Source organism: Mytilus trossulus, chromosome 5, assembly GCF_036588685.1.
Source record: "Mytilus trossulus isolate FHL-02 chromosome 5, PNRI_Mtr1.1.1.hap1, whole genome shotgun sequence".
NCBI classification, from domain to species: Eukaryota; Metazoa; Mollusca; class Bivalvia; order Mytilida; family Mytilidae; genus Mytilus; species Mytilus trossulus.
This window is the reverse complement of record NC_086377.1, coordinates 8469322-8541410: the sequence shown is the minus strand read 5'-3', so window position 1 is coordinate 8541410 and position 72089 is coordinate 8469322. Positions and strand designations below refer to the sequence as shown.

At 31.3% G+C, this 72089-nt stretch overlaps 3 protein-coding genes across 3 annotated transcripts; all 3 read right to left on the bottom strand.

Moving 5' to 3' along the window:
• Positions 1–35271: 35271 nt before the first annotated feature.
• LOC134719390 (uncharacterized) lies at positions 35272–36091 on the bottom strand. The gene has a single exon (XM_063582395.1). The coding sequence runs from the start codon at positions 36016–36018 to the stop codon at positions 35326–35328; it is 693 nt and encodes a 230-aa protein (XP_063438465.1). The 5' UTR covers positions 36019–36091; the 3' UTR covers positions 35272–35325.
• A 10256-nt stretch (positions 36092–46347) lies between these two features.
• On the bottom strand, positions 46348–47512 carry LOC134717561 (RNA polymerase-associated protein LEO1-like). Its single transcript, XM_063580051.1, has 2 exons — positions 47423–47512; positions 46348–46911 (listed from the first exon to the last, which is right to left on the bottom strand). Exons 1-2 carry the CDS (start codon positions 47510–47512, stop codon positions 46348–46350), a joined length of 654 nt encoding a protein of 217 aa, XP_063436121.1.
• A 1101-nt stretch (positions 47513–48613) lies between these two features.
• Positions 48614–66602, bottom strand: LOC134717560 (E3 ubiquitin-protein ligase TRIM71-like). The gene is made up of 13 exons (XM_063580050.1): positions 65819–66602; positions 65056–65112; positions 63129–63194; positions 59380–59382; positions 58157–58159; positions 56997–57002; positions 56486–56488; positions 53569–53571; positions 52989–52994; positions 51612–51614; positions 50172–50177; positions 49732–49746; positions 48614–48641 (listed from the first exon to the last, which is right to left on the bottom strand). The coding sequence occupies exons 1-13, from the start codon at positions 66595–66597 to the stop codon at positions 48614–48616; spliced, it is 978 nt and encodes a 325-aa protein (XP_063436120.1). The 5' UTR covers positions 66598–66602.
• Positions 66603–72089: the final 5487 nt, after the last annotated feature.

Below are 72089 nucleotides of genomic sequence, written 5' to 3'. Positions count from 1 at the left end.
TTTATATCTTTCGGGATATTTTAGAGATCATTCAACTTTGTACTTTATTTGGCCCTTTTATCATTCTGATTCGAGCGTCACTGATAAGTCTTTTAAACACGAAACGCGCGTCTAGCTTAAATACAAAATTATAATCCTGGTATCAATGAGCTTATTTACATTGCTTTGGTTAAGTGATTCTCAGGTTTTAGTTTTCCAGATTTTGTGAAACCGTTCATCTTTTCGCTCTTTTTATGCCATTGCAATGTCGGGTTCTTTCGTCATAAGTTTAGAATGTAAACATTTATTCATGTTATCAGATAATTACATGCCATTTTTCATAACGCATGTTTTATCAGCCCTAGGTTCAATATCAGCCCAAGAGCCGCATAGCTCGAGGGCTGATCTTGACTGAGGGCTGATTACACATGAGATATGAAAAATTACATGTTTTGAACTTTTCATCACATGCTTCAACAATGGAGAAAACATAACAGATGATTCATATATTGATCCTTGTACGCGGTTCCAAAAAAGGATTTCAAAGATTGAAAAGTTCACGAAAGTCGGACCCCATATTTAGTACATTCGATATGAAATCTTTCTATTTTATACCCCAACAGAGAATAAAAAATGTTCTAATATAGACGAATCGACAAAAAAAAAATCATCAATTTACATAAAGAACACTGTTTGGAATAGTCATCTTTTTTAGAGTAAATTTCTAAATTATCATGATTATGTTTGAAAATTTTAAAAAATCCATTTATCTTTTTTTTATCTTTTTTTTCATAATTTTACACACTATACTTTCCAGTATCCAAATAATTGTTTTACACACTACTTTGTAACTTTTTTCACTGAAAAGGTAGCATTGAGATGTGTTTTTACGGAATTCGCCGAGTATCACCGGAATGCCATGCGATAACATTTACGGAAAGGGATGTGATAACAATCGGAGCATGTTATCAACTTTTCATATCGGCCCACTAAGCACCATTTCGAGTTTACGTTAATTTGCTGTTATTATCATACAGTTAGAATCATATGTTATAAGGTCTAAGTATATTATAATTCCTGTTATCTAGCTATTAGTGTTTAAAGACATCTGTGGAAACTCTGTTACACCTACGATTAGGATTTCAATTACACTAACAGGTAGCATTTTAATCTTGGGCTTTCTGAAGGTGTAAATGTAAACCGTTGATCCAAAACAACAGTGTTATCCAAGGTTGAACATTCTGCAAATGTACAAAGTATGATAGAATGAATTAACATTACTTTAGAAATAAATTTAACATGAAACACACAAAATATCGCAGTTGTCGTTGCAGTTGATAAATTGGAATACTTTGTGTCAGCTAAAGAAAGGTGCAATAAACCATGGAGCATGGAAGCATGTTTATGCTTATACATCATGTACATACTTTCTCTCCTTATATTGTTTTAAGGTTACACGATACCGAATGACGTTACGCCACGAGTTATCGTTCCTGACGTTATTATCGAATAACGTTCACACATTCAAGCCAATGGATCAGGTTTAGCAATCACAAAGTGATAAAAAAATATTGGGTATCTATGTGATATTTTTAATGGTAACTTTTTCTGGATACTTGATGCAGTAAATAGTTCCGGAACGGAATCGATAACTGTACGGAGTTTGACTAATGTCCTGACAACCTGACAATGTCCTGCTGACAGAAATGCTAAATACATTTTTTTTTATTATTGGAAGGTTTTACTTGAAATTTGGAATCAAGCTAAATGAGAACTTATATTTAATAAATAAAAAGAAAGAAAATGACAAACATATTTATAAGAGTTAGAAAACTTGACCTGACCAAATTGACTTTTAAACTTCTTATGTCCTGAAAGCTATGAACCAGCGATTTTTTTTATTATTGACTGGCTAGACCTCAAACTCAATACCATGGCAGATTAAAACATTTAATAATAATACAAGAAAAAAAAGAAAACTTGACCTGACCATCTACATCTTTCCCGTGACTAATGTCCTGACCGATGTAAATTGTTTATAATTTTTTTTTTCTTTGAAGGATCGACTTCAACTTTGATGTCAAGGAAGATTCTGACATTACATATAGAGATATATAGGTATATAATGAATAATAATTAAAGAGTTAGAAAACTTGACCTTGTCAACATCGACTCTGCCCAGACTTACGGCCTGACCGATGAAGAAAATGTTAATAACTTTTTTTATTATTGCTCCTCATTGTTAATCTTTAAAAATGTATTACTTTACTTTTAAATATTCTGTTTCTTTAAAATTAAAGCATCTGAACGATTTATCTACATCGGTACATTTATTCATTCGTGTTAAAACATTTGTCAAAAACACCGCTCGGGCAAAATGGAAAAAGGAAATTTATCTGGATGATAATACGGATCGAATTAGGCGATAATGCAGACTTTGCAACTCATACAAGAATAGTTTGTTTGTATGGAATGTTCAGAAAGTGATTTATTTGGTTATTTTGACGAATATCTTTCTCCATGTTTCAGTATAAAAATTGTCTGAAATTCATTGTTCTGTACAGAGCAAATCCGATACAGTTTCGGAGACATTTTGAAAATAAAGTGCTAGAATTGTTATCCTATAGACCAAGTCTACACGGGATAGAAAGCAACATCGGAATGAAGCCCGGAAAAGTTAACGTAGGCTGAAAAATACATGGGAACTTGATTCGGCAAAAATAAAATGAAAAAAGCAGGTCCCGTGACAGTCTGATTAAAGCCATCCCCAAGTTGCAACTTGTGCCTATAGTCGGGACTGGCTATAGTCAGACTGGTTTCGTTACAATTTTTGTCCTCTCCAAATTTACCATCAAACGACTGACTAATTATTATTCCAGCGAAAAAAAAGACTGAAATAGATAGATCTTGAAATCCTTTAGATTTCATTTTTGTGTTTATTACGCTTGCATGGGTATTTGGTGGTAGTGTGTTTTTTTTGTGTGATTTGAGGTGGAAATAATGTACATGTACAAGTTCGGAGACAACACGACTGAAAGAGAATTAACATAGTTGTCTGTTTAGGCCCTGAGGGACATATTGCTCACATACTTAGGCAGCAACCATTTGATTTTTTTTTTATCTATGGTTTTTTTTTTTTTGGAAAAAATTTAGTTTTTCGACTTCGGCGAAAGACAATCTATTTTTTCGGCGACAAGTCGAAAACAATTTTTTTCTTTCAATTCTTTCAATTTCAGTATTACATATAGTTGCAGCTGAGGGTGAAACAAATCCATAGTCCCCCCCTCCCCAATCCAGAAAATCAAATGGTTGTTGCCTTATCATCGGGAAAAGCCCGAGGAGTTTCACAGTATTAAATGGAGTTTTTAGAACAAGCATGCAACTTCCATAACTAATATGGCGGGGTTAAACATGTTAGCGGGATCCCAACCCTCCCCCTAACCTGGGATAGTGGTATAATAGTACAACATAAGAGTGTATGTATATTGTAATACAAGTATAAACTGTATTAGATATATATACATGTAAAAAAGAACTGTATGCATTTCTTTCTGTGGATGAATATACTATATAAAAAAAAATCATATACATATAAAAAAAAAGATATGGTATGATTGCCAATGAGACAACTATCCACAAAAGAAGAAAATGACACAAACATTAACAACTATAGGTCACCGTACGGCCTTCAACAATGAGCAAATCCCGTCCCGTATAGTCAGCTATAAATGGACCCGATAAGACAATGTAAAACAATTTAAACGATAAAACTGACGAACTCATTTATGTAAAAAATGAACGAAAAACAAATATGTAAAACATAAACAAAGGGCAACCACTGATTTGCAGGCTCCTGACTTGGGACAGGCACATACATAACTAATATGGCGGGGTTAAACATGTTAGCGGGATCCCAACCCTCCCCCTAACCTGGGATAGTGGTATAATAGTACAACATAAGAGTGTATGTATATTGTAATACTAGTATAAACTGTATTAGCATGAGCTTCAGAAACACGACGGAAAGCGAGACTCGCCGAGCTTTCCACTTGTTTCGTAGCGAGTGCAAAAACCTTTTATAATTCTGAAAATGTATATTGTACAAATTATATATTTCGTTTATATCCTACAATTTACACCCCAAGGCCTATGGAGAATAGGGATACAAATCTGGTAACTTGTCTTCTTCCGACCGGCAGTAAAATTTTTCCAAAGTGAGGCGTCCATTTGGCTGTGCGGGATGTATTATTTATTATCAACAGCGTCGTGAACATGCGTAAATGTTTTGCAACTGGACCTAAGTTACCAGCAATCAATCCTACAACTCAAAATCGCCACTTGAAACTAATAGAGCACGCAACATCATAGTGTTTCACCCGTGTAAATTCGACCGTCAAGCCCACACTTGATAGTCTTTTTGCTTCAGGTTTAAATTGTGTACCTGTTTTTCAAAGGTGCGCATATTGACTGGATTTTCTTATTTTTTTTGTTCATGACAGGTTTCTTGATTAGGCATTTTGATAAATTATAAAGGCCCGCAGAGGACAGACTCCGGTTAACATCTCCTACATGTGGAATTTCAAGCTTGAGCTTCTATGTTTCTCAGTTTGTTTTACTTATAAAGAATGCATATATGATCTCTACATTGGCTAAAGGTATAGGGGGAGAGTTGAGATCTCACAAACATGTTTAATCCCGCCGCATTTTTGCGCCTGTCCCAAGTCAAGAGCCTTTGGTCTTTGTTAGTCTTGTATAATTTTATTTTAGTTTCTTGTGTAAAATTGGAAATAAGTATGGCGTTCATTATCACTGAACTAGTATATGTTTGTTTAGGGGCCAGCTGAAGAGCGCCTCCGGGTGCGGGAATTTCTCGATACATTAAAGACCTGTTGGTGACCTTCTGTTGTTTTTTTTCTATTGTCGGGTTGTTGTCTCTTTGACATATTCCCCATTTCCAATCTCAATTTTATGATCTCAAGATTTGTTTTATAAAATAATTTTCCACAAATGACAGACTGTTGAATCATTTTTTTAAAGTACTATTGTTCTGCATGGATGAAGCAATGACACCACCATTATCATAAAGAATGGAGTTAAAAACTCAGTTATTCAAATGAATCACACTTAAAAAAAATACATGTTATTTTCACTCGAATTTTACAAAAATATGAAGGTATTATGCTCGTTACCTGTAAAAATTAGACGAGATTAATGTTAAATTCATGTTAGTGAAATTTCTATTTGCAGGACGAAATAAATTATATCAGTAGAATCTCATATCACTAGGAAACTTTACGGAAACCTGACAGGGGAAACGAAAATAAAATAAACACTCTTCAGATCCCGACACATTTTGTGTTTTCCATTTCTAATATCTCTCAGGAGAATAACGTTACATTCTGTATTCAATAACGTCACACGTTTTCGGTCAAATTCTAAGGGTATAAATCAATTTTGAAGCCATTTATCTCAAAAACAAGGATGGTGACATATGATTTAATATACATGTATGAATTCAGGTTGTAATTCTGAATATTATGTTAGTTTTTTGTTGTTCTCCGTATATAAGAACATAGCCATCCATTGGAAAATCTAAAAAGGTTAGCCGAAAAACAGGCATTTCCCCTATATACCTAAGTAAATTTGTCGCCCAAATCGACGTTTTCCAATGAAAATACCAAGAAAACAAAAATGGTGACCCCCAATTTTTATTTCATATTTCGATGTAACTCGGTGCAAAGAACTTGTATGCCAAAAAGTTTGGAAATCGGGAGATATGCCATTCGGGTTCGTGTTACCTTAAAGAGAATTAGGGAATACAGCGGATGGGTGTTTTTTAAGTTTTTTTTTCAGCATGAAATTTCACTTGCCGTTTGGTACTATTTGAAATCTGTTTTTTTTCCTTAATAGGACAAACACTTTTTGTTTACGTTTTTGTTTTCAATAGAAAAAAAAACTATTAGAGAAAAAAAACACCAAAGAAAAAACAGTTATCGACGAACTTTTCTGTGTCGGAAATATATTTTAAACTGTTCGGCAGACTCATTTAAAATGTAAAATAGCTTTTCTCAAATAGCTTAACTTTGCATTTTATGTTTTCAACAGCAACAAGCAGAACATTACTAACTTGTTCCAAACTTTTTTTCTTTTATTCAATTGTTATAAAAAGATCTTGGGAAGCATAAAGTATTTTTCGCGATGTCGATAGTTATATTCCATGACCATAGTTGGAACATGTTTGTTCGACACATGAGCTTAAATTAACCCCTGTTTCGAGACTGGTACTATTTTCTAGAATTGTAATGTAGAGTGCACTGACGACACAGGGGTCAATCGAGCCATTTTTCAAAGAGGATTTTAACCCAAGATAAAGGGGGAGGGGTGTCGACCAAATGTCACTAATCAAGCGTCTTGATATGCAGTTAAAAAGGTGTTCCGACCCCCAGCACAGCCCGTGAACTCTCACTGTGACGTGGTTCATTTCAACACAAAGTTTATACGCAAATCTATTTAATTGATTGATGGGGATAAAAACAAATCAAAAGTGTAGCAGGCGAGAATAAATTGTTAAAAACATCTATTTAAGTCGGCAACGCAACAGTTGCGGGTGCAAAGTTGAAATCGTGCAGTAGAGTATTATCTGAACAATATTTTACTGGTTTTCGTATACTGACAATTGCATTTAAAGTGCCCTGTTTCGCGAGGAAAGTATTATTCTACTACTGGTAATATATTTTTATATATATATCATACATTTATCTACACACGCCATCCTTATATATCCTTGTATACAAATAGTCGACTTTGTGCGGTCCTGATTGTAAATCAAGAAAAGCGTTTCGGACAAATGAAATTTAACGTTTGCCTTAATGTTCTTTTTTTTTCTGTAGAAGACATCATTTTGTTTTTGTTATTGTCACCTTTACTTGGAAGCCTTACGTGTGATCCTAGGCATAGATCTAGTTTCCGCAAATGCCCTCTACTAACATGATTATAATTCTTAAACCAATATGACAAATGAGTAACATTCACAATGCTATCTTTGTAAGAAGGTTCCTTGCATTGATTTACTACGTAACAAAGTTTTGAAGAGTGATTCAAATTTAGAAAACGATCTTCATATCTTTCGTGATATTTTGAGATCATTTAGATTGCTTGGTTAAGTGATTCTCAGTTTGATGAGTTGTTCACATCTCATTCTAACACAATCGATACACTGCTTGAATTAATGCAAAGAACTTGTGTTTAGTTGTGGATTGGTAGATTGGGTGTCATATTAATGCTGTAATATCATTTATCTAGTAGTTCAGTTGTTTAAGTTTTTTTTATGTTCTATGGACGATAAAATCCGTAAAATATAATCACAGAGGAAGTCAACTAAAGAAGCATATTCCAAATTCATATTAATATCTAAACATAGTTCATTTACTGATGTAAGCAAATATGGTGCATGTTATGGAATAATTTAAGTAAACACAATTCGATAACACAAATATTACTGTTAACCAATTACATGTTTTGTTTTGGTAAAACTAGAATTATACATAAGTTAATATCATAATAACAAAAAAAAAACATCAAAACTTTTTTTGCCAATTATTCATCTTTATCAATCTTTTTGTTCTTTCTGTTTTAGCGTACTCTAGTGTTATTTTACACCATGTATATGCACCATATACCTGAAAGATAGAGGAAATACAATTGCTTATTTCATTCATAATAATTTAGATGTTCTAATTCATAATAATTTACATTTTAGTGAGAGGGTATAGTTAGCGCTATAGAACCAGGTTTAATCCAACATTTTGTACATTTGAAAATACCTGTACCAAGTCAGAAATATGACAGTTCTTGTCCATTCGTTTTTGATGCGTTTTGTTATTTGATATTTGATTTTACCATGTAATTATGGACTTTCCGAATTGATTTTCCTTTAAGTACAGTATGTTTGTGATTTTACTTCCTTTTATATCATCTTCGTTGAATATTTGTGGTGTACACTATTGACATGTATTTTAAGTATTTCTGGGCACTTTGAGGCTGTCGACGTGAAGAAGTCACGTGATATGTTTTGCTTGAAAGAAAACAGTCCCGTGATTTTCTAAAATATATCATTACAGTTATTTGTTTAGTTTTAAAATAAACATGTCAATTATAATGATAGAGACCATAGCCTGCTTCAGGAATGTTGTTAAGATTTTAGAATTTGGCGTTGTTTAATTTTGACACATCAGGTATATCGTCAATATATTCGATATGATACTATTTCAAAGAGAATGTCATCTCCAATATTATATATATATTCGTTGGGAAAAGGTCATTAATTTTTTTTAATTTATTTTAAGCAATTGATTATTATAACTTTATGTTGTAAGTACTTGACCGTCACAGTTAGCACAGCTAAAATTTGAAAATATTGTAATTAATTAAATTAAAAAAAAACATGAGAACGTGCGACATGAGTAAAAGTTTACTTATGCCACTTATTATGGATTTGCAAGGAAATCGTTCTGTTTTTGTTAAGATTATAATAATAAATTGTACTGATGATATATTCTGTTTCTTGAAACAAGGAAATTACATACATTTACTTATAGTTCTGAGGAACGAACTCTTCCTAACAAGTCGTTACATGGCACTATAATAACTTAATGCAACATTGCGAATACTTCCTTTAGTGTCACTTATGTGTGTCTGTATGTAACATGCTACACGGTAGGTTAAGTGTCCGGCTACGATATAGGTTTTTCTGTCCTTTTATTTCGAGAGTAGTTCGGTTTTTTTTGAGTGATAACACATGCGATAAGTCCAATTAACTTCTATTTCGTAATTAGGTCTTTCCACTTTTCTGTGGAAAGACCTATTGTTTTTCTTCTGATTGTTTTGTTTTTCTTCCGCCTAATTTTGTTCTTGCGATAAACATTTGTTTCGCAATAAGTCGCTTAGATGTTTGGTATATGATATCAAACAGTTTATGCGCTTTTGAAATTTACCCTGCGTGAACGAATACTTTTCTTTGTAGGAGTTATATCCCCAAACACTGTTTTCCTTGTGAGCGCAACTCCTTCGCAACCGTAAAATATTATGACAAATTTATTTTACAAAATTGCTTGTTATATTCTTCGCATGATTTGTCCTATTTTGACCGAAGTGATATGAACGCTCCATATGAGAGTTATTTCCCCTTATGCATTTGAAATAAGTTAATTGCATTTCTAACTGGTGAACCATAATTGATAGAGACCTAGGATCTTTTGATTTGAGGTCTTTGGTCCAAAAAAATGAAAATTAGGTCAAGGTCAAAGGTCAAGGTCATATTCTAATTTCTTTAATTTGGCTCATTTCCACTCATTTCCAGAAACCGTATAAGATATCGACAAATTATTTTTTCTAAATTGTTTGTTGCCACATGTCGTAACACGTAAATTTTGATTGCAAGTGTACGTTGAATGTAAAAGGGAGTTTTCTCCCCATTGGTATTTAAAAATACGCGTATGGTGATATAACTCATTAACTAAACATACTAGGACCTATGGTCTTTTGATTTGAGGTTCTTGGTTTATGACCTTGAAATTGATCTCAAAGTCATAGCTTAATTTGACGTTCTAGATTTTGACCTTTGCTTTTACCTCATGTGTATACATGATAAAGCCATGAGACTTTTGGAAAACGGTATCAAACCATTTAACCTTGAAAAAACAACCGGAAGTGACCTTGTGTAAACCAGAAGTAGCTATTTATTGTACTTTATTAATACAAAAGTATATAGAACAAGATATTTTTGGAATCAGTGTCAAGTAAACAGTCAAATATTATCGGAAATAGCGTTTTTCAAACCGGAAGTAAGAAATTATCTCCCTTATCTAAAAAAATATTGATAAGAAACCATACATTTTTGGAATCAGCGTACAATAAGCTATCATTTGACGATTGAAATGACATTTTAAACCTATTTTTACACCTTTCATATTAAAATACATTGTTTTGGTGGAAAGACCTTCAATTGTTCTCTGAACAATTGGTTTGTAATTATAATAGTGTTTTTTTACACTAGTATCCATCTTATATTGAATAATATACATGTTTCGATCAACAAAGAAGCACAATTTCCTTGTAATAAACAAAAAAATCAGTTTTTATTATTGTCTGGGTTTTTCCGAGTTTGAGAAAAATGGTCCGGGATTTTACAGAAAAATTGAATATGGAACAAAGGTATTCTAGACTATAAAATACAACATTTTAGTTTATATCAGTAATAAAATGAATGAAAATATAGTTTATTAGTAATAAATCATACAAAACATAATACTTCATTGATTAAAAATAACCTTTTTAAATTTAATGCAAGTTTTTGTTCGGAAATCGTTTTACCAAAACTTTCCAGTACTAGTATTAAATCAGAAATAATAAGATCCTTTTATAAAAGGTATTTAGAACAAAGTGCAGAATAATCATAATCTGTTTAAATTCATATCATGGTACTTTGTTAGTTTAAACATATTTATTTATAGTTTATTGGGAAACAAGTTATTGAAACATATATTTATCCCTTTCCACTTTGTTACTTTTTTTTAAAGAAGATGACAATGTCGTTGTGAACCATGTAGTTTTCATACGAGACGTATTATTGTACCCCGTTGTCCATTCCGCATCGTCAGCATGTCGGACACACTCAAAAGCGCTGTTACCAATTTACATGAAACTGCGGTGAATTGTCTATTGAAGTGTCATTCCTTTCGAATTTTTAGAAATTATTGATTTTGATTTTACGTTTCCGAGTTATGGGATTTTATTAAACATTAAAGAGTTTCTTAAGAGCCTGTGCCATTCACCTTAGTCTATTTTCTGTAGTTCATGTCAAACAGAGGGCACTCTTCAACATTAAATACAAGAATAGAATGCATGGCAAAATTATCTATTTTGGTAATGATGACTTGTTTGTAGATGTTATTTTACTGTACATTTTTGTAAAATGTTTCTATAGAACTGGACAGGATAAAACTTTACTCATGCCAAGTATTTCTTTATTTGAAACAAAGATAAATTCTGCACAATTTTTTGAAAAGTGCAAATTTAACAAAGACTAATAGGGGAAAATCAATGGTGGTATTACACCTAATATGGGAAGCTGTACATGCACCTATGGCCTTGTGAGTATTCTCATGTGTTAAAATTTTTTGCTATTTAAGTGAAATAGTACAAAAAATGAAATATTCTGAGTGGATTGAGTCTCCAAAACACATTTTTATGAGCAAATTGTCTTGAAATAGGACTGTACTATGAATATTCAGTTGACAGAACAAGCCATACTGAGTGCATATATTTTTTTTTGGAGGGGATGGTTATTTCTTATATTTTGCTATGATATAACATTTTCCTAGGTAATATATTTAAATAAATATATAGTTATAAGTAGATGAAATTATTTATAATGTAACGACAAGTTATTCTTTAAAAGAGAAGCCTTTTATGTCCCTCTTTGGAACGCGGCGTACATTTAATGTTTACGTAAGGACTTATTGAAACCTCCTTGGAGACAGTGAACTTTTATATGGATTGGTCATTCTGCTAAAATGTTTCAATTACTCATTTCTCATAACATTTCTAACAAAAATGAGTGAAAGTTACCCCATTATTTTTATTTATTGGACTGTAAAGTTGAAATTTTGAGGAAATAAGAGGTATAAATTGACCCAAAGAGACCTTAAAAAGAAGACAAAGGGGTTCATTTGTGATATGTATCTTCCTAAAATCATCTTGTGTATCATATTCAACTGTTTGTAGGCAGATAAGATAGTTATTTGATCATTTATTGGTCCACACTCCATTCTATCTTGATGCGGCTTGGTTTGGATTTGTCGAAGAAATTTTGCTCGAATTTCTGTAGATGTTGTCTTTCATTATACTAGATTTTTCTCAAACTATTGAACTGATTATGACAAAACTTGACAGAAATGCTTGAAATAAACAGAATAACAAAGGAAAAAAGTCTCATTCAGTTTATTGAACAAAAAGGTCTTCTTTAATAGGTGTAATACCACCAAATCATGGTATGTCACATCCGGTTGTATACGAAAGTAGGTCGAAAAATATATTCCCTTGAATTTGACCGTTGTGGGTAATTAATCCTACATTTTATTGCAATAAAACTATTTCTGTGTCATAAACATATGTCTTGGGTATTTCAAAACACCATTATTTTTTATTTGTGATTTCTATAGAAAATGTTGTAATCTTGTGGTAACATGGTGACTAAACTTTGTGCACAGATAGAATAAGGGGAGAAATTTGATTGGTTAACTTCCAATGATCGTTATTTTCTTATATGCAATGAAATGTTATGTGAAATTTTTTCTATAGAACTGGACAGGATAAAACTTTACTCATGCCAAGTATTTTTTTATTTGAAACAAAGATTAATTCTGCACAAGTTTTTGAAAAGTTTAAATTTAACAAAGAGTAATAGGGGAAAATCAATGGTGGTATTACACCTAATAAATGTAGATACTAAACTCATTGCATATGCAATAGACCAGCGCTTAAAACCAATACTGCTAAACATAATTCATGGAGATCAAAATGGGTATATCAAAAATAGATATTTTGGATTTAATATACACCAAATGCAAGACATTATAGACTAGTATGCTGAAACTTTTAACATAAATAGTGCATTACTCTTATTGACTTTTCAAAAGCTTTTGATTCATTAGAATGGAATTTTATGTATGAAGACCTTATCAAATTTGGTGTACCAAACTCATTTATTAAATGGGTTAAAACATTATATAAGAATATTAAAGGCTGAATGCTAAATACAGTAGGACAACCGGAAGCGCATGAGTAAGGATTTCGCCGCTCAGTGATACGGTTCACTAGACGACGTTGTCAACACGTAATGGCGGCCATTAGTTGACGTTGGATTTGGCATTCCATGCTAAAAAGTTGCATTAATGACATTCTTGGATGTTTAATCTGTATGCTAAACAACACAAAAGGTAAAGGTTTATTCCAGATATGTCAGTTTATAACTATCAAATAAGTCGGCTCCAAAGATATGATTTAAACGGCAAATATAAAATGTAAAATTATATCAAACATGAAAATTGAAATCCAATATATCATCATTTCCTTATAATATACTAGTATTGAATCAACTATTTACTGGTGAATTACATTCGGATTTCGGTCTAAGGTATCCCCACTTGTCTCCGGAAATATTATATCCACACAAGTTGTCAACATCCGTTTTAAACTGGTCCAGGTGTTCTTCACGATCTCCGTCATGCATGGGCATGGAAAATATTCACGCTTTCCCTTTTTGCTCAGATAATAGAACATTGTAAATCTCTATCTGAAAATACTGACCAAAAGGAATCAAATTCGAAAGCAGGTATGATCACTTTTCATGCCGATTGCAAGTTCTCGAAAAGGGGGGGAGGGTACACATTGAAAGTAATTTCAAGGCCCCAAAAATTGCAAAATATAGGCTACTGAGGCACCACGAATTTTGATGAATGTCTCGGGTTCAACTCAAAAGTACACCGTATAGCCGGATATAGGGGGGGGGGGGAGGCTAGGCTCCCCCTTTTGAGAAAAAATTTGGTTGTTTATATAGGGAATCACTGAAGTGTGGCTGGAGGGGGGCCCCTCTTATGTCAGTCAGTGGGCCCCCACTTATGAAAATTTATGGATCTGCTAAAAAAAAAATAGATAGCCATGCATCCTCTAAATTCACATCTCATATTTTAAAAGAAATTTACACATTGAAATTAACCACTGAATCACCCACCCATTTCAGAACTTATACATGTATCTCATGACCAGGAATTATTACAAATTTGATATGCCTGTACAGAAACAGCAACCCAACACAACCAAAGAGCAGAAAACAGTCGAAAGCCACCAATGGGTCTTCATTGGAGCAAGAAAATATGTTTTTTTCTTGGTAATTTGGCAAATTTGTATGCATGTGTTGATAATAACAATGCAAAATTAATTAAATTTGGCTTTGAATAATTTAGTATAATAGATTTAGTATTTGTATGTACATTTGCTTTATATTTACAGGATGGAGAAAGATGTTTACTATGAATCAACAATTCAATACAGAGGACTTTTATATACATGAATCAACAAAAACACTACCAGAATATGCACATATACATTAAGAAAACAGTAATCAAATGGAATGTCAAAGACGAGTAATGTTGAAAGCAAAACTATTTTGTTTAAAATAGAAAACAATATGACTAGAATATATTAACATGATTAAGGGTAAGTAATCCAAATGTGTCTGTTCAAGGTAACAGCAGTTGGTTATTTTACAATGCGCTATGATTTCAATCTCACAAATATGAAACAAAACATGATAGACAAATATGAATTAACACTATTTTGATAATGAAATAGACTGAAATATTTTACATTTAATCAGACAAGAAAATTGCCAATGGAATAAATTTTGAATGGAAGTTAAAATTTATAGTTTATAGGTCAAAGAATCATACACAGACTTTAAGGCCAACTAGTATACTGTTTATAGTTTAAAGATTTTATACTACATGTATATGTATTATATATGCTGTATAATTTCAAGATAGTTTTATTTGAATTTAAAACCTGATATCCAGAATGAAGGGTACAGTAATTTGAAATTCATTAATACAGATTTAAAACAATATAAGTTAATTAACTCTTACATGCATATGATGTGCATCATATCCATGAGAATGTCAGATCACATATGGGTTAAAAATGCCCATATAACAATGACATATAATATTAAAATTATCATTTATCATTAATTTTCAATTGAATCAACAAACTTGATTTAATAACAATTTTTTTTTTTATTTTCAGTACACTGTCAGCATGGTCAGAAGAAAATTTTTACTGGAGGATGAAAATTTTGATACCTGGAATCAGCAATGTATATGAAAATGAAAATAAGATATATTCATGTACAGAATGGTAAACATGTGGTTCAATTGTTTATTAGCAGACATTTTTGTTGAACTTATGCAGGATTGAACAAATGAAACTTAAGCTGACTATGGGCTCAATGTGTAGTAAAAAGAGGATTTTGAAATATGCAAGATTCATCAACGTTAAATGTGCACAAGTGAAATGTCAACATATTTAGTAAAAAAAATCAGATTATTGACTCAGTTTTTTTCATGAAAAAAAAGTTTCAAAGCAATATCACTGTTGTATAATTAATAAGATTCCTCATTTTTGTCAAGCCTGCAACTTTTGTTGCAGAAAGCTCTACAAAGGGATAGTGACCCGGCCACTATGGAAGTGGGGCTAGGTAACTACTGAAAAGGTTTATATTTTAAAAGGTTGAAGACCTAGACGCTTCATCTTTGGTATATAGATGCCTCATGTTATGAAGTTTCTGTCAGTCACATGTCCAATGTCCTTGACCTCATTTTCATGGAACAGTGACTTCTTGAAAAGATAAGATTTTTTGTAATGTTAAATTCTCTCTCATTATAAGTTATAGGATACATTGTAAATTTTATGTAACTATATTTGGTATGTCATACCTTGCAAGGTCCTCATGCCCGTCAGACAGTTTTCACTTGTCCTCATTTCATGGATCAGTGAACAAGGTTAAGTTTTGGTGGTCAAGTACATATATCAGATACTACATTTATAAGCAGTAGGTCTAGGATATTTGGTGTATGGAAGGACTGTAAGGTGTACATGTCCAACTTGCAGGTGTAATCTGACCTTGATCTTATTTTCTTTGTTCAGTGTTTATACATGTATATGTAGTTTAGTTTTTGTGTTTTGGTCTGTTTTTCTTATACTGTATACAATAGGTCTACTGTATTTGGTGTACGGAATGATTGTAAGGTGTTCATGTCTAGCTGGCAGGTGTCATCTAACCTTGACCTCATTTTCATGGTTCAGTGGTAAAAATTAAGTTTTTGATTTTTTGTCTTTTTTTCTAATACTATATGCAATTGGTCAACTATATTTGGTGTATGGAAATATTTTATGATCTATATGTCAGTCACACAGGTTTTATTTGAACTTGAAGTCATTTTCACAGTTCATTGCCCAATGTTGAGTTTTTGTTTTGTTTTGGTCTGTTTTCTTAAACTATGAGACTGAGTATGAGCAATAGATCTGCTCTATGGTTGGGTGGTTGTCGCTTTGACATATTCACCATTTCCTTTCTCAATTTTATTTATTTGTTGTATGGAAGATTTGTTTTCTGTACATGCCTGCCTGTAACAGTTCATTTGACCTCGACCTCATTTGCATGGTTCATTGGTCAATATTTAGTTTACTTGGTTAATGTTACGATTGTGTGACAGTTGTAATAAAGCTTTATATTTAGGTCTATCAACATAATATCAATGATAGGTAAAGAAAAAGCGAGACATTTCAGCATGTGCACTCTTGTATTGTATACTTCTGAAAAACGAAAAATATCACCCCCGTGGACTCAAGTGTTTCACTTTTATTTTGCATGCATGTAATTAAAAGAAATCTCACTTTTACCTTTTGGCTAATTCAAGTTTTACCATACCAGAATTATTTGACTTTTTTCATGGTAAATAAGACTTTTACCTTTTACCCATGTGTTGTAAATCTCTATTTTAAGAATTGAATCACAAGTTTGAATTTGATCAAATAAGCTCTCTTTTGGATATTTATCACATATCGCATACTTAAATAATCTATTAAATTGAAAGAGGAAATGGGCAAGGTGTTAAAGAGACAACCCAATCAAAAAACAGAAAGCATGTCTGACAGAGCAGAACCAATTATTGTGTTTAGATTGATTTCCTTCACTTTGCCCTATTATTGAGATTTAGTGAAAGAATTTTAATTATTTTATCTCTATCAATTTAGGAAGAGGGGAATAAGTATTCAACACTGCATTACTACATGCATTAATCCTACCAACAGTTACAAATGTATGATATAAACAACCATGCAACATAGCCCCTGTGACTGAAAGGAGAAAAGAGATGCACAACATACAAAACATATTCAATATAGCTAGCTACATTGTATCATTTGAAATACTTCATTGATTTTTTTTAAAGTGGAACATTTTTTTTTGTAATAAGCTATTTACTATAGGTACTACAGTTCTCTTTCAGTTTGCCTACTTAAGGCTTGATTACAGTTCTTATATGAAAATCAGAAGTTTGGGTATAATTGCCAATGAGACAACTACTCACCAGATACTAAAAGACTAGATATAGATCAGCCTTCAACATTTATTTTAGCAGGACCAATAAGGTAGAGTAAGCTACATGTATATAAAAGACCCCTAAATAACATGACACAAAACGACCTGAAAAGGAATAGTCTGTGTGCAAAAGTGAAATATGTGTAAAAATAAAAGCATATGATGCAATGGATGCAGATAAATATATAGTCAATCCAGAAAAAATCCTACTATAGGTCTCCAATATTATGGTTTATGTGGTTTATCCAAAAAAAGTTGGCAAAAAACTTTTACATACTTCATTCAAATAATTTACATTAAACAAAATAACAAAAAAAAGGATGAACAGATAGGCCTACTGTTGAATGGATATAAAGGAAAAGTACCTAGGACAGACGAAGTACTAGTACAAACAGTTACACACGAGGATTCTCTTCGACTTCCCAACACCTGGAAAAGCAAATGGTCACCCCCTTAAAGCTTTTCCCCCATTGCATAGATACACTATATATATATATATACGAGTCTAAATTGAAAACGACGTTCAAACCTATGACTGCGTTGGATAAAAACCGCAATTTTTATACGTGTGCATGTCAAACAAATTTCGTTGTAGAAGGGTCTAAAAACAGCACAAACAACATTTTCCAAAAGACCAAAAGAGTGAAAAAAAGTATATTTAAACAAAACGCATTTGACTAACAGGTCGAACAACTGATGTTCTTTAACCCTGCTGACTGCCATTGGCGATTGCCAAATAAAATTGAACACAGGTTGTAACAAAATGGATATATATACATATGTAATACTGATATAGTAATTATAAATAATCATTTTCCTAAGAAACTGCAGATTTGAAATATGTAAAGTCATGAAGTTTGTTTCCAGTTTTTGGAGAAAAAAATAATTTGTTTTTCACCCTGAGAAAAAAAAATTGTTTGTTTCACCCTTAGCTGCCACTATATGTTATGCTAAAATTGAAAGAAAAAATTGTTTTCATCTTGTCGCCAAAAAAATAGATTGTTTTTTTCGCTGAAGTCGAAAAAAAAAGTTTGCGTAGAAAAAAACCCATAGCCCCCCCCCCCCCCCCCCCCCAGAAAATCAATGGTTACTGGCTAAGCCCTATAAATTATGCATGCCTTTGATAAAATTAAAAAACTTAAAAGAGTCCCCTCCCCCCCTTGACCAAAAAAAAAAAGAAATAAAACAAAACACATAACGATAACTATTTGAATGAACGAACGGACGATCGAAAGGAAAATTATGAAAGAAATCGATACGACCAAACAGATAAGTTGTTCATTTTAAAAACTCAGCGGCCGGTAACAATATGCACGAAATGAATCTTTTCTCAACTTTAACTTTTATGTTCGATGTCAACAAGTCAATCTCATGTAGTCATGATGGTGATGTATGCCTTAAACTGTTAGTTTACCAAGTAAAGCCTGTTTTGGTATAACGTTGATATGGATTCAACATACTGCCCGACTTTCTTGACATTAACATAAACAAATTGGTACAAAGTAGAAAATATTCCAACTTTTACTGACATTTTACGTTGACATTTTCGGCGCCGGAAATTGACAACGCTGATCTATGTATTAACATAACATTGGATGGGGTCGATTCCGGCTTATTTTGTAAAAAGAATCAGTAGCACTTAAAATTTATTGATGTTTTAAGATATATTCATTTTGTTTCAATGATATTTAGTTGATAATAAATTTGGAGAGATGAATAGCTATCGTGTACTTCAGAAACAAGGGGAAATGAGGACCACGCCCCCATAGTGGGGACATACAAAATAAAGATGACCGTTCTCCATTTCTACTCGATAGAAGTGCCTAATTTTTTCATAACATCTGCATTATGTACCAATTATAAAATGAAAATATAAAAAAAATCGAGGCGGAGATTTTTAAGAATCAGCTAATAATTATAGCAGACCAATAAACGTAATAGACGAATAGGCGAAAATGGCGCCTTCTTCAATTTCGAAAAAAATCTAAAATTTTACAATTTATTGACATATATTGATATGTTCATAGAGGTTACATATATAGGGATTCAGCTATTCTTGATAGTTGAATGACTATTTACTTTAAAAACAGAATATTTCCCAATTTCTAATTCTACCGGCCATGCAAGGAAAAACCTATAAAAATTGAGACCCCTACTTTAAAATGGGTACAATTTTTTGTCCTAATTTGGACACCCCTTTTCTTTACGGATTTCGATGTGAAAAACTAGCGAAATTACGATGTAAAAATTTAGGATAGGCTTTTTTTTGTACCCCTTTTTAATATCGCTATTTAATTCTACAGTGCAGAAAATCGAAATCCGAAATTCTATGTTCAGATGTGAAAAATTAAGATTTTCTTTTATTTTTGTGTTCAAACATGAAAATAATAAGTAAACTCATATATTTTTCTCTTATAAATGTGCTTACAATCAACAGCATTGACCGCCGGTACTTTGCTATAAACGAATGATTTTTTTTTACAAAAGCGCGCCATTTTTCAGCTGACGTCGGCCGACTCAAAATAGTCCAATTTTCGGCGTAGGACTACTGAGCGCCGCCGTATCACATTTTGGCCAAAAAGGCACATCCGGTTGTCCTACTGATAATGGGTGGATTTCAGAAACTTATAATGTATCTCGTGGGATAAGTCAAGGCTGTCCCTGCAGCTCTCCAATTTTCACAATAGCAGTAGAAATTCTTGCATGCAAATTAAGACAAGATACTGGTATTAAGGGATTTCAAATAAAATTAGATTCTAAAACACATAGTCTTAAAATATCACAATTAGCTGATGACACAACTCTTTTTTTTAAAAGCAAGCAGGAAATTAGCTATGTTAAGTATTGTTGAAATATTTGGAACACTCTCAGGTCTTAAACTCAACCGATCGAAAACAGAAGGAATATGGCTAGGCTGACTTAAAAGTTGTAAAGATAAATATGAAAATATTAACTGGAATAAAGAACCTATTAAAAGCATAGGTGTATACTTTGGACTTAACAAAAATGAATGTGACAAATTGAATAGAGAAAGAATTTTAAGAAATGCAATCAATAGCTGGAACAGAAGAAATCTTACAATGATAGGTAGAATAACAGTAATTAAATCTCTTATCCTACCAAATTTAACTTTCTTGGCATCAGTTACAACCATTTCCAAAGAATTTTAAATTAATTTAAAAAACTGATTTACAACTTCATCTGGGGTAATAAACGAGAAAAAGTTAAACGGATAACGCTATGTAAAGATCACTTGGAAGGAGGCCTTAACATGATCAATATTGATGATTTTCTATCAGCTATACAATTATCCTGGGTCAAACGTTTAACATCAACACACTTTGCGAACTGGAAAGTCATTCCGCCTTTCTTCTTTAATAAATTTGGAGAAAACTTTTAACATGAACCCTGGTAGCATAAAAGCGATCCCAAAACTCAGGAAAACACTCCCTCTTATCTATTTAGAAATAGTCAAAAGTTCGTTTAAGATAAAAAAAAAGATATCTCTGAAATAAAAACCAACAGTACAAATTTTATTAATATAAGACAACAATATATTTGGGGCAATAAACTTATAAGAGCTGCAATACCAAAAAAAATATCAAATGCTAATGAAAGTCATGCTATACTCGAGTTAAAACAGATAAAAAGCTAAACTCAGAAACACAAAATAATACAAAATTGATCAGCATTTAAAACCTTCCGTCAAAATTAATTTATAAAAGCATTAGCTCATGTAATATACCGGAAAATACACCAATTGGCTTTCTTAAATGGAAAACACAATTTAAATTAGATTCATGAAGCCATTTGTACAAAATGCTTAACTTTATATTTAATAGTTTGCAAGAAAACACACTAAAAATATTCAGGTGGAAGTTACTTCATTATATACTTCCTCGTAAACAATTATTGTACATCTGGCAATTGAAAAATGACGACCAGTGCCATGTTTGCAACCAATTAGAAAACTATGAACACTTTTTCACTTCATGCAAATACTTAAAAATTTTGGGAAAAGTCAAAATATTCCTTTATAAAATAAAAATGGGAACACAGACAATCCCCTTCCAAAATCTAATACCAGGCTACAAAAAATATGATAAAAACTATAATGACATCAATCTATTTCTCACTGTAATATTATTCTCTATTCATAAAGCGACATATGCATCAGAGTATAAACAAAAAAAAAGAAGTCTAAAGAATATTTAAATTAGCATTTAAACCCCGCCACATTATTTATGTATGTGCCTGTCCAAAGTCAGGAGCCTGTAATTCAGTGGTTGTCGTTTGTTCCAAATTTGTTTTTCGTTCATTTTTTTTTACATAAATAAGGCCGTTAGTTATCTCGTTTGAATTGTTTTACCTTGTCTTATCGGGGCCTTTTATAGCTGACTATATGTGGTATGGACTTTGCTCATTGTTGAAGGCCGTACGGTGACCTATAATTGTTAATGTCTGTGTCATTTTGGTCTTTTGTGGATAGTTGTCTCATTGGCAATCATACCACATCTTCTTTTTTTATATTATGAAAATATGAAACTTCTTGATAAAACAACAAGTAGATTTTTTAATGATGTTTTTGAAAAAAAATATAATAACCATAATTGCGGATGATCATTCTTTTGTATTACTCTATATATCATAAAGAAAAAGTCAAATGGAAACAAATGTTTTATTGTAAGATGTTCAAATGTGACAAATGGTCAATGTCTACATGTAGGACATGATTTTTGACCCCGTACTGTCTACTGTCTAATTACTGGAAAATATTTCAGGATAGGAAAGATTCCTACTTGATCAGTTTATCATAAGTCAATATAAATATAACAAAACTCACCTTAAGAAATACTCAGTTTAGATCCTTTGCTCTTGAAATCATTACACATGTTATCCTTCAATCATTCGATCATCTCAATTCTCACGGGAATATTTTGATTAAGGTTAAGGGTCAATGATTAAATTATAACCAATATCGGACAATGAATAGTACAACTTACGTATTTACGTTACAATAATGACCTCCACAAAACTAAGAACTTTGAAAAATTGTTAAAATCAATGTATTGTATTTATAACTAATCATATTTCATATATATATATAATTAGATTTACTGTATAATCTCCCTGGTAAAACATTAACTAATTCACAGGAATACCCGGCTGAATGCTGTGAGTCGAGTAATTTGTTAAACAGCAGAGAAATGTGCAATACAAGATTTATCGTTTAAAAAAAACCCCAGTTATTTGGAACACATTTCGCATTGGTACTATTGAGATTCTGTTTGTATTTTTTGTAATCATTCGGTCAAATTACATTTCCCAAAACATTGGATTGTCTATTCATTAAAATGCAGCCTTATTTTATAAACACTTATGTTTTTTATTTAATTTCAATTCCTATTAATCAGGTTGAACTATACATGATATATGAACGGATATATTAAAACATTGTCATTGAATTGGTATGAATGCCAGTCATCAGCAAAGTATAGAAATACAATCAAATTGACAGAATTGGCGTGATTGCTTTGGTGTTACTTAATGTCTAAAATTCAATAAATAGTGGTTAATTTAATTAATAAAAAGGCATTGGAGTCATAACTAAGTGGATAGAATTCGGATGTTTTTTGTTGTTGTATTTTTAAATGTATTTAATTTGCTATCCAAGGTAAATTGCCAAAAAGAACATTACATTGTGTTTATCAGAGCAAACCAATTGGTTGATAGTTGTCATTGGCAATTATATCACATCGTCCTTTTTTGATATCCTAAAAAGCATGCCAAATGCAAAAAACACATCATCTCCCAGAAAGCAGTCTTGCTATCTCAGTAAGCCTGTTATTTCACATTATTCAATACTAGAACCGCATTTACAAAATTATACATGTCTACTTTTTGTTTACACTGATCAATTTTGTTTTCCATCTGGTATACAACACTTCTTATTTGCTGAAAAATAAGGAAAATGCACGTTTGATTTTTGAAGAATTACATTAAGCAATTAATTTTATTGATTATTATGTTATTCGATATTTATAAATAAACCTGTGTAAAGTACATGTACATTAATTTTTTGTATCTTAATTTTATATACACGATTACTTAAATTATTGTAGATACATGTGTATGTAATATAAAAGATAGTAATTTTTATGATAGGAAAGTATATCATATTCTTTCTTAAAACGCATTCGTTGAAAACATCAATATGGAAAAACATCAATAGTTGATGCCTTGTTTAGAATATATCAAAGATAACCCATATTTGAAGATTAAACAAACCACGGGGTGTCAGTGTTGATCAAACGAAAGACCGACATTAATGTGTGTAATGGGACACGATAAACCCTTAAAAGAAGGACGAAAGATATCAAAGGAACGGTCAAACTCATAAATCGAAAATAAACTAACAACGCCATGACTAAAAATGAAAAAAACAAACAGACACACAATAGTATACATGACACAACATAGAAAACTAAAGAATAAACACACCAACCTTTAAATATGCAGCTTGTGGTTATTATTGACTTTAACCAAAATGTTATGTTTTAAGGGTTTTTGTATTGACTAATTTGTGTTGGCTTATATAATCTATTGTTTAGATATCTACTAACGCAACTATCAAGTGCAGAATGTATACTTCAAAATTGTGTCTGTAATTAAAAACAGAAAGTATATGTTACATACAACGGTCTTAAAAAAGAGGGACGAAAGATACAAGAGGGACAGTCAAACTCATAGATTGAAGACCATTGAACACAAATTGACAACGCCGTGGCCAAAAACAAAACGACAAACAGACAAAAACTATTACAGAATACACAACTTAACTAAAACTAAAGACTGAGCAACACGAACCCTACCAAATAATGGACGTGATCTCAGGTGCTCCGAACGGGTAAGCAGATTCTGCTCCACATGTGCCTCCCGTCGTGCTGCTTATTGAATTACAAATACTTACCGTTAATATATTTTCTCCCATCTGAAAGGTTTAATATACCACATTTCTTCTTAAAAACACTTATATTATGAACCATTTGCATCGTTAGCATTGTAAAGTAATTAACTAATATGTTATTATAAAAACAATAAAATAAGTTTCATTCTTCATAATAGCTGAGGTAAAGAGTCTGACTACATATTCTTTTACATAAAGGCAACAGATGTATACCGCTGTTCGAAAGTCATCAATCGATTTGTGAGAAAACAAATTCGGGTAACAAACAACAACAGATGGAAACACATCAATTATCATAGGAAAGTAACGAAACAACAGAAACACCAAAGTGCAACAAAAAAAAACCAACTACACACACAAACATATTTAGATACGAACAACAAGATAACTATCTACCATTTTCCTGACCTGATACAGCACATTTTAAGAAAAAAAATGTGGGTTGAACCTGATGGTGTGGCTAGCAAAACCTACATTTTGAAATATAGTAAATATGTTGATAGTTTTAACTAAGCATATAACCACAACTGTGTATTTCAATTTAAAAAAAAATGAATTTTCTCGACTGGAAAAAGATATTTGCTCTGTATTTATAGAAATATATATCATCAGGGATTTTTTGTTTTTTCACGTATTAGGTGATTACTTCATAATGTATTTATGTATAATTTGTTTGCGTGATCTGTCTATAATTAAACTTCTTTAATTCGAAATACAAAAAATGAACATTGGAGACAATATTACAAGCATTTATCAACCAGTTTGCAAGTTTGCCAGTTCATTCTTGCATTACCTTTAAAGGTTTCTCCAGATTAAAATGTCGCAGAGTCCCGTTCGGTCATATAGTCCAGCCACATCTTAAACCACAGTCGCTCTCTACACATTGTTGCCAAATGATTTGAATATAACTTTGAAAAGTACTGGTTAAAAAGTGGTAATATTTTGTGTTAACTTTAAGATCAGTTCCTTTGGTTATTTAGATTGTTGTAAAATTGAAAGAAATTCAAAAGCATTGTTTAAAATATTGTAGTTCTAGGATTGACAGTTATATTTTAATAAGAATAAGTTTCCTTCTGACGCCTCCATTTTGTAACTTGAATGCTCACCACATCCAATATTTCAGCAACACCTACCGGGTAATGTTGTTAGAATAATAATGTTAGAATAATGTTTTAATGATGCAAGTATTTTTCTCCTATAATTTCATTGGCTACTATAGTACATACGCGTTTGGTCAGATTTCAAGGGATATTTCTGTGTGCTGGATGGCATATTCTGATATTCCAAGATTGATAAATGCTTGTAATTCAACATTTTGTTTTTAGAATATTCGATCCTTTTTTTGATTTTTTCAGAATAGAAAACTGTTTTTGAAATTTGTTCATGGCTGAACCGTTGATAACGGTCCAAAATGTGTTAATGACTCGGAACAGTCATACTCCGTATTATACACAAGAAACACAAATTTAAAAATCATACAATGCTAACAAAAACTACATAAATAAAACCCAAATATAAACATTAGATATAACGTCTCGGTACAAAAATTGCACCGAGTACCCAAATTACACCTATTAGTAAAAGAAGCAGAGGTAATCTTGCATATCTTCTCAGAGGTTGCATTTCTGTAAATATTAACAATGCAACTTCCAATAGGAACTCATTTTACGGCTTAAACTGTACCACTTTTTCTATCAAGATTTGTTTTATCCTTCAAATGAAAGTTCATGTGCACCACTATTTTTGTCGAAGGTCAAAATATAGGGCTTTGCGGCATATTTTTAACGTTTATATGCCCTGAACATCTCAGAGTATAAACTAACACTAATTGTCTTAACTTTCACTACCTCGAATGAAAGGTTACCACGGATTTCAATGTAAATAATATGCACGTGTTGCTTTACTGGTAACATTCCCAAGTTATGTTTCTGTGATATGGAACACAGAGAGCATAATTTGGAACTATGCTTTTCTTCTTGTGAACATGTTCCTTGATTCATATTCGACTGTATAGGGGAGATTCTCAGACAAAAATGAAAATAAGGTAGAAATATCATTTAACTTTATGTTCTGCTATATAAATGATGTCATTTGACTTAAATAATTAAAAGTTATTACGTTTAATGCATCTATCTAATAGAACTTTAAACACAGGACACCGAAAGTTATAAATACGTTTGTGGTATATATTGGCTGATACCTGGAAGTCGTTTGGTAACTAAATTTTATGACAACAAAAATTAATTCGGCTATTCAGTAATAATTTTTCTGTTTATATGTAGCAACATGCCCGCAATGTTTGCACTTGGAGTAAATATCTCTCAAATTTAACGATATTTCAACGCTTGCGTTTTCTGTCATGATTGCCTCGATATAGATTTGTTGCGTACAATGAAGCTATTATAAACAGGGTTTTATTGGAAAGTAGAAATTACCATTCTGAATGTTTTACAGACGCCGTCAATATTTGGTTGATCGGTACGGAATGTTTGCGTCACAGATCATAACGGACATATTTCAAACTTTGTACATCACTTAAAATTACTGATCATTGACCTCATATATCCTCTGAGCACCTGAAATCAACCCGAATTATGGTTGCGACCGTCTTGCTCAGTATACAGTTTTTTATGTAGTGAGTGTGGTTGCATGCGTGTTTGTTTGGTTGTTCAATGAATAGACTATTTCACAGTTACCCATAATTCAGCGCGCGGTGGCGGAGTTCCGGTAAAATTAGATAAGGCGGCAAAGATGTAAAACTGGACAATTTATATAAATTCAGATATAATGTAATTTTCTTTTTCTTTTATTCACTATATATATGTGGTTTTTTACTTGATTCTGACCAATGCTTATACTCCCAATTTATATTTATATGCCTCTATTATTGTTGCTGTTACCAATTATGAAAATCAATTGTATCCGATTTCATGCCCTGCATGGGCCGTGTAATTTGGTAAATAAAACTATTACATGCTGTTCTATTCTATAATAAAGGTTAATATAGAATGGCTTCTTTCCACACAATAAAAGTGTAGCAACATTACTGCAACAATCTCCTTTAACACCTCAAGTATATAAAGATGTAAAGTCTTTAAATTCATTGGACTTAAAACCTGCAAATAGTTCTAGACTTCTGAACTATATGGTGTGCATTTTGCACTTGCGCAGTTTGATTAGAAATATTCAGGGAACAATGAAATTGAGAATGGAAATGAGGAATGTGTCAAAGAGACAACAACCCGAATAGCATAAATGTACCTTCTAACCTTTAATCATGATTTAATTTATCAAATCAAAGTTTGAGAATGATTTGCTACTCTATAAATATGAAGTGATGTCCAGGAATTGATGTAATGGACATCACCTAGTACATGTCATATTAAAATATTTAAATATGATGCATGGAGTTGCAAATCCTTCATTTTTATGTACTGTGTAATTATTTATTGTGAAAATAAAATAGGAGAAAAATAATAAATATAAATCGAATAAGCATGATCAGTACTTCAAAAAATAAAGTGCTGATATATTACCTATTTCTCCCAGCAAAATTGGAGGATGGTTCCTGCTTTCATTTGATAATCATTGATTAGATTTTCATATAAAATTCGGAGATTAAGAATTAAAGCAGATGAGACAACTATCCACCTATCCTCTTAACATGCATTCACAGTAAGATTTAAGGTTATCAAAAAACCTTAAAAAAATTATGCAATATAGTCGTCCATCTGCCAAAATATAAAAATGTAATTTCTTAGGTATTTATTGGAAAGTAACATGCATCTGCTATATAAATATGGGCTATTTGTTACAAATCAATGCCAATATATCGGGTACTAGCCTCATTAAGTCCTGCTTAATTACCGAATCGTCACAATTTTAGCATTTCGGTTAAATTTAAGACGGTTTCCGTCTCAAATAAAAATTGTTTGCATTTGTGTTAATTCTTTTTAATGAAATATAAAATGAACTTGATGATTATACATAACATATATAAAGGTTGAGGATGAAAACGGATGCAATCACTTCATTTTTTACAAAAATCATCTGAAAAGTGACATTTTTTGGCATATTTGATAGATTTTTCAATTTTAAGCCTGAATCGGAACGTTTTTTTATGACTGAATCGGGAAAAAAAATCTTTAACATAAACTAAGTGAATCAACTAAAATAGACACAGAAGGAGGTTTGTGGGTACAAAAATTTAAGAAAAAAAACCAACTTTTATTTTTTTATTACAAATTTTATTTATAACACTATTAGTTATTAATTTATGATTTGGTACAAAAATCAACCAAAAAAATCGATTCAGTTTGGCCCAAGATTACTTTTAAAAGAGGGACGAAAGATACCAAAGGGACAGTCAAACTCATAAATCTAAAACAAACTGACAACGCAAAGGCTAAAAATGAAAAAAGAAAAACAATAGTACACACGACACAACATAGAAAACTAAAGAATACACAACACGAACCCCACCAAAAACTAGGGGTGATCTCAGGTGCTCCGGAAGGGTAAGCAGATCCTGCTCCACATGTGGCACCCGTCGTGTTTCTTATGTGATTACAAATCCGGTAAAGAGTCTAATTCGGTAGGTCACATTCATGAAAGGGAAGGGGGTTGTAGTTACGACGTAAGGAACATATCCGATATCATTTGTGAAACGGTTATTCCATAACGGTCAACCAACTCGTGATGGCGTCCGTAAAATTTACGAAGGCATGATTTCAACTTCACCATTCGAAACTCTTGGTTTAATAGATGTCTTGTGAGCAGTAACACTCTATCAAGAAAATAATGATATGAAATGCAAGCACGGGGATATCGTATCAATTGGGAGATATATACCCCGTATGCAGGTGCTGCTGGAATGTTGCTACTTAGAAATGGAAAATTCACAATTGGAAAGCTGAAATTATCTCTTTTGTCGTAAAGTTTTGTTTTCAAACGAACCTCATTGTCAATTTCTAGACGTAAGTCAAGATATGAAGCCGACTTAACTGTATCTGTAGTATCCTTTATCTCCAATTCGATGGGATAGATGCGTTCACCAAATTTTGAATTGTTTAGTAAGAGAACGTCATTTTCATAGCGGAAAGTAGAGTTAAAGGAGATTGCTAAATTCTTATTTTTTTTCCTAAGAAGTTCCTGCATGAAGTCAGCCTCATACTAATAAAGAAACAAAGCGGCAAGTAGAGGGGCACAGTTTGTTCCCATTGGGATGCCGACAGTCTGTTGAAAAACATGTCCTCCGAACGTAACAAATGTGTTGTCAATCAAGAAATCAAGCATCTTGATAATATCGGTTTCAGAGAATTTTTTGTTCGAATCAGAGTGATTCTTTACAAAGTACGATTTATCCCTCCCTAAGACAAGATACTTGTATCTACGTTGGCCATTCTTTTTTATGAAGCAAAGTAATACCAACTCTTTCAATTTGTCTTTAGTTTGGAATGTGGAATACTTGTGTAAAGAGTAGAAAAGTCAAATGTTTATATACTGTTACAAGATGAAAGAGAGTTAGATTGTATGTACTCTAAAAGATCTTTGGAATTTTTAAGTATCCACATCTGATTCACGCCACCTCTTGAATTGGCAGTTTCACAATAACTTTGAAGCCCGTCTTTGATTGCTGATAAGCTAAACGTTAATAGTTTAGAAAGAGGTTTCGTGGAGCACTTGGAAGACCCAGCAATATACCGTTGTTTGTAAGGACACGTATGTAGTTTATGTATCCAATACAGTGATGGAAGATCCAGTTCTTCATCTTTGGTTGAAATACCAACGGAACAAAGAACAGACCTATGATTATCCAGGATTTCCTCTTTGGTAAGTGTCGTGAGGGTATATGTTGAGTTTCCAAGTGAGTTTTCTATACCTAATTCGTTTATCAAGCAATTAATGTAATGACTTTTACAGACAAAAACGATGTTATTTGGGGCTTTGTCTGCGGGAACAACAACATATTTATCATGGAGGTCGGATAGGTGTTTAGCAACATTAGGGTCTTTAAAGATTGACAAGGCATGGACATTGATGGTCCATTCAGTTTCTTAACTCTGATTTGTATTAACGACCTCACAGCCTTAAACCATTCGGATATAGTGTCTACGTCTTCCTTCTTGCCCATTGCTTGGCATAATCCTCGACTGAATCCATCAAAATTGTAAAGTGGTATTTCCAATTGATGGATTTAGGCTCACGATATTTCGGACATTTCGATAACACATTTCGTAGAGAGGTGTTATTAACAATGTTAAGGTCACCAGTAATAACGTGGCCAGCAGGATTATATGTGAATTTGGAACTAGCGCAATTGCAATCAGGAGGTTTAGACTTGAAGTCGTCAATATCGAGATCCTGCAAAACGCGTGAAAGTTCATTTATAAAAAAAATATAGCGAAATCCTATATTAGAAATAAAAATTGATTTATACCCATGAGCCCCCTTAAGTGTTAAAAAGTGTCCAAAATCTTCCGTTAGATGAACCTGAAAAATCGACTCTTACGAGATAACAAAAGACACACCCGTACTACTTACCTATTAGTGTATTGATGCATGCTTGTTTGGTTAATGTAACATATACCACTTCTGATAATATGAATTCTGTTTCATTTGCATTAGATTTTTAAGTATATGCTCAGAATGTGGAATATGATTATTATTATCATTATTGCTAGTATCATAATTATATATTCAATTTAGTTAGATCCTTTTGATCCCATGCATATGTTTCTTGCAGGAACATTGAAGGTATGAAAGACTCTACAGCAACATGGTGGAATGAAAAGTAAACAAAGGCAACATAATTCTAACAGACTAATCTGATTCAAGTACTACATATATTTGTTGACATGCAAATCAAACAAGAATGATTGAATTATAAGTGATTTACTTTTTTTTTTCTTTTTTTTTTATATTCTGCCATCGTTTATTGATATAATTACAAACATTATTTTATTAAAGCCATCAAAAGGAATTCACAATTAAGTAATTCATGGAGTGCATTGAAATTAGACCTTATGGGGTAGAAGGGTTAAACAAAAGCTCGTAACTTTTTTAAAAGCCTGGTGACCCCTATTTTTTTTTACCTTAAAATGCTCAAAAAGTTCATAGCTTTGACATATCTTTTTTTTTTAAATCTACCGGGAAATTTTACGAAAAATTTATTAAATAAATTTTTTTGGCCTTAAACTAAAATTAGAAAATGCATAATTTAGACATAAATCTGAAAATAAAAGGATTTTGAAGTTAAAAACAACAAAGGGAAAGGTTAACATTTCAATTTCTATAGAGTGATGTCCCTTTATGGCTAAGGTTAGTGAGATACCGCTCCAGACAAAATATAATTTTCATAAAGTTAAACTACATGATGGAACCAGAAATTGAATTATTAGTTAAACAGATGTCAAAAGATCGTTTTAAACGTCTTATAGAAGACATGCAAGGTATGCAAGAAGAGTTGTTAGATCCCGAGGTGGATATTTCAAATCAAAACAAAACAAATATGGCGTCCTATTCTGATGTACTGTCAAATACAAACACCAACTCAAACCAAAACAAAACAGTTGGGGCTGATAATACTACAGATGAATCATATGATCCAAGTGACTATATTAAACCCATATTTCTGACAGATACTGATGTATTTGGTTCTGTTAAACCACCGAGACCCCTACGTCGTACGAACATAGAAATATACAACGCCATTGATACAAAAATTCCAGCTGAACGGATAAAAGGTATTCAGAGAATCCGTGATATGTGGCGCATCTACATGGATAACGAGGAGGAAAAACTGTCTCTGTTAGTGACAGGAATGAACTTGCGTGGCAGACAAGTTCCCCTGCACTCTCAAAATCCCCGAAATCCAGGCAATTTACAACCAGATACCATCAGAATTATAGTGAAAAATGTGCCCATTTTTAGCTGATGATGGTCAAATACATAGAGCCCTTACATTACAGGGTTGTGACATACAAAGTCTTAATAGAAAACGGTTAAGGGTAAAAGGCAAAATCACTAACTGTCAAACTGGAGACAGAATTATTATAAGTAAGTTATTAGACAATTATTAAGAAAGGTTTTGTGTCTTTCTAAATGAATATTGCCAGAACGGCTTTGGGTGGGATTCCGTCTTTGGGAACGATCCACAATGCGGGGTACTAGCTCTTTGTTCACACACAAGTCGGCAGTTCAATACATAAACATAAACAAATTGGTAAATTCCAAATCCATTTAATAAAGTCCAAATATGAAATAATAATGTTACAACTTAGTTATTTTAAATCAAAAACAATGTATATGAATGCGATGGAAAATCCGAAAGCAGTTCATGTGCTCTCGTTGGCATATCCAAACAGAGTCCTAGTATATGAATTTATCTTTCCTTAAATACCAAATAGCATTGCTAATAACAACGTTTGTAATGGTAATTTCGTCAACAGAAATTATATAATTATAGACTGATTACGTTTATCAAAGAGAATTACGATAGGTGATCAATCTATCGGTGAATTAAATTATGTGTATACATTTATTTGATATGACCGTATACAAGTTGCATAACAAACTTGTAAAAGTTGCATAACAAACCCGGGTCCTCCACCAAATTATTAAGAAAAATTTTGTGTCTTTCTAAATGAATATTGCCAGAACTGCTTTGGGTGGGATTCCGTCTTTGGGAACGATCCACAATGCGGGGTACTAGCTCTTTGTTCACACACAAGTCGGCAGTTCAATACATAAACATAAACAAATTGGTAAAATCCAAATCCATTTAATAAAGTCCAAATATGAAATAATAATATTACAACTTAGTTATTTTAAATCAAAAACAATGTATATGAATGCGATGGAAAATCCGAAAGCAGTTCATGTGCTCTCGTTGGCATATCCAAACGGAGTCCTAGTATATAAATTTATCTTTCCTTAAATACCAAATAGCATTGCTAATAACAAAGTTTGTAATGGTCATTTCGTCAACAGAAATTATATAATTATAGACTGATTACGTTTATCAAAGAGAATTACGATAGGTGATCAATCTATCGGTGAATTGTAAAAACATATAAACAAAACCTATAAAAGAAATTCCTCCTATGGTTATTGATGCTATTGCTAGATAACCGTTAGTGTCTGGCCAATTCGAATCAAGTGTTATTTGACCATCGAGTAAAGGTTCTGCTAAATTTTGAAAAATGGTTTCATCCTTTTTAGCTGATTTAGCAATTTTCTTCAAATTTAAGTGGTCTTTACTATCTGACGCTAAAATTGAATTCAACTTATGATTGTAAAATTTAAAATTTGGAATCGATATATTTACTGCAGTTTTGAAATATGTATTGCCAAAATAAGATTTTACCTTGTCAAAACCAAAAAATGCATGTAATAATGCTAAGTTTATTGGATACAATCTTGTACTTTCTTGTAACTTTTCCTGACAATTTATCAAACGAGGATGATATGTTATTGTAGAAGTTTGTAGAGTACAACTACAAGGAATATTTTGAATGCAAAATTGACATCCTGGTAATGTTGAAGTTTTATTTGGACATTTCAAAGTAACCTCTTTAGCATTTGTCAACAAAATTGATGCTGGTGATAATTCAAAAATATTTGGTTTTGTCAATTCTGGTAACAATCTGAAATTACATTGGTAAAAAATTACTGATTTGTTATCATGTAGCAATGCAAAAATACAACTTGATGTTTTAATAGTTTGAATGGGTAACGAAACATCACATGTGATGTACCTATCAAATTCACAATTGTACAAGGTTTCGTAATTAAAAGTTGTATAATGACGATGATTAGCCGTTATTGCAACATAAGTTGGTAAATCTAGTATTTGAGAAGCTTTTGTTGTATTCTTTTGACTGATAGGATGAGGAAACGACAAAATCTTGTACAATGTTAAAGCTGATGAAAATGATGAAATTGGAAATTTCATTGTGATATATAACCTTGAATGATGCCTTGTAAAAAAAAAATTGGCATTCTGATAGAACATAGATGGTTTGTTTTGAAGTAAATGAAATTTAGGAAAATCTCTCTGCAAGATATCAATGATACCGTTTATTGTCTTTTTCAAAACATGTTCTGGTATTAAATGAGGTGTGATTTTACCATTTATGAGAGACTGAATAGAAGAAAGAGTATTTACTAATTGAACTTGAATTTCGTTAGCTTTACTGATTTGTTCGAATGCTACCATGGATAGATTTGCCATCAATATTTCAAAATGTTTATTTGAAGACAAGATTTGATTGGCCAATAGATGATTTAGATTCATGCCTTCCTTTAACTTGTCAACTCTATGATTTACTACTTTCATAAAAGATGAAAGGTGTGAACCATGTTGTTCCAAAGCATGACTCATTTGTCTATCTCTTTTTATCAATTTATTTATATGGTTAGCCAAAAGGTTGACATCGTCCATGGTTGCTGTTTCAAAGAAACTTTTACTTAATGAACCAATGAAAGGTAATAAAGCACGAGATTTACGTTTTTGTGAGTTCAAATCTGTTTCTGGAACCATGTCAAAAATTTCCATAAGTGTTCGATGAGTAAATGTCATCGTGTTTTCCTTTAATACATTAACATGAAATATGATTGAGTTAAATAAATAACAAGTTGATACAGCAACAGTGCATGAAGGTATGCTTTGAATTGAAATATTACTAGGTAATTCTACTTCAAAAGTGTGAAGCCAATATTCACGTGATAAATATAATGATGGTTGTTTTTTGAAAAAGTACACCATAATTTAGTCGGTGTATATCTTCTTCTGCATTGCTTGCTTGCACTGTCATGTGTCCTCCGACGATGCTGAGTGGTAGTATGACCATAACGATAAACATTAACATTAGGCTAAATCGACTGGTTACATTTCCTATAAAAAAGAAAAAAAAATAGTGCTAGTCACATAAGTGTTGATCAAACACTTAAATAATTGACAGACACTGAATTTTGAAAAATGAACTTTTAGAAAAAAAATATATGCCAAATAAAATTCACGACGTCGCCTATGAACCAATCGAGTCCAACCAAGTGCACATGTAAATCGTAAATGTTCTATACTGTTCTGCACTTACCTGCATTAGTCTGCCATCAAGGCTTTAGAGGCAATTATGCCACTTACCTTCGTAAGATTTGTTTAATCCTGGGATTGATTGAAATATTGATAATTCTGATTACCTTTTCGTTTGCGTCGCTTACCTTGTTGAGTATACTTAATATGATAATCTTCTATAAGATTTTCCGCAATGTTATCGATTGGTTCCCAGGTTGGAGTTGATCCGTCTTTCCATTTGCATTTGTAATGAACAACTCCATTCATTGTTTTCTTTCCAAGTAGACATTCAACTTCATACGTTGTTTCGTCTACTATTTCTTTGTCAACTTCATTGTTAACCGTGTCTGCGTTATCTGCATTTGGTTGATGATCATCGTTTTCTTCATCACTGTTCTGTGGTGTGACGATTATGTCATCTTGACGTCTAAATATACGTGGATCGTGATAAATACGTAAATGTTGAGCATTGATCAACGATTTCATTACTTTGCGTGTGTTGCTATTCATTAAACGATATGTGTGATTTGGTCCCAATTGTGTTATCAAATAAGGTCCGTCTGAGTTGTCCTGTAACTTACGAGAAAGTCCTGGGGGGACTTTGTAAACTCGAATTAAAACTTTTTGTCCAACCCTAAAATCTGGTTCCTTTGCCTTTTTGTCATAATGTTGTTTATTCTTTTCTTGGCGACGAGTAACATTGTCTGTGGCTATCTCTTTAGCTATTTTTAATTTTTCGATTACCTCTTGGATATGTTCTTTTGCCTCTTTGCCCATGTTATCTTTTGGTTGTACGTCTACATCGAATGGCAAGTTTATTTCTTTACCAAACAGTAGATAATATGGTGAGTATTCCGTTGATTCTGTCGCTGGTGACATTCTAAAAGCCATCATAATTCCTGGTAGTAATTTTGGCAAGTTGTTAAGATCTTTGCTACAATATGCTCTTAAACATTGTACTAATGTAGAATTTTGTCTTTCGACTGTTGAGTTTGTTTGTGGGTGATATGAAGAAGTGTAGTGACGTTTAACATGAAAAATTTCACTTAGCGCGCTGACAAGTTTCGACATGAAAGCGGCTCCCCTATCACTTAGCAAAATTTTTGGACAACCAAATCTACAAAATATTTCTGAATATAAAACTTTTGCTATGGCGTTGGCGTCTTGTGTTTTTAGCGCAAAAGCTTCACACCATTTGGTAAAACTATCAACGACAAGTAACACGTACCTATCTCCGTCTTTTGTTTGTGTGAGCTCTAAAATGTCCATGTGCCATCTTTCAAATGAGTCCGCTATAGGCATAGGTGTAAGTGGTGCTCTATGATTTTGATTTCTAGTTTTTATCCTTCGACATCGGTCACATGATTTTACATAATCATCTACCTGTTGGTGCATTTTTGGCCAATAGTACTTGAGCTTAAGTGCTTCGTAAACTCTCTTTGTTGCTAAATGTGCGCCACCGCTTTGACTATCATGATAAGCTAGTAATGCATCATCCCTTAGTACTCTTGGAAGTGCTAGTTGTTGATGTTGTCTCGCTTGTTCGCCTGGTTTCTTTGTTCGTCGTTGGTACCAATGATATAGAATGCCATTCAATAAACTATATTGTTGAGATTCTATGTTGACTTTACGTGCTAATTTGTTATTTTCTGGGAGAGTTCCATCATTCAAGTATGCAAATATGTCTTCAAAGTCAGGACATGTGCGTTGTAACGTACCTATATCATCCTGGTGTTCGACTTGCACTGTCGTGGTATCGTCTTGTACGGCTGCTATGACTGTATCTGGATCGTGGTCATAATAAAAATGTACCTCTGTTATTTCTCCTTTTGTCTTATCAAGTGTGAAAAAGTCTGCTGATTTTGGACCATCTTCCATTTGGTCTTGATCTGGATGTGTTTCTGGGTATGTTCGCCTACTTAATGCATCAGCACATGTGTTGTCTTTACCTTTAATATGCTTAATATCAAATGTATAATGTTGTAACGCCATTGCCCATCTTAAAAGTCTTCCCGATTTATGTTTTGTGTTTTGGAGCCAACAAAGGGCTTGATGATCGGTATGTATTATGAATCGATTGTTTGACAGATAGGTGTCATGGTTTTTGATTGCGTTGACAATAGCTAAACATTCTTTTTCAGTTGTGTGGTATTTTCTCTCTGCTGCACCTAACGATCTTCCTCCGTATGCTATTACTCTTGATCTATTTTGGTCGTCTTTTTGTACCAACATATGTCCTATTGCATAATCTGATGCATCACATATGATTTCAAAAGTTTTGTTCATGTCGGCATATGCGAGAATTGGTGATGATGTAAGTTTATAATCTTACATGTTTCAGATGTAAACAAATATTTCGGACATGTAAATTCAAAGCGACTTTCGAGATCATCCTTAGTATTGAATAAAAAAAAATATGCATGCTGTATACGAAATGTACATCATAGAAATCAATATAAATAAATAGTTTGAAATATAAAATTTAGTACCAAAATAATGTGTGACACAAACCTATAGCAAGAAGTTTGCAAATAGGCAAATACATGGCCATAGTAATGCATAGTGGACAACCAGAATTTGAAAACAGAGGCTCTTATAGTGATGGCAATACAAAACCATGCTATAAATGCTTGCAAGTAGGTCATTTTGTGTATGACTGCCCAAATGATTGGGTGTGTAGAAAATGCAAATTACCAGGTCACAAAATGATGGATTGTCCTAATGCATTCCAAGTAGTAGGCAACAAAGAAGAACAAATAGTGGCCACTGATTACTCTGTTACAGTAGATGATTCTCAGTCAACTGAACAGGCTGAGAAACTAAACCCCAAAACAACTGTAGTAAACAAACCAAAAGGTAGACATACAAAAACAACAGACACTAATTCAAACAATGCAAACAAGACAAGTTCAGCAAAACCAGGGAAGGGAAAGGCTAGTATGAATGAGACAAGTTCTGACAAAGCACAATCATATATAGACAAATTTATGAACACACCGCAAAGTCAACGCAGGAATCTGTCTCAACATCATACCCCACCTACACCTCCAGAGAACTTACATGACAGGACTACTGGTAATAATGGCCCCAAAAAGGTCAAAGCTTGATAATTGTAGTCATATAGACAATGTAAAATATTTTAATGTAAATATTATAGTACAATGATCTTTTATCTATATACAATATAAACCTCTTTTTAAGAGTTGACTTCAATGTGTTGATGTTGTTGATGGTGAAGTTGACTATTGGTAATAAATGCAACTCATGTGCATGTTTTTATAAATGCAAACTCACAAACTTAATTCTAACTGCTTTGCTAAGCTATAACAAAAGATATATAAAGTGTGAGATGTATGTGTCAAAAAGAAATATATTACCAACTATTTTTAATATCAATGAAGTATCTCATGAAATATATGTATATATATGCACGATGTGCATTATTGCTTTAATATTATTTACAACTATTGTGTTTACTATTGGTCAATCGCTGAAAAAAATCGAACAGCGAATATTTATTGATATAATTATCATAACACTAGAAAGTGGGTTTTTATCTGCGCTATGTTTAGCGCAAGTATACAAAAGCTGTGTGCTATTAATAGTAAATGAACGATTGTAGACATTATGTAGAACACTGAATACAATATTAATATTCAACTTTTCACTGTTTAAAATGTATAAATACTTACCTCAATGTCAGCGTATTCATCCATATATATTATACAGTATTGGTAGTTCAACAAAATACATTTTTGAAGCATATTTGAATGTTGCGGTACATGTAATAAATCCACGATATGCACTATTGAATATTCCTTTACACTTCCTTATAGATACAAGTAAAATATCTTGCGAAAAGTTTACTTTTTTAGTAAGCATAGCCGACACAATTTTAAAAGCAAACGATGAATTTTACATACGTTATTATCCTAAATTTGTTTACATTCTCCATTCCACTTTTTCAAATAAAAGTATACACACACATTTTCATAATTATGTGAATAAGACACGCATATCGAATAGATATATCCATTCAAATAGTCATTGTAAGGCTGTAACAAATCGCACGTGGATGTTGATTTTTTCAGTGTCAATTTTATTGTCTATTGATTTTTACAAAACAAGGTCAAATCAGGCCGGTAAATTAAATGCCGTATTCACAGGTAGCGTGTTTTATTTGCTACCTGTAATTTTAGGTAGCTTGATGAATTGTACTTTTTATGTTTATAGAAATAGAGTGATATGCATTGTTGATTTCTATATGATTGTTATAAACATGTGTTTTAGTTGTATTGTTTGCAGACATGAACAGTTTTGTGAGAAAGTAATACAATTATATATATATGAAACTAAACTTTGAAATGGCATCTAAATTGCTAATAAACTTAAGTAGTTTAAATGTAAATGGTACTAAAAATAAAGTTAAAAGAGACAGAGTAATTGAATGGATTAAATGTCAAAATACTTCTATCTGTTTTCTACAAGAAACTCATTTTAATGAAAACATAGAAAAAGAAATAAGAAACAATTCAGATTTTGACATATTTTGCAGTCACGGAACAACCTCTAGTAGGGGTGTGGCTATTCTCATTAAAAAGTCACGGAATTATAAGTTGATAAATAAACATAACGATGTAGATGGACGATCAATTCTTTTAAATGTAGAAATTGATGAAAGCGTGTTTACACTAATGTGTATATATGCACCTAATTGTAAAAGTAATAGAAAGATATTTTTCAAAAAAGTAAATAAAACCTTAAAAGCACAAGGGATGGGATAGGAATTACGATAATGGGGAGAGATTTCAATGATACGATGAAAGCGATAGACAAGCAAAATGCTCGTTCAGAGGTAAAAAATGTACAATCAGTAAATAGTTTAAAATCTGTAATAAAAACAAATAACTTAACAGACCTTTGGAGATATTCAAATAAAAATATACAACAATATACTTGGCGAAGAAAAGATAAATCACAGGCAAGTAGGATTGATATGATTCTGATAGGTTCAGAATTCATACCACTAGTAGAATGTTTAGAACAGGTGCATCAGAAAAGGGAAGGGAGTACTGGAAAATAAATATTCTATATTAGAAGATAAAGACTACATAAAATTATTTAATCAAGAAATGGAAAGCTGCTTTATGGGTAATCGTAATTTAAAAAACCTTGGTTTAGCATGGGATATATTTAAAATAAGGATAAGGGAGGCAACTATAGCTTATTGTAAATCTAAAGCAAAATTTACAAGAGAAAACTTACGAACTCTTGAAAAAAAATTAGAAATAAAGTTGAAAATAAGAGATGAACAAGAATCTGAGAATAACGTTTTAGATAAAGATATTAAAGAACTTGAAAATAATATTGCCAAAATTTATGAACAAAAGTCTAAAGGTGCTCAAATAAGATCACGAGAGAAGTGGGTTGAATTTGGGGAAAAAATAACTCGTACTTCTTAGGGTTAGAAAAACAGAGACAGGTAAAAAAGTCAATCAATAAATTAAAAGGGGAAAATGGTGAGATTTTAACGGATCAAAGTGATATACTTTGTAATATTAGAGAATATTATAAAAAGTTATACTCGACGCAAAGCCCTGATAAAAAATGAAGCAACAAATATATATTTGAGACAAAACTTGATAAAGAAATGGATAAAAATGATAAATCAATTTGCGATGGGGATATTACAGTAGAAGAATGCTCAAATGCTATTTATAAAATGAAACTTAATAAATCCCCTGGATTAGACGGTTTAACAGTTGAATTTCATAGAAAATTTTGGGAAAATTTAAAGTTCATAGTAGTAAACATTCTTAATATTGGTACAAAGATCAAACACTCACATATTCACAGCGTACAAGTGTATTAACGCTTTTATTTAAAAAAAAGTGATCCATTGTCACTAGATAATTACCGTCCTATTTCTCTTTTAAATATTGACATGAAACTTCTATCGTACGCTCTAGCACAACGATTAAAAACAATCTTACCAAAATTGATTAAAGATGATCAGACTGGATATGTTAAAAATAGATTGATTGGTTTTAATCTTAGACAGATACAAGATATTATAGATTTTACTGATTTATACAAAATTGAGGGGGCTATAGTCTTTGTTGATTTTTCTAAAGCGTTTGACTCTCTAGAATGGAATTTTATGTTTTCAGTTTTAAAACATTTTGGATTTAATGAATCTTTTATAAGATGGGTTAAGACTTTATATAGCGATATTCAAACATGTGTTATGAATAATGGTTGGATATCTGAAGTCTTTAAAAACACAAGAGGTATACGTCAAGGATGTCCTTTATCTGCATTATTATTTGTTTTATCTGTGGAAATTATGGCTTCAAGATTAAGAAGCAATACTGATTTCAAAGGTATCAGAGTCAAATTAGATAGCAAAAATCATACTATAAAAATTTCGCAACTGGCAGATGTTACTTCTTTATTTTGTTGTTCTAAATATGATGTTCAAGTAGCTATGAATGAAATTGAAATTTTTGGTTCTTATTCAGGGCTGAAATTAAATAGAAATAAAACAGAGGGGTTGTGGGTAGGAAAACTTAAATCTTGTAAAGACAAAATTGAGGGAATCAACTGGAGCAATGGACCAGTTAAAACTCTTGGCATTTACTTTGGGCATTGTCAAAAGGAATGTAAAAAGCTAAATTGGGAAAATAAGATTGAAAAGATGAATAAATTATTTTATTCTTGGCGAAAAAGAAATCTTACAATTTTTGGAAAAATTTGGATAATTAAAACATTAATTGTGCCCATATTTACTTTTGTGGGATCTGCTTGCAGAGTTCCAGAGAAATTTTTAAAGGAAATAGAAAAAAGTTGTTTTAAATTTATTTGGGATAATAAACCAGATAAAGTAAAAAGAAATTCAATTATTGGTCCATATGAAAAGGGGGGTTTGAATATGATAGATATCAGAAGTTATTTCACTGCTTTAAAAGCTATGTGGGTAAAAAGACTAGTAAATGATTTTGAAGGAGGGAGGACAATTATACCTAAACACTATTTTTATAACTTTGGGTCAAACTGGTTAGTGTTTCAAACAAACAGTGGGGATAAGACAGACGAAAGCATTGAAAACATCCCTGATTTTTATAAAGATATTATTAAATGTTGGAAATTAACTGGTGGAGGTCTAACTAAAAAAACAGAAACATTTACAGATATAAGAAAACAAATATTATGGAACAATAAATTTATTAAATTTGAAAATAAAGCTATATTTTTAAAATATTGGATAAAAAGCGATCTTATTTATGTAAATGATATCATAGATGAAAAAGGTTGTATTTCTCAAGACTTCATTGTCAATAAACTAAAAAATAAATCAAACTGGTTGGCTGAAATTAATTTAGTAAAGAAATCTATACCAAAAGACTGGGCAGTAATTTTAAAATCGGAAAATTCTATAAAAAGTATTGTTAATATAAAAAGAAACCAATTTATATTGGATGGTTTACCTATAAAAGTAGAAGCTTTAACAAATAAACTTTTATATAAGTCTCTGATAAATAAAAAAATTGAACCAGCTATTGGACCAAAAAAATGGCTGCGTATATTTGATATAGATGATGTGTTATATCAAAACTATCTTTATACATTTTTATTCAGATACTTAAAAGAAAATAAACTTAGAATTTTTAGATGGAAATTACTACAACATATTCTACCTACAAAGAAACTTTTATGCAGGTGGAAAATTGTAAACAATAGTTCTTGTAATTTTTATACACAAGAAGAAGATTATGATCACTTTTTTATACAGTGTCCGTATTTAAAACTTTTTTGGAATAAAATAAATGAAGTTTTAAAGAACAGTAAAATATCTTTTAAGATAAAACTAAGACACTTAGTATTTGGATATAAAACTTCAGAAGAAGAATATTTTGACTTAAACTATTTTTTAACAATTGTGGGTTTTTCAATTTACAAAGCCTACTACATATCAGATCAAAAGACAAAAAATGTCAATGTTTTCTCAATTTTTCTCAATGAGTTCAATAGAAGAGTATGTTTGAAAATTAAAAGTAATGTTTTAGCAACTATTAGAAAACATATGAATAGTCATAGTATCTGATTAAGTGATATTATCTGATATATTATATATGATGTAAAACTGTAATATGTATTTTGCAACTAATCAAAACCCTGAGTGATTAGTGGATTGTAACAGGGAAAATCAGGAGGAGCTTGGACTCCTGAATGATATTGTAACAAGCCAATATTTGAAATAAATATTTATTCATGTTGTTAAAAAAAAAAAAACATTTCAATTTCTAATGTTTTTTCACATAAAAACCAAACAGCCTTGGTTTTAAAAGTCCTTTGAATTTGATGTAACCGTTGCTGTTGATAGGGTAGACATGTTTGGAAATAGGGTCAAAATCGCACATTTCGCTTCAATTTGAGGGAAAACGAGCCTGGTGACCCCTTTTTTCCTTGCATTTTTTGATTCAGCATTATAAAATCTACAGAATATGTGAAAATAAAAAAAAATCTACCGGGGGTCACTATTTGGGTGAGCCACCTTAATTGCTAATAAAACCAGGGGATTTGATTAGCAAAATATACTTTATATTTATATCTTTTGTTAGTTGCATTTTACAAAGTATTCATACGAGCACACAATACATACATATTATTCAGTGATCCTACATATAAACAATCATATATAAGAAAGAAATTATAATAAAAAAACCAAAAAGACGGATTTTTGTCCGTCATTTGTTTTGATTATATAAAACTAGTTTAACCGAAAGTAGAATGATCAAGAATGACCAAGCATGGTCGACCTCATGGCTAGACGAATAATTCCATGAAGTGGTGAGTAATGTATTGCAGTCATCAAGTGACTTATCAAATGTGTAAATTTCTAAACTTATTATAATCAAATATTTCTGGTAAGTAATAATGAAATATATTGAAGAGATCAAAGAAGGAGCTATTTACCCCTGATCTTGATTATTTTGTAAATTATTGATTGATTGATTCTTTGTTATTTAAATACTGACTGAAGTATTTTTATTAGATCTAATTCTCCGAAAAAAATATAATCAAAGTTTGGATATTTTCCTCTGAAACTTTTTCAAAAATAGACTTTCTGGATGATCTAACATTTGTGTTTCAATCTCATTTTTTAGAACTGACAACATGTTCACAAATTTAGTTCTCTTTTCTGATAAATAACAACATTTATAAATCACAAAACAAATCATTGCTATGACATGATTAAGTGGATTATATTCAATATCTTCAATTGTATATCCAAGCACAAGATTTTTAAGACAGAGGACATGTTGATCTATATTGAAATACATAAATATGTCATAAATTTTTGACCAATAATTTTTGACCCATTTACATTCAAAGAAAAAATGATTATAGTTATCACATTTGGAACAAATCACACAATTTGGATTATCAGATATTTTCCAACGGTGCAAATTGGAATAAATTGCTGTAATATTATGCAGTAATTTCCATCTTAAAATTTTCATTCTATTATCTTTTAAAAAATGGAACGCAAAAATAAGGTTCTTCTTTATAAAATAAGTAACGTTATCAAAAGTGAAATGATTTTTCCATAAATGGAATCCTACTGGGAGCTTTTTATTAGATATAATTAAAATATTATATATTTCTTTGAATGAAATTTTGTCCAGATTGTAATACAATCCATGACTATTCATCTTTATGTCATGTTGAAAATGAATTTTAGTATTTAAAGATGTTTTACTCTTTAATTTTCTTTCCACTTGTGTTCATTGCGTGGACTTCATTTGGTGCATACAAGTTTAATAAGGTAAACATCTTATCTTGAATTTCCAAATTAATTAAAACTATTCTTCCTTCATTGTCACAAAATTCATTTATTATTTTAACGTCGAGTGTTTTGTGAATAAAGAAAGAAACACTTCTCGAATTTGGTTTGCCTAAACTGTGATGGTGTTTTCCATAAAATTCATTATTAATTTTCGTTATAATATCTTTGAAAAATGGGTTTGTTGTGCCATTAAAATGTCACACTTTTGATGTTTAAACCATGTGTATAGTCTAAAGCGTTGATCTTTCTTTGCTGACCCATGACAATTTAATGAACAAATATGAAGATTTTTAATGTTCATAGTAGTTAGTTGTATTTGTTGCTATAGAAAAAAGTTCTAAAAAACATTTAAATTTCAGATTCAACATTAAAGATTGATGTGTTGACCTTGTATGAGTTAACGACTACCTGAATTATTTTTACAGTCAACATGTGCATGATATGGAATGTAAACAAATGAATAATTCTAGGAGTATTTATATCTGAAACATCATATACAGGATTTACATTACAATATAGTGTGGATACATCATTATTTTGTGAAATTGATATTCTACATGTAACTGATATCGATTTTAACCATTTATGAAAATTTATAAATAGACATACTAGTAGAATGGACCTTGACAGTATAATAATCCCAAACTTAGAACTATAAAATTGAATTAGTTTACTGCCGAACTGAGATCCATATAAGTGAATTATATTGGACATTTCAACAAAATCTTTTAAAGTGATGCTGATGCTTTTACAGTTCATGAATGCCGTACTAGTTTCAAGTGACTTATAAACAGTGTTTGTTTCTGATAGAGTTTTTGTCTCTTTATTCAAAAGATTGCTTTTACATTCTAAACAGTCTTCATAAAGACTTTTATCTGTATTTGAAATATTTACATATTTTTAAATAACTCTTTACATGTACTTGTATTTATTTTTTTCTTCTTTGAATGTATTCTATCTGTTATATAGACATCACACTCACAAATTATGTTTATGTTAACATTATAGACACAGTCTATAGTTACATGAAAAAGTAAACAAATATATATATATACAATTTGAATAAAATTAAAAACATATTTAATAGAAAATGTTTTTTGTTTTTTTTTATTTTTTTTAATATTTTTTTTGAGGAAATTAGGATTTTTAGGTTCCTCTCTTGCATGCAGCGCATCAGTAGGGGTGGTTGCATTTTGTTTATTTCGTGTTCTTGTCTCATCATTGTGTTTTTGAGAAGGTGTCCAAAAAGCTTCCTTTCAGAAGTGATCCATGCTTTGCTGATCTCCAGAAGAACGGTGTTGTTTGTCCTTGTTGGTTTTTTGTCGTTTAGCTTTTCTAACCTGACTCTTTTCGTCTGTAGAATTTGTATCAGAAGCTTTCGGATTTTCTTTTGATTGATTGTTTTGATTGTTATTGTCTTGTTTCTCTGCTGTTTCACTTGCAACATGTATTTGTTTGTTGAATGTAAATCTGTTTTTAGAATTCGACAGATCTGGAGATTGGTGTTTAGTATAATTTCTGTTTTTCTGATTAGGCTGATGACTAGATTTGTTGTCAGAATCAGAATCGGATTCTGATTGGCTGTCTTCACTGGAGGAGACAGTTTCAGCATTACAGTATTGGGTTGTATGGCCTGATTTGCCACAAGTTTGACACAACCAGTCATTTGGACAAGTAGTGCAGTAATTTGATTTATGTCCACTGCCTCCACAAGTTCTGCATACCCAGTCATTTGGACACTCAAAAAGCTTATGCCCCTCTTCCAGACATTTTTTTGCATTTGACTGCTTTCTGAGTGTCTTCTTGGCCCATGTGGAGAACTATAGCTCTTAAGAAGAAGAGTTTTTTGTAATGGTGTGGAGATAGGATCACAAATAGCAAAGCGATCACCGGTCTGACAGTTTGTTAGACGCCCATCAACTCTTAACCTCTCCCTATTTATTTTGTGTACAATACAGTTCTTCTCTTCTAATGCTCTTTGGATTTGTCCATCATCCGCTGAGCAGGGTGTATTTTTTACTCTCACCCAAAATGTTTGATGGATTTTCATTATTAGCTACCATAGGATTTCTGGCGTAAGTTTGAATCAGCTTCTTTCGAATGACAATACCATTAGTAAGTATTTTTTCCCTGTCCCCATGATTATCTAAATATTACCTCCACATCCCCCTCACTCTTTGTAAGCCTTTTAAGTTACTGGGGTCTACGAGGCATTCAACTGCTTTATACAGTTCGACAGGCGTGAGATATTGATCTCTTGTGGTCCCTTGTGGGCTTACTAGAGCCAACTAAATCATCTTCTATTATGAATATTGGTTTTACGTCACTTACTGACTGATCTTTTGAAGATGTATCTTCGGAAGAGGCTATTTCAGCATACGTTTTAGTCTGGGTTGTTTTAATTGTCCCTCCGTCCGCCATATTGTATGATAGTGTATAACAACAATCAGCAAAACTACACTGTTTTTACGATAAATAACTTAAATATGCACCTCAATTTGCACTCAACACTAGGGAAACTGTCTAATGAAATCACATGAAATCAGAAATTTAAGAATTGCTACGTATAATATCAAATATTCTTTTGTTTTTCGAAGAGCTCTGGCCTACCGTGGTTATGGCAAGGGCGCGATTTACTGTTTAAGACTTTTGATTACTTCAATCAGTTTTACTTCAAACAGTTTTACTTCAATCAGTGTTCTTCAATCAGTTTTCTTCAATCAGTTTTCTTTAATCAGTTTTCCAGAATGTCCTTCTCTTATAATAACCCATGTGTCATTTATATGTAGTTACATACAGCAGTGGATGCGTACGCGGAACACAGTGCTCATTCAGGAATAAAAACAAATCCAAGGATATAATTCGCCAATTAGACAAAGAATAAACTCTGAATAATAGTATTTGTATGCAGCAATTCCTGAAATGTTCATGACTCAGCTTATAGTAGGTTGCTGCTTGAAATGAAGCTTTTGAGGGTGATTTTTCCTAATGAAAATGATGGGCTCCTATCTTAAAAGGTTAACTGACGCCCTGTTGATAACGTTGACCGTTATGTAATCGTTTTGTCATATCAAACCGCGCTTATGTTGCCAAGATGAAGCCACAATACCGTGTTTTGTTCGCCAGTTACTAAAAACATTGAAACTTTATATCATGAACACCAAAATAAATGTATATGTTCACTACTTGTTTCCCTGACAGATGTTTGTTATTTTGACCTTTGTATGTTCCTTCCTAGTGAATAAACAAGACTGATGTTGAAGTCAGAAGCCCTACAAGCTTATATTCTGGAGTTTTGATAGTGTATTTAAAACATTTGTTAGGCTTTAAAATACTCCTGACAGCAACAATATTTCAGTTAACTTTTTGCAAAGTTTATTTTATTCGTAGCTATAATCATAAATCATATCAATACAAAAATATTTACACACAAAATAAAAACATTAGGTTCTTCAGTTTAGAGGGAAATACATTTCTACTTGTATGTCTTTGTCTAGCAAATGCTTGTTGCAGACTGTCTCTTTACTGTTCTTTGATATAACTCATAAATCTGAAAACATGAATACAAATATCATCAATATAATGTATGCACTATAATTACATAATATCATTCCAAAATACTCGAACTAGTATAAATTTGTTGTTATTTGTACTCTTTGCGATTTGATTGCAATTGGTTTATTCTTCATGAAACTAAACAGTATGTATGTGTGTTTTGCTAAAATATTGTGTCTTTCAGTCCTGACGTGGTTTGATTAAGCTATTTAATGACTAATTGGTTTATATATTAACTAAACCAGGAGTGACTGTTATTCATGTTGGTTCCGTTGCTTGCTCTTGAATTTGGTCATGATTTGACTAGATGAATAGTAAGTTTTGACGTTGACATTCGTTTTTTATTGTACAAAAGTCATACAAGTCAAAGCTTCCGATGTGTTGAACATCGTACACCTTTTACATTTTTTAACAGCACATGTTAGTTCTGTATAATATTGATTTCTATAGCTTATATTTATACCTTATACGTTGAAATGTTCTTTGTTCGGTGAGTAGATATCAAATACAATAACTTACCAATCGTTTTAAATGGAAACAAATTATGCCAGGCCAGCCATTAAAACTAACTTAACAATTAGACATGTGTCTTTCTAAAGAATATATTTGTAAACATAAAGTATGTCATCCGTCTTCTATCGTGTCTCTATGAAACGCAAGTGAAAAGATTTTTCTGCAGCAAAAATAACATAGAATATGTGGTTTGATTTTTAAACGAGACAATTCTCCAAGAGAAACCGAATGACAAAAAAATTATAAGTCACATAACCTTTTTTAACAACGAGCCCCGAAATGAAAAATGTAAAACAAGAGACTAACGGCCTATTTTTTGTTTAAAACGAAAAAACAGATATGTGAATTACAGGCTGTTCACTTGTGATAGGCACATACTCATAATAACATTAAGTAATGCCTATCATATGCTAAATGGAAGAATAAAACAATAATACGCATGTCATATTTAATTTAATTGATAAACTAAATAAATACTTTAATCTCTAAGTCGTTGTATGACGAAATTCATACTATGAACTTAAAGTCATCGAAGAGCAATATGGATTGTATGTTTTATCTGCAGTACTTACCCGCCACATGAACATCTACAATGAGAAAAAAAAACCACTTAATTATATAAAACATGTCGCTCGGACATCATTATTGAACTTTGCGTTAATTGGTTCAACAGTTAAAATAAATGTATAATTATTTAATAATGAAACATAAGATATTCATTGGATTTAAAGCTTAAGATATGAACGTTCTAATAAAAGTCACAATACATAAGTATTGGAGAGAATTATGGAATATGTGTAATCATCACTATCTGATATTATTCTTAAAAAAAACAGAATTCAAAATATCGCCTTGCTTCTTATAACATTTATATAAGAATGCTTTTTTTGGAACTGGCTTATAGTTTCCCATTCTTTAAAACACCACACACACAATTCGCTATATGATGTCTATTCATTCTTTTTGTTTGGTAAACTTATCACTATATACTTATCTGTTACATAACACTTACCGATAACTGAAAAATATAAAAAAAAAGTTTGAAATCTAAGGAAAAACTATACAAAATCCAGATACACATAAAACATCTTCTCAAAACATCAGTTATCAATTTGCTAATTTTTAAATATTGCTTTAAATTGCTTGTTTGTTGCTTAGATGAAACTGTGTGAATATTGTCGCTACTTAAACGATGCTTAAATATAAAACAAAATGACAAACCAAGTTGTTAATATGACTATCTCCCCAAAAAAAGTAAATGACTGTTCAAACCGTTGATCGCTCTTGTACTCTGTACTTGTTTTGGCTTTCAAACTTTTTTCATCTGAGCATAGTTTTTGTGAGGACGTAACGCACGTCTGACGTATACATTTATTTCTAACCTGGTACCCTTTGATGGCTATTATTCGTTTGTTTCTCTGTCCTATTTTTCTTCGATTTATTTATTGTAGCCCTGTCGTGTAATGTTGTCATTTTGATGTTATTATTAACATTGCCATTAAAACGGGAGGTTTGACATGCCACAAAAACAGGTTTAACCCACCATTATTTCATAGAATGCCTTTTACAAAGTCGGGAAAATGGCCATTGTTACTGTATAGTTCGTTTCTGTGTGTGTTACATTTTGATACGTTTCACTCATCTTTAGTTTATAACCCAGATTTGTATTTTTCTGTCTCTGTCGATTTATTAATTTCGAACAGCAGTATACTATTGTTGCCTTTATTTGAGACAAAACAAATCATAATAGCATCAACTCTGTATGTGTTTGCTTTATATGATGCTTATGGTAATCATAGCAATCATAGTATTGTAGAAAAAATCTGAACTAATTATGTCTGACTTGTTCCGCTTTGTCAAGTGCACGTTACTTTTATCAACATAAGCGCGTCAGGCGGTTTGATTTTTTAAAGTGTTTTGCTTTTTTTGATGGACAGAATAGTTATGGAAATTCAAAACATACAGAATTGCTGACATTCTTTTCAACATATGTTTACAACACAATGGCTGTACACATAAACAAGCACATGGCTCAAGCTTTAAAAACTCAGTCTTGAATATCTTATCATGTCTAATCACTTAACAAACAGTAAACTCACATAAATACTGAACTTCGAGTAAAATTCAAAACGGAAGTAGTCTATTTAATTTATTCTCATATTTGAAAATCTGAGAGATGTTATTTAAGAACACAAATGCTGTGATATTACTTTTAATCTTTATAAAAGGGTTTTTAAAAAAAACAAAACACAGACAATGGTTATCTACTAACAAATGTCCATTCTCAATTTTATTTAAAACACTTCTAAACTAATTTTCTTCATAAAATGGTACTAGTATGTTTATTGCTTAACTTTACTACTCTGCTAACGCCGTTGTTTAACTATCGTCATATTATAAATTACATATATAATTGTTTTCTATACTTATCCGATTGATACTTGGCACTTACCCGCTGAAAAGATAAAATAAATAATCATTTAATACAGCATATTATTGAATTATAATTCAAAAACGTATGAAGTTGATTTTGAGTTGATTTAACCATTTGTATTTATATTGATATGTTAATAATTTTGTTAATATAAATCACCAAATAAATTTGTTTTCACACTGTGTTGCTTTCACCATCTCTGTTTTCATGAAAGATGCCAGAGGGACAGTCAAACTCAAAAATTGAAAGTTTCTGATTTGTTATGCTTCTCTATAAAACATGACTCAAATTACTGATTTTGTTTTTGTGTATACTGCTGTTTGTCAAGGCATTGCCTCCTTGTAGACGAACCTGTCTGAGATACAACATTAATTTGATATGATTATTTATTAATCTAATAGTCTACTACAACCATTTTAACAAAACCGTATAAAATAAATTACTTATGTCCATACTTATTTGTTTGCCTAACTTGACACTTACATGAGGGAACCTGTAATTCAGTGGTTGTCGTTTGTTTATGTGTTCCATGTTTGCTTTTCCTTCTTTTAGAGAATGGTAAGAACGAACGAATTTCGTGCGAAGACATTATAAGTACGTCACACACATGATCATTTTCGTATCGAATTTCATAAAGGACATTGCTATTTATTGTTTACAAAAATGTAGGCAACACTTTACATTTGTTATAATAACTTGACAAAGGTGATGTTGATGATAATCTCTGATTTTTTAATTTTTTTTATAGCTCTTTTCTTGATGGGTAACCCCATTTTTATGAATGTGTTTTCAATCGTTGTGATTGATGATAACACAAATTGAACTGAATGAGTCATAATAGTTAAACATGTTGAAAAGGTATTGTCAGGGACGGACAACCAGCAATGTCACCAAACAAGTGGTTGTATTAAGTTATGAACCACTACGGTATTATATTTCAGTAAACCCCAAATACGTCTACGTTAGATTTGTTAATTATAGTATAGAACAATATATGAAAAAGGTAGCTATCATGTATAGATTCCAGTTAACAAAATATATAATTATTTAACGATGAAACATAAGATATTCATTGGATTTAAATTTTCATGTACGAACGTTTTAATATTAGTCACAATACAAGTATTAAATTAGACATAGCTGTCTTCCATTAAGTGGAGAGACTTCTGTAATAAGTGTAATCATCTCTTTCTGCTGTTATTCTTGAAAAAAAGAAGCAAAATATCGCATTGCTTCTTATATGGGAATGGGTTTTATAACATTCATATAATTATGTCTTTTTTCGGAACTGGCTTTATACTTTCCCATTCTTTAAACAGACCACACACACCATTCACTATATTGTTTTGGAAAACTAATCACAATATACTTATCTGTTTGGTACATAACACTTACTGATAACTAAAAAATATAAAAACAAGTATGAAATATAAGGAAAACTTCAAAAAATCAAGATACATATAAAACATCTTCTCAAAACATCAGTTATCAATTTGCTAATTTTTCATATTGCTTTGAATTGCTTGTGTGTTGCTTAGCTGAATCTGTGTGAATGTTGTCGCTACTTAAACGATGGTTAAATATAAAAAGATGACAAACCAAGTGGTAAACCTGAATATCTTTTGAAGGCTATAATTCGTTTGCTTTGCTCGATGTATTGTAGCCCTGTCGTGTAATGTTGTCATTTTTTAAAATGATATAATTAACATTGACATTTAAGCGGGAGGTTTGACATTCCACAAAACCGGGTTCAACCCATCATTATTTCATAAAACACTTCTAAAATATTTCTCTTCATAAAATGGTACTATAATATAAAATAGAAGATGTGGTATGATTGCCACTAAGACAACTATCCAGTATATTTTTTCTTAAACTTTACTACTCTGCTGACGCCATTGTATAACTATCGTTAAATTATAAATTGCATATATAATTGTTTTAAATACTTATCTGTTTGCTACTTGACACTTACCCGCTGAAAAATTAAAAAAAATAATCACTGAATACAGCATAATATTGAATCATAATTCAAAAACGAATAAAGTTGACCTTGAGTTGATTTAACCATTTTTATTTATGTTTTATTAAAACAGTTCTCCAAATAAATTTGTTTTTATACTTTTTTTTATTTCACCATCTCTGCTTTCAGTTGTCTCTCATGGAGTATAATCCATGAAAGAGGGCTGCAAGGTACCAGACAGTCAAACTCAAGAATTGAAAATTTCTGATTTGTTCCGCTTCGCTATAAAACATGACTCAAAATATTGATTTTATTTTTTTGTATACTGCTGTTTGTCATGACATTGTCTCCTTTTAGACGAACCTGTCTGAGATACAACATTAAGTTGATATGATTTTTTATTAATCTAATAGTCTACTACTACCATTTGAACAAAACCTTATATTATAAATTACTAATGTCCATACCTATGTGTTTGCCTAACTTGACACTAATTTGAGGGAAAACTTATAGCAATATAACCACAGAAAACAGCATACAATTTAGCAAAGCGAGATAACAACGACAATATAAGAATACCATAGGTAGTTGTGATAGTAGATTATTTTGAAGTCAGATTATTGAATTAGTTTATAAATCAAGCATGGCAAACATTGGAATGTGGTAGACAGTATGTGTATGAGTTAAACGTGTCGCTTTATAGATTTAGAAATCATTTGAGAACTAAGTTTGCACCACACAAAAGTTAAGTTGAACTGAGGTTGAGTAAACTTGTTTTGCTTTATTTTTTTAAGGTCTAATATTTCAACTGTTCCGGTTATAATATGTCATTCGCTTAAAACATTTCTGGTTATACCATTTTAACGATACTCTAAATATTCCGATTCTTTGTAGTCGTAACGCACGTCTGTGTGACATTATTTAAAGGGTATGTGTATTGTATTGCCTTGCTATTTTAATACCAACATTACATAAAACAACTTCTATTATGAATTGCATAATTTATGTGATTTTTGTTTTTATACACAACGACTTTCGAAAGACACTTTGGTGTTTTTATCCTAAAACAAGTTGACGTAAGTTAGTTATAATCAAAGATAAATAAGTACGAATCGACAATTGTGAATTAAAATAACATACTATATGAAGTGCAAAAATGAAACACAAGATGCAAGATTTACTTTATAACATAATGTTTTAAATAATGTAAAAAAATGTTGCTACATCAAAATGCCATATCAATTCTCATATAATATATAACGTGGCTCCTTAAAATTGGTTGTATCATTATAGAACCAAACAGTACCATGATTGTGTATACGTACACTATACACTTATAACATAAACTAAAGGATACAAGAGGGACGAACTTTTTTTTAATATAGTTTCCCATTTAATAAAAATAAATATCAGATACAATTTTCAATATCACATGGTCTTTTATGTTTCATTTTGTTTGAACTTATCACAACATACTGATATGGTTGGTACTTACAAGTCCCGGAAAAAAGAAATATAAATACAACTAAAATCTGACGAATAATTTGAGAGAATATCGAAAGGTGACATACTAATCTAAAAACACCAGACACAACGTTTTACACATGCATTTCAGGTTTAGCATTTTGTCTGGAAATATTAATCATATTTAGAAGAAATTGCAGTTTTCTTAATGTGGGAGCTTTTAAAAAAAGTATAGATATACAAACAAATGGCAAATCAAATGGTGAACATGAACATGTTTCTTCCATAATAATTGTAAACTGATATTTAAACCTCAGGATTAATTATATATTTAGAGATTATACAAATCATGATAAAAATATATTTCTATATGTTTTGTATTCTATGGTATCCAGTTGTAACTTATATAACAATCATGTTAGACAAATCCAATACATACGAATTCTTACTTTTATCAATTGCGTCTGTATTATATAAATTGGCAAGAAAAAAACCTTTGAATTGGAATAAATACGATACAACACTAACAACAAAGACTATATAATAAGCGAAGTTTTAACAACTTTATGGATTTATCAGATATTTCACATTGTATGAAAAACGATCTACAGTATTAATAATGCTCAAGTTTAATAAAAATCAATGAAAATTTAAAAATATTTCAAGTAAAACTAAATTAATCCAAAACCATCAATCCGAAAAAGACTTAAAATGAAAATGTATTATTAAAACCTGATTTCTGAATCACAAATACTTTCTCCCAAAGTTTCAAGAAAATCCTATGCATGTTTGACAAATTATTTGATATGTAACAAACGTTAACCCTAGGCTCATATCTATCATCCTTGAGAAAAAAGTTGTTGTCCAGTGTTGATTCAAAAAGTTGTGTGTATGTTCTCTATGGTCATTTAATTCTTCAAATATGTAAGTAATTAAATTTCATTGGCTTTCAACGTCTCTGCTGTCAGTGTTTCCCATGCGAAAAATTGCAACCAAAATCACCCCGTCTTTTTTTTTTTACTGTTGTTTAGATATAGGAAGATGTGGTGTGAGTGCCAATAAGACAACTCTCCATCCAAATAACAATTTAAAAAAGTAAACCATTATATTTCAATGTACGGCCTTCAACACGGAGCTTTGACTCACACCGAACCACAAGCTATAAAGGGTCATAAGATTACTAGTGTAAAACCATTCAAACGGGAAAACCAACGGTCTGTTTGTCTCTTTATAATTTTGCCATGGTGTTGCCAGTTCATATTTGACTAATGAAGTTGAATGTCTCTATATTATCTCCCGCCTCTTTAATGATAGAACGTGCGTGTAAGATACATAAAATATGTTGTGGGTTTATTGTTTTTCTTAACTATGTTACCACCACCATTGCATCAAAAGCCTTATTTTAGGAATTTTCTATGTCTATGTAAATGTACGGTATACTTATCTGTTTCTACTTAAAACTTACAAGCTGTAAAAAAATACAAAAACATAATTATTAATTCCAGCATACAATTCTGCAATTAATATACCAAATTTAAAGAAATTACTTGAATAAGTTACAATTAACAAGTCCTAACTAGGAAATAACATTGTTTAATAATGTGAGGGGACTCGTCTTTTATGAGAAATCATCTGTAATAACATAAACGATACCAATTTTCTGCACCAAGTTTGCATTTCTACAGTCAATGTTTCTTCAGTACTAGTGATGATTGAAGCCAAAATGTTTAAATCCAAAGCTTTATTAAGATATGAAGAGCTGTATGCGAAATAAGAAAAATAGTATAGTCAAAGCTTGCCAATGTATTGCTTCTTTCGGACGAATGTGTTTTGTTACTGCTTTTTAATTGTGTCTTTAATTACTGGGAAAAAAATCAATTAATAAAAACATTAGATACAATGTTCAATATCACATGGTCTTCTATTTTTCATTTTGTTTAAACTTATCACAACATACTTATTTGGTTAGAACTTACAAGTCCCTGAAACCAGAAATACAAATACATCTGATGAATAATTTGAGAGAAGAACGAAAAAAGAAATGCTCATCTAAAAATACCAGATACAACGTTTTACTTGTGCATTTTAGGTTTAGCATTTTGTCTTGAAATTTTAATCATATTTACAAGAAACTGTAGTTTCCTGAATGTGGGAGCTATTTAAAAAAAGTATAGATGTATAAACAAATGGCAAATTAAATGATGAACATGAATAAGTTTCTACCATAATAAATGAAAATGGATATTCAAACCTCAGGATTAATCATATTTTTGGAAATTATAAAAATCATGATACAAAAAATTGTTTCTGTGTGTTTTTTATTCTATGGTGTCCAGTTGTAACTTATATAACAAACATGTTAGAAAAAACAAATACAAACGAGTTCTTACTTTTATCAATTTCGTCTGTATTATATTAATTGGCGAGAAAAAAACCTTTGAATTGGAATCGTTACGATAAAACACTTACAACAAAGTATATCTGATAAGCAAAGTTTAAATAACTTTATGGATTTATCAGATATTTCACGTTGTATATGAGTCTAATGATACCCAAGTTTCATTAACAACAATACAGGTTTAAAAATATTTCAAATTAATCCAAAACCATCAATAAGAAAAGGGCTGAAAATGAAAATATGTTTTTAAAACCTTATTTCCAAATCATAAATACCTTTTGCCAAGTTTTAAGAAAATCCTATGAAGGTTTGACAAATTATTTGAAATGTAACAAACGTTAACCCTAGACTCCTATCTAACATCCTCGAAAAAAAGTTGTCCTAGTGCTGCATGTGTTGATTCAACCAGTTTTGTGTATGGTATCTATTGTCGTTTAAAACTGTATTGGCTGTCATCGTCTCTAAAATCACCCCGTCTTTTGGGTCTTTTTTTACTGTTGTTTGTCTCTTTTTACTTTTGCCATGGTATTTGTTTAGTTTACATTTTACTATATTGAATGTCTCTATATTATCTTCCGCAACTTTAATGGCCAACGTGCTTCTGAGATACGTCATTTAAGTTGTGGGTTTATTGTTTTTCTTAACTATGTTACCACTACCATTCCATCATAAACCTTACATTATGAATTGTCTATGTGTATGTACGCTATACTTATCTGTTTTCTACTTAAAACTTACAAGCTGTAAAAAAAACAAACACATAATTTTAAATTACAGCATGCAATTCTGTAATGAATTAACCAACTGTAATGGAATTACTTGAATACGTAATAAAAATATGGAAAAAAAACATTTTGTTAAATGACAGTTTCTTCTATTATACCCCTGATTTTGATTGACTAATACAAAGGAGACAACTTATTCTATGACAGGACTGAGCAGAATACCATGTCTTTGAACGTCACTACCTGGTGAATCGGTAATTTAAAGGACAATCATATTCTTAATTTTTATTAAATAATGATGCCAAATAACTTCAACAGTTTTGGTTATTATATGTCATAAGTTTTACTCATTTTTGTATTTTCAATGAAGGTTAATCTAGAAGACAGGAAATGACATCATATTACGTTTTGTTTTATAAACTGTGGTTTATCTGTATGTCTCACTAGGATTTAGCCATAGCCTTGCAAGTTTATATCCGACCAATGGTGTTGAATCTCTCTTTGATATCTTTCGCAATTTTATAAGACAGAACAAGTCTCACATAAATTATAATTATGGTATGTTTATTGTTTAACTTTACTACACTTATAACACTGTATGTAATGTAGATATATTGAAAACAACACAATCCTGATTGTTGTATATTGTAATCATTTGATTTTTTTTTTGTGTCGTTCTTGGTACAATAACGTTATACGTTTGAATGTCTCTTGGTATCTTCTGCCACTTTTGTAGACATACCGCACGGCTATCATATATCATATTATAAGCATGCTTATTGTTTAACTTTACACACTTGTATTACTCTCTTTATATAATGAACTACAGTATATTATATAATTTTACTTTTCTGTTTGTTACTTGACACTTACACGCTGACCAAAAATCAGACAAATTAATTATTATAGTAAACAGCAAATCATTCAGCCAAAAACAAAAATCGTTATTGGATTTAATTAAAAAAGTAATGCAATAAAAGTACAATACTTTGAGACTATCGAGTGTTCTGTCAGATAATTCAATAGTAAAGTCATTACTATGAGTTATATTTTGTTTATTTATCTTGCTTCATAGTTATTTTGATGATTTCAAAAGCTATGCTCACGTCTACACTACATCATTTTAATTGTCTATTCTGTTCACTAGTACTTAACTAATTGGTACAAATATCTTTATATAATGACCTACATATACAATTATACGCTATACTTATCTCTTTTCTACTTGACACTTACTCGCTGAAAAAAGCAAATAGATAATTATAAAATACAGCATAACAATGACAAATGAACTAAATATAATTGAAAAAGTAATGCAGTAACATGGTGAGTTGGCGGTTCAAACCATGCAATGTTTACGTGCTGTTTATGTCGTGTACATGTTGCGATTTTTTTACAGGTTATAAGCTTTAAGAGATGTTCTATTTTTGAATTCTTTGTACATGATCAAAACTCTAAATGAGTAAATGGATGCAGCATATCAAAGAACCCCCGAAATTTAATTTTTGTTAAAATCAAAGTTAAATTTTCGATCCTTTCGACTTAAATGATAGAACAATTGAAAATTTGACCCAAAAAATCTAAAACACGTTTAGATTCCTCATATCAAACAACCCCAATAATTCGATTTTTTATGAAATCAAACAAAGTTTAATTTTAGACCCTTTTGACCTCAGTTTGGACCAATTTTATTTCAGGGCAAAACTATAAAAAATCTAATTACATTGTTATATATAGCATATCGAGGAACCTGATATATTTATTTTTTGTTGGAATCAAACTAGATTGACCCCAATTTGGACCAACTTGAAAACTGGGTCCATCATCAGAAATAAAAAAAACATGTTAAGATTCAGCAGAAGAAAGAACCCCAATTGAATAATGAAATAATTATGAAATATTGTTAAGGTTCATAACATCTGTTAAAAGAATAGAAACATATCTTTATTTTTAAAATTTGTACAAGTTAAAATCATTGTTAAGCAATATTTTGTACAGGTTACAACATGTGCGAGGTAATTTTGTACACTCTATCACTTGTATTTCTGTATTAAACATGTTATAACCTGCACAAAATTCCCCATTTACATTCTCAATTTTATGTATACATATGAATATGACATATGAGCAAACAATCGAAATGACACTTCTATATGTTCACCTAGTGTTTTGCCCGAGCAACCTTTGATTTACCTAACTAGATTTTTTTTAAATAGATGAAGTGAACACATAGTAAACGTTGCAGTATAGTCTTTATCAACGAGAAAACATTATCAATAATATTTTTATTCATGAATATTTAATTTGTAAAGCCTTGTATTTATATGTGCAATTCATCTCACAACATTAATACACCAACATAATGGTTTTGTTTGATTTGTGTTTTTTTGTATCTCTCTATTAAAAACAATGATTGTTTTTGTTGTTCTTGTTCTTTTTACAATTCTTAAGCCATGTGGTTTTCAGTTTATTTTCGATACATTAGTTTGACTGCCACTCAGGAATCTTTCGCACCTTTTTGGTACATGAATTCCCTTATTTAGAAAATGATGGATTTAACTTTGTTCTATAACTAGCTAAACCCATTAACCGTATTACAATATCATATAATTCCAATAACTTGACAAAATTATGCACGTATAAGCAAAATTATAGACACAATGGGTTAAAATGGGACCTGTTTTCGATTACAGTATAATAGACGTTAAATGTTTATTTTCTTTGAAAATGTTTTTAATTAAATACAATGTGCATTAACAAGTCAGAAAAAAAAACACTACAAACACACAACACCATAGCAAAGAAAAATTAATAAAAGGCCAAACAACACGTTTAATAAAAAAAAAAAAAAGAACACTTAGACCTAGCATTCGTCGTATTGCTCAAGTCACAATATATTGTAAGCTTATTTTTTAGAATTGCTGTACTGAAACAAACATATCAATAATTATGTGTAATTAAAATATTTCAATATGCCACACAAAATATGATGATGTTCAAAAACTCATTTATGAGAAGCCATGCCGTTGGTTACTTGGTTGAAATAAGGAAATAACGGAAATGAAACTAACAAACCTAGTCAAAACATCAAACATAAAATTGATTGACTGGAGTACATCGCAAAACTGATAGTTTTTACCATATGCAGCTGCTATATTGAAGTATTAGCATTTATAACGGGGATTGTTAAACAAGCAATATGTTTATACAACGAGTGACTTACATATACAATGTTTTTTTGTTAACCGTGTCTGTAGTCAATGACTGTTTTGAATATTTGTCAATTACAAAAGATAATACTTACAAATCAGATCTCTTTTCCTTACTGAAAAATGAAACAGATCAATGTTGTCAGTTACACATTCTAAACAAAAATACTGATAGATAAGTTGCCGTTTATCCAGAAAACATTTCCAAAGCAATACTAAAACATTGGCGGCATAAACCTTTCTGCACCAGACCACTAATGTCTCAAAAGTGATAATTGACTCAGAAAATATGAGTGTCTGAAATTTAATACAAACGTAAATCTTCTATATTCACGAATGTTTGCTGCGTTTAGAGCTTTACGTCATTTACATTATGCCGTTTCAGTGTTTTAACAATGTTTAAATATCTAAAATCTAGCCGACGAAAAAGGCAAATGTAGTGTAGTTTGTAATACATTATTTCAATGTAAACATATTCGTTGTCGTTTATTATTGAGGAATTTTGCTAAGCTGTTCAATTTTCCTCTGAAAATTCATCCAAACAATATTGTGCAAATGAGTATTGTATTGTTTGACCTTTCGACATTTGCCCTCCGTCTAAGATTGACTACCAGGTAAAATTGAGAACGGAAATATAAATGTGTCAAACAGACAACAACCCGACAAAAAGCAGAGAAAATGTAAGGCAACCTATGGGTCATAAACACAACGAGATAATTCTGCGCGGGCTTTAACTGGCCTCTTTACAAAATAAAGTGTACTAACCTAGTTCCATTGACGTCATATCAAACCCCAAAACACATAAATTAACTAAAATTAAATTTGAAAAAAGACTAACAAAGGCTCAGAGGCTCCTGAATTTGGACAAGTGCAAACGTCTGTTTAATGTCGACAAAACAAACAGACAGTTATCCACACAGTACCAATAACGGCAACAGTAGTATATCGCAGTCATAAATATTTTGAGAGAAAACAAATCCCGGTTACAATTTAAAATTGAGAGAAACACACCAATTATAAGAAGTCCCAATTGAACAACAGAAACACTAAAGTGAAATAAAAACAAAGGTCAATGCAACATACATAGAACTGAACTATCTGAAAACAATTTCAATATTCCTGACTTGGAACAGGACATTTTTTAGAACAATTGGTGTGTTGAATCCGGTTTTATATCTAGCCAAACCTCGCGCGCTTAAGTCTGATGTCAGAATAGGGAACTACAAAAATCTATGCAAAATGGCAATGATACATATATCAACAAAGACTAATAGCAGTTACTGACATGCATGCTAACTCTAGACTACAACTCAACCGATTAAAAATGAAATTCTCCCTATTATGACGATCATGCTCAGTACCCGTGAAGGATTACGTATTAAACCACCAAATGCGCCCTATGAGTGATTAAATATTAGTACCAAAATATGCCGTCTATTATCATTATTATACATTCATTAACATCACTGTTGACGCAGGCGAAGCTATGTTGCTCATTACCTTCATACATATGTGTAAATTATTTACAAGTCAACAGATATCATGCCGTTCTATATCACTCATATTGGTTTGTTCATCAATGTTTCTTATTGATTTCTTAAACAGTGCAAACCTCTGTGTGGCGTGGGCCAATTACAAATGACAGCAGTTGCATTTTTCGAGAAAAAAAAATATTTAGCACGTCATTGACACTTGAAAATCATACATTTGATACGCCAAATGCTATAGATGTACAACTTTGTGTCATGTGCATAAAAGCAATTATAATGAACTTACCCACACTTGTTACATCTATAAAGGTATTTATCCTGCTCCTTTTGCTTCACATCCTGTTTGTAATCACTATAAAGAGCAATACAATTGATTGACTTAAAATTTACTCTATTTGAAGATGATATTGAAATCCAACAAGCTATTACTAACTGATACACACATAAACAGTGCAAAAATATCAAAAAGCATTTGAAATATATACAAGAGTCAGAAGCCAAGTTAATGAATCTTGAATTAATTGAAATAATAATATATAAGAAAAAAAAAATCAGCTCACACCCAAAATGAAATACATTTCTTTTTCCGGGAAGATATATTACTTAAATTCAGAGAAGTTTCCTATGGTTCCGTGTAGAACAGAAACTGTTTACCCACGAAGAGTATCACAATTCACCATTTGTTGTAAGTGGGGTTTGTCGTTACGTAGCGTGTCTAATTTTTGACAAGACCTTATAATTAATTTCGACTTTTATTTAGCTGTAATGGTCGTATTGATGTATGACATTTCTTTAAACAAAATCGGATGACATCACCAAAACAATATAAGAGTTTACACTAACAAGGACACAATACATTAACGTCCTTCTTTTTTATATTCCGAATCCATGTAGAATTATTTCCTGATTTGCATATACTTGTCCTTCTTTTTACCTTTCTTTCCTACAGACAATAAAAAACTGAATGCAAAGACGAACTATTTTTTAAAACATAATCTTGTTTTCACTTGTTGAAGAACTATATACGATTACTCCAATCATTTTGTAATGACTGATAGTTCTCAAGTATACAATACAATTGAAACTCCTTGTACTAATTCAATATGCATTTCGGGAATGTGACTGATAAAATCATATACCCCCGTCAACAAAAGTCGATTATGAAAGTGACTACTGGATTCGTTAACTTCTTAATCTACAGTCGTCTGTCAATGTGACTCCTGAAGTCGTTTACCCCTGCATCAACAGTCGATTGTGAATGTGAATGCTGAATTGGTTGAACTCTTCAATGACAGTCAATTGGGAATAACTGTGTGAATCAATAATGATTTTTATGTTAAAAAGAGGTGAAAATATCACAAAGAGAACATTTCCATTTGAGGAAAGCATGACATAAAATACTATTTGCAAAAGGACAATCTACACTTAACAAAACAGTATGACTTCCTTATGTTGTTGTAAACATGATGACTTCTGATTATACTATGTACAACGTGCCTCAAAAGTCCAAATAACTTTGATGAATGACTTTTATATTTGGTTATATTATATAAGTATACAGAGATTTTATTTATTTCAACTAGACAAGCAGACACATTTTAACTTGCAGTATATTTACAAAAACTAAATGCAACAAAATCTAAACACTATTGAACATAATTTATGCTACTAGTATGTGTTTGTATATCATAAGAAGATTTATTTACTTAAATGCAATCTTGCTCGAGCCAGTGGGTTCTAGCGTACGAAGTGGAAAAAAAAGGAGATACATAAGCCATAGAGACATTCTATAAGTATTAAGAGGTTTTAAATATTTCAACTAGACAGGCAGGCACATTTTAACAAGCAGTATATTTACGAAAGTTAATTTCAACAAAATCTAAACACTATTGAACATAATTGATGCTACTAGTATGTGTTTGTATATCATAGGAAGATTTATCTACTTAAATGCAATCGGGTCCAATACAGTGTGTTCTAACGTGCGTAGTGGAAGAAAGTAGAGAGACATTTTAATTGATTTATCGAAAATAAAATTAAACGGTAAACTGGTGTACATAATATATAAAACAAACTTAATCAGAACCGTTGAAACGTGAAATGGCGAGGTATGCAAGAAAATAATGTGTAATTCACTCACAGATTTGATAACAAGTTTATATTGCCAAATATGTAACTTTAAAACTGTTTAATATACACAAATATTTCCCTACCTCTTGGATGAAGGCAATTCTCTTTCTTTGTTCATGATTTGTTGTGTACGCATTTCACTGATAAAAGATAAACAGAATTGTTTTATATTTTTTTTTATGAAATGTTCTGTCAAGTGTCAGGAGTATGACAGTTGTTAACAAATAGTAATTTTCTTTGTATTTTGGCGTTTGTTTTTGTAGCAGTATAGCGTTAATGTTATTCTGTTGCTTTCCACTTGTAGTTAATGTGTGTTTCCCTCAGTTTTGTTCAGATTTTTTCTCTCAGTTTAATAGATATATTACTACTGTAAAGCGGTATACTTTTATTGTCGTTATTTCTATTATAATATTGCATAACATGCATGACCTTAGAATAACATATCTAAATAACGAGAAAAACAGTTATATATATACTAGTTAAGTACTAGTTTGAAAGCAAGTATTTTTGCATTTCTACATATGTTTACGTATTGTCGAGATTGGTAAATGTACGTGTATTAATACAACTTAAAATGTACACTGCCATAGATCCCACATTTATCTACTGGAGCACAATGTGAATCCATAATATTAAACAATACATTTGTAATGAAAACATATTTGTATTTCATGAATTATCTCTTCTTCGTTTTTGATATCATATCCCGACATAAGTTGATATTTAAAAAAAAAACATAATTGTGATTTTAAAAAATACGTGTCTCATTAAGATGCTATGGGTATATTAAAGCATGTATTACAAATACAAAACATGCAAAATGTTCGTTATTTTTAGTAAAATTACCTGATTATGCAGTTACCAAACAGCTGTTTAATGTCGTTATCTGTTGCGGACTTAGCAGTATACTGTATCCTAGGAAATGCAGGTGTAGGCTTTACCTTCAGCTTTGTGATGTCGTCTGTAAGCTTCTGTAATGACTGCAACAATTTTCCATCGTTTCGTGTCTTGTTTAGTTCTTGTTTCTTCTTGTCTAAGTCGCGTCCTGCCTTCAAATACATTTGAGTTTCTTCCAATAGCTTTGTTAATTTGTCTCTTTCCTTCCGTGATTGATCCTTGACCGATGCAATCTTCTCTGAGATACATTTATCAACCATAGCCTTTATCTTTGTACCTTCTTCTGTAATAGCTTTGACTATTCCTTCCACCTTCCCATCAAATGTCTTCAGACCTTCTTCTAGCAGTTTCATGTTTTGGGTAGCTTCATCGACCTTACCACGCAGGTCTGTTGTATTCGTCTCCTTCAGCTGTGATATGCTGTCCAGAAGTTTGGAAAAGGCGTGCCCTAAGTGACTGCCAGTCACACAACTGCTGCATACTGCTGTATTACAGGTATTACATACAAAGCTTACGTCTTCATTGTGGTCTTTACATTTCGATTTAACTTCCGGTATAACATCAGAGGAAGACTGAAACTGGTGGTTCTTTGTCACGCTCTGCCGTTTATGAAAGCCTTTACAATTGTCACAAAAGTACTGTTCACACTCTAAACAGTAATGAGATCCAGAGGCACTAACACATATCTCACATGTTTTAGATGCTGCCTGTGCCTTGTTGCTACTCATCGTCTTCGATGTATAATACACAGGAACCAATTGTCAACACTACTATCTAAATAAATCAATGACGAATATATGTGTACGCTTTGTATTTAAATGTAACGCTGTAAAACATCAAACTTAATAATAGTTTGGATATGGAATTAACATCTACATACAATAATCATTTAAATGCCTATTGTATTATTGATCAATGTTCTGATTTAAAGATACTAATATTGTTTGACTATTGACTGGTGTGTGTATGTTATAACGATATATGGCAACGCATAGTTAGACATAACAGATAAAGTAACAAACTATTATGTGAACATCTGAGTGTTGAATTTTATTTGTAAATAAACAATTTGATTTGGACTTCAAATATATTTTATTGAAGGACCTTCTGTCCTATTTTTAAAATAAACATTAAATTATAATAAAAAAATTGGAATAAGCTCTCGCCACGTTATAGCCTATTTGTGCATATGCGGCATAAAGCATTTTACAAATCAATCAAGCATTCAAAAAAGAATTATTAACGTATACATTGGCATATATTTTTGAGAAAATTGTATATCGGTAAGTATAAAAAAGAAGATGAGGTATGATTGCCAATTAGACAACTATAAATAAAAAACCAAAATGACACAGACAATTACAATTATAGGTCACCGTACGGCATTCAACAATGAGCAAGGCCCATACCGCATAGTCAGCTATAAAAGGCTCCGATAACACAATGTAAAATAATTCAAACGAGAAAACTGACGGCTTTATTTATGTAAAAAAAATGAGAAAACAAAAATATGTAACACATAAACAAACGACAACCACTGAATTACACGCTCCTGACCTGGGACAGGCACAAACATAAATAATGTGTCGAGGTTTAACATGTAAGCGGGATCCTAACCACCCCCCTCACCTGGGAAAGTGGTATAACAGTACAACATAAGAATTTGTATCAGATCCTAAACATTCAGTAATATTCGCAATCTCAGATTCATGGTGCTATTTGGTGTCGCTTATCTAGGCGGACGAACCTTAATCGCCAAAATACATTTTGCCAATAAGTATGACATTTTGATAAATACAGCCCGTAACAGAGAAGTGATCGAATTCGCGTTTCTTCACCGTCAGAATAAGTTACGTTATCGACAAACTTATTTCAGAAGTGACATAATTTAATTTTCTTCATCGACTAAATATTTCATGTCCAATGTGTAAGTTTTCATTGTTTAGGTCGAAGTTTTCTTCTTTATATCGTCTATAATCTCTTTACTTTCGTTTCCATGAAAAGGCAAATATAGCTTACGTTTACATACAACAAGAACGAATTGCACTGTACATGCTGTAGTTTATACATTGTTTCTTTGAAAGTTGTTACTAGTATAAAGAATTATTTATCAAGGTTCAGTTAATTTTAGAAGTCACCGACTACTTATTATACACTGCTTGCACTGTGAATATTTATGGGATTCAACACGGTAATAGTTTTTCTTTCGTCTGATACAGAATACCCCATATCTTTTCTTTTTCATACCTATCTATTAATTATGTCCCTGGGATTATGTCAATCATACATTGTTGCAATACCAAAATATAAAAAAGAAGATGTGGTATTATTGCCAAGGAGAAAACTATCCACAAAAAGACCCAAATGACACAAACATTAACAACTATAGGTAATCGTACGGTTATGCTTGTACTTTGTCACAGAAAAAAACTGAAATAAATTTCTTTCATATCGAAGCAAAAAATACAAATGTACCCTTTAACATTTGAAAATTGCCCTTCATCTTAAGTTATTGACGAATATTTGAAATTTAAACCTCTATAAGATGTGATGTACGGCATTTCATTTTATCATTGGTAATAATCCATATCTGACAGAGAAGAAATATTCATAATTCTCAGAAAGGTTTCGTAAATAATTGTTAGATACCACTAATCGTTCCAACAATCAAGACAACAGAGACAAACAGGGAAACAAATATGAAAATGAAAAGATATGACTTAAATGTTAGCATTTTCAGGGAGACGGCACTTAATTTACAAAAAAAAATTGTTGTTTAAAGGATCTGTAGAGACCTCCACAGGTATTCAACAAGGGTAGAATTCAAAACCTTGAATATGAAAGCCTGGAAATCCATGATACTTTTTCTTTGCGGTAGTTATATCTACAAAATCAATCCATGTACACGGCATATAATACATGTATATTCATACATGTATATTTATATATTGGGAATTTATTTTTGTTTCCAGACAGAATTATAAGGTTATGTATAAGTGCCTCCGTTCACTATAAATTGTAAATTGTCTGCCTAAAGACCAGCAAAAATAAATGGAACAAGTTCACGTAGTCATAAAAAAAGTCGTATAATTTACGTTATTGAACAAAAAATCAGAAATACGGAATATTATAAGTGAACGGTTAGGAAATCCGTTTTTAAGGTCAAAGAAAAATGTTTTCCCTGATACAAACGTTTCAAGAACATGCTTTGTGTAACCTATAGACAAATTTGACTGTACATAAGGAAGTTAATATGCTTGCTCTGATTTGAAACTATCTTATATAACTTTTTTTAGTAATTGAGAACCTATGTTGTTTATTGGTAATAGGTGAAATGTTGCATGATCCATTAAAATGACAGCAAGCGCAGTTTTGAGGACGAATTTTATTTTTACACTGATAAAAACTGTTAGGTTTTGATCATGGTATATATTTGAGAAATTATTTTACTAAAAAATATTCTCTGTGTGTGCCATTGCAAGAAATAGTTTTACTAGTTATTTTGTCATATTAAAAAAATTCTCAACAAAATTTTCCCGTTTAAACTGTACTAGAAAAAAGTTTGGCCTGTGAAACGGACGAAGACATATTCTAACAGAAGTACAAATACCAGTCCTCCCTTTTGTGTATACATATGAGAAAACATTTCAAAGTTATTGATTGAATTCAAATCCATCACACATAATAAAGGACATCATTCCTATCAAACACCTTTTTAATTGTTTACCAGTATATTTCTTTAAGTTTTTGGTAGAATTGTAAAGGAAATAATACTATCAAGACGTCCTTCCATAAACCTGTTTTTTTCTGTTCTGACTTTAAAGAAATGACTACTTTTCGCCCAATCGAAATGATGCATGGAAATATTTTGTTTCATATTATTAGAAATATTTTCAATATTATCGGTATTAAACTTGATTATCGACATATGAAAGTTTGTCAGCATTGTCAATCTTTTTAACGTTAAATTACCAAAAGTTCGGTCACTACTCAATTAAGTTTGTCGATAACGTAGCTAATTTTGACGGTAAAGAAACACCAATTCGATCACTTCTCTGTTACGGGCTGTATGTGAAATAGCTAGAGATGTTGGGAATAACTTATTTATTTAATAGTATCTTTATCTATTATGAAGCATCTGTAAGGCTTTGTAAGCAAATATTAAACAGTGTCAAATTTAACTAGAGTTGTTTGTCAACCATACTACTCAAACAAATGATGTATTTTATGAAATGTCACAATGGTGCGTGTTGCTTTAAATTAGTGACAGAAACCCTGATAAGTCCACAGATAAACTATGTATACAATAATAATTTGATCAATAAATCCGATGTGAAGTTATTTAAATTAGTTAAGATTGCTAGATATTATCGAATTAAATATATACTGTCTACAGCTATGTACGTCATCTATATTAATTTATCTAATTTGTACTAATTAATTAGAGACTATTAATCCGCTTCACGAAACTAATCCAAAATATACCGTATCATTTGTAATAAAACACAACAGCGAGTGGAATTAGCTGCACGGTTAGAGATGCAAAGGTTCACTGATGAGTTACAGGACATGATCAATATATTTGAAAAATAGAAATTAACGTTACACAATCCCCAGCTGCATTGCGTTAAATTCAACATCTTCTTCCATGTTTTAAGGGTAAATGTTTTATTTTCATTTTTCTATTATTTAAGAAAAGAAAGAGTACTTCCTTTTATTAGTTGTTTACAACTGGATAACTTGATACTTAAATAGAAAATACATGCCAGAAAGTGATATTTTATAACAAAACGCATGAAATGTAATTACACAGTGGTTCAGGGTTTAAGTATGACAATGTGATATAAAAATGACCATGGAAAGAGACAAAGGCTATTATGAGCAAGGCTTACTGCAGAAGTTCCAGAACAACAGTTATAGCTTTAAAATGTTGCAGCTACCTCGTGCAAATGTTTCAAAAGGCAATGTGAGGATATGAGATACTAAATAATAATGTATACACTTTTTATTTTATCTTTACAAATAAATAAAAACAAAATGTTTTCTTTTATTTATTCAACAACAATTTTTTTGTTAAAATTGTAAATTTAATATTTCATTATCGATGAACACTCAATATTTATTTAAGGCAACAATAAAAAAAACTCGTATAAACACACGAACTCAAATATGCTATTCCGTTTAAAATGCATCACGACCTAAATCTACATTACGTATAAACACACGAACTCAAATATGCTAATCCGTTTAAAATGCATCACGACCTAAATCTACATTACGTATAAAATGTCGCAAATAGAACATAGAAGGTAAATTTACAGTTTATAAGACTATTTTTGAATTCCAAGATAAATGACCATGCAACCATGTCGCAAAGGACTTGAAACATACGTACACTAATCGCCAAATATTTCATTTAATGCAGTTATAAGTCGTCCACTAGTAGCAATATGAAGGACAAAATCAAGCAATGAGGTAGATCTTAACCATTCTGTAATATTTGTTATCTCAGGGTTATTGTGCTGTTCGATTTCGCTTATTTTAGCGGACGAACCTCAATCGCGAAAATAAATTTTGCCAATAAGTGTGACAATTTGATAAATATATGAACTAGCTAGATATATTAGGAACGGCATACTTATTTAATATTATATAGATCTATTATGAAGAATCTTCAAGGGTTGATAAGTAAATATCAACCTGTGTCAAATTTAACAACAGTTGTTTGTCAAACATACTGCAGTCAAATAAAAGATGTTTGTATTTAATTAAACCATTTATATGTCACAATGGTGCGTGTTTAATCAGACTAGTGACAGAAACCTCGATTAGTTCACAGATAAACTACCCATGCAATATTTATATGATCAATATATCCGATATGATGTTAGTTAAATTAATTAAGATTGCTAGATAATAAAATAATAAAAATATACTGACTTCAGCTGAGTACTCTATCTAACTGATTTATATTAGTGTATCTAGTTTGGAATAATTATTTAGAGATTACGAATCCGCTAAGACGAAACTTATCCAAAATATTCCTTTCTGGTATTTACTTTCCATTGACATACCAGGTGACCAAGTTGTAAACACACTGTTAAACAAATGATAGACGGACAATACTGATTATTTTTCTTAAATACTAGAAAATGCAAATAAAACGTTTACCTTTTAAACCTGGAAGAAGATGTTGAATTTTAACTCAATGCACATATCA

Excerpts from the sequence above, each read along its gene's own strand:
- LOC134719390 (XM_063582395.1), bottom strand. The coding sequence starts at position 36,018 with ATGGGCAAAGAGGCAAAAGAACATATCCAAGAGGTAATCGAAAAATTA.
- LOC134717561 (XM_063580051.1), bottom strand. The coding sequence starts at position 47,512 with ATGGCGGACGGAGGGACAATTAAAACAACCCAGACTAAAACGTATGCT. Across the intron at positions 46,912-47,422 it reads CATCTTCAAAAGATCAGTCA|TTCTCCACATGGGCCAAGAA; the intron begins GTAAGTGACGTA and ends TAAGAGCTATAG.
- LOC134717560 (XM_063580050.1), bottom strand. The coding sequence starts at position 66,597 with ATGAGTAGCAACAAGGCACAGGCAGCATCTAAAACATGTGAGATATGT. Across the intron at positions 65,113-65,818 it reads TTTGGTAACTGCATAATCAG|TGAAATGCGTACACAACAAA; the intron begins GTAATTTTACTA and ends ATCTTTTATCAG. Across the intron at positions 63,195-65,055 it reads GAATTGCCTTCATCCAAGAG|TGATTACAAACAGGATGTGA; the intron begins GTAGGGAAATAT and ends TGCTCTTTATAG.